Below are 72,089 nucleotides of genomic sequence, written 5' to 3' on the forward strand. Positions count from 1 at the left end.
AAGTTCTCATACCGAGGAAGTTTTCTAAATGTTTGGTAGATATTACTTTGTAGAGTTACTGTTATGTTGTAAAGGATATGGACGCTTATTAGGTGAAACATTTTTTCTTGCCCATATATGCATTTACATTGTATTCTTTTATAAGTTCAGTTCAGACTCGTATACACAGTAGAACTTTCATAATATTAAGCTTCCCATTGTCTCAAAGATATAAGCCATTAATTATTCAAATTATAAACCTTTTAGTAATGCGTATTAATGCTCAATGTCATGCGAAATCGACAACATGGAAGAAGAAAAGGCTAAATACTTTGCTAAGTTCTCAGAGTATGACAATATCAGTGGTAATAATGAATGGCTGAAAGTAGTAATGGATGGCTGTATTTATTCAAAATTTGAAACGATTTATTTCGTAGAATATATTGCGAAAGTGACAGCGTCAATTCAGTGACCTGAGATAGATATAAGAGTTGTCAACACTAATTAAAGAGCATAAACCTAATAACATAGGTTGTTGTCTCAAAATTAACCCTGAGAGTATGACATGGAATGGGAAGGAATAAAGCTTTGGAAATTAAAAATAAATAATCATAGATTTCTATAAAAACTGGCTCTTTCATATCGATGTAAACATAAGAAAACTGTAAAATACTCTTATTCATAGATTGCTGACCTCTTATAATATCGATGGATTACAATGGATTACAACAATTTTTGTCGCCAAAGTCTAAACTTTAAGACTACATGCGGAAAATCATAACAAATGTTATATAAAATGTTATTATGGTATAATAATATTCCAGTCAATACGATCGATAGTTAATTGTGAATGCATTAAAGAAATCTTATATTATGTTTTCATTGAATATGTCTTTAGAAATAATGGAATAGTGGAGAGTTTATTAGGTATAACAAAAAGCAAAACACTTAACATGAAAAAGTCAGACATTTCCTCATTTACTTAAAATTTAACAACTGTCAAAAAGTGTATATTGGTCAAACAAATGGAAGAAAGAAACTTCTTCCTTTAAAATTATTAACATCTTATATATTAAATCTTATATATTTTATTATTAAAAACATAATGATAGCATTTAGGCATGTACCTTTGTTACAGTGAATCCATCTAATTGCACAAAGATTTGATTAGCGTCCTATAAAATGGATGATGTTTTCCTTTCCGTGCATGTTACAGGAGCCAAGGCGGTGTTCAAACTTTGTGTTAAAAGTAGTAAAGTCTGTTCAATTCCGTTCTTTCCTTAAGTATTGGTGATATAGTCAAATTTGTCATTGAAATAGTTTCATTCATTTAAATTATACTTTAAGAGCTTATATACATTTAATTTATTGCTTCTTACTTCCTCTTCAAGTGGGGTTCTCGGGTTTATATGTACAAATTATTCTGAACAGTTCTGACAACGCACTAAACTGTGGCAGTAGGAAAAGTGTGGATAGTAAACTTAGCATTTCTTTGAGTCAATATTGTAATGTAATTTAAAAGAACTATGAATCAACTGATTTCTTTCAATAAATAATAGAATTTATTTCTAATTTTTAACTTCAGTAACTAACAAAACTAGTTGCTACTAGCTGGCTTTTTATAGTAATATACTGCCAATCAGAGGCGAGGCGTCGAATGGTTCAGAGTGTTCACTGAACACCTTAACAAAGCTTCCTTTTTAGATTTTTTTTTATTAGGTAAAAAATCTCGCTATATTGCTACTTAACATTTTTTATAATAGCTTTTCCAAACAGATTAACATAAACACAAAACGTAGAATACAAACAAAATCACACATGTGTTAGTTACACCCAACATTACTTACAATTAATAAAAGAGAAAACACATTCCTCTTAAAATATACTAAGGTTCAAAATTAAAACTGCACCGCGTTGCTTACAAAGCATGCAAATGAAATAACATTCACATTGGGACTATGTTCAATATTGAATATACAACACAAAACATACAAACAAATATATGTACGTAAAATAATCTTAACTCTTAAATTAATGCGTGCAAGCAGTTCAATAAAAAAAGTGCACTTCCAATGTTATGCAAAGTAAATACAAAAGAGAAAAGAAATAACTGAGCGAAAATCGCTTTACATTTGACGAGAGGATCATTCCACTAAACTGAACCAAAAGTTTATACAAAGCGTGCAAATACAATCAAAGTCACGGTTGCTGTTTTATATGGGGAAATGGTTCAGTATAAAAACTGAACCGGGCATTGTAAATACAAAGTAAAAGAGTAAATGAATGCATGAGAGTTTCTTACTCTTACATATATAGAGGTTGGAAATAAATCAATAACAAAGTCATTATTGCAATTTAATACTAGCAAATGCTAAAAGTAAAGAAAAAAATTAAAGAAATTTGAAGTGAAAAATAATATTTAGAAATGAATTAATGATTAAAGATTTGATTCAAATATCTTTTTTTAAACGATCTTCTGAAAAAAAGATTTTAATTCATAAAATGAATAAACCAACTCCAGATATGAAGAATTTGATACCTGTTATAAAAATGTCGAAATCTATGGTAAGTCGTCGTTTTCCTACAGCTATAGCTTTATGGTAAATAAAAACCAGTGGATCACAGGCTGCGAACATTTAAATAAATTGTTTTATTGGTCTTGTACGCTATTTGCTTGTGGAAAGGACAAAACTTAGAAGTAGGGGCAATACGTTATAGTTGGAATTCTGTTTTGATTAAATTGTGAACACCTTGCCAAAAAGCTGACGCCTCGCTACTGCTGCCAATATTTTTCTTAAATTTTTTGTACTTAATTAAGGTAGCTCTTCACAAAGTAATTGAAGGATAATAATTTTTATATCGTAGTACCATTCGAACTTCTGTAGCATTATCTATGAATGATGTTAAGATGTGGACTGTTTAGAAAGGACGGAGATCCTTGATTATTTATTGAATATTTTTTTCACATTCTCTTGGAAAATTTGCAATATTGTATGTTTCTAATTTCTTATTATCGTCAGGTAGTTTTGAGATATAAGATTGCATAAACACCAACGATCGTAGCTGATTTTTGCTTGCATGCTGTATGCTGTACATATTTTATGTAATCTGTATTGGGTTCAAATTCAGGAATGGAAAATAATTATTTAAAGTGATTATATAAAAAAACATGATAAAAAATTATTGTAACTTCTATTGTCATAAAACTTATGCTCTCAACTCTTTATAATTTTCTAGTTTTTTTTAAAAACAAATACTATGGCAGAATAGGTAAAACCTTCATATCAGAATGATATTACATATTACACTCTAAACACACAAAAATGTGTATATTTTTCTATTAATATTTTAATATAAATATAATTTTTTAACAATTCCCAAAAAAACACAAAAGAAGGTTAATAAATATGAGGATGAGGATAAAGAGGTTTTAAAAAAAACTACAGTTTTACAATTTTAGTTTGCATTAATTTTTGTTAGATTATTGTGTAAGCAATTGAGGTCTGTCTTGTGATAAATTATAATACCATGAATTTGTGGTGAATTAATTAATACGTTTAGGCTTACCAATGCTTACACAAACATAATATCGCTATTTTATTCTATTATCCAAGTGTTATGAGATTTCGATAGTACATCTGTGAAGGATCTACGTTATCAACGCAGTTAATGTTGGTAAATGGACTTACTATAAATGTCTATTCTCGGCATTTGATATTTTTTGTTAACTTTGAATTAAATCTAATATGTTTTTGAAGAACAGCTTTTAAAGTAGCAAGTTTCAACATGTTTTGTAGACAAGGCATGTAGGAAAGGCATGTAGGAAAGGCATGTAGGAAAGGCATGTAGGAACCTATTTCGAAAAATAACGAGATACAAGTTTTATTAGTGTGTAAGTTTGTTTGTTTTCATCATTCTGTTATAAAGAATATCATAATAATTACATAAAAGACACATATGTATATCACAATATTAATACAGAGTTATATGTTTTTTATTTATTTTCAATAGTACTTATTCCTGTTTAATTTCTTTTTTAGATCAGTTTATTTTGACCAATAACAAATTTGAATTGTTTTTCGAATGCTTGAAAACGACATACCTAATTGCCAAATCTAAATAAAAAACACATTTTTAATATTTGTACTTTTAATTAACAAACGTGTTTTTGAATTTTATTATATTAAATAAATATAAATATTATTTTTATACCAAAAAGTGATATATGCCGTCGTACATTAATGACGACATCATGCTGCACTGCAGTATTTTCGTGCCTTCGTACATTTATTTTCTGTGCCTTCGTCCATTTACTTTTATTTTTAATAGAACAAAAAAAAAAAGGTCGTTGAAAGCAAATACATATTGTTGAATATGAAGGAGTACGTATGAATGGAAGTGGGTATGGCTCCAAGTTATGTTAAAAATTAAAATTTGAAACGTAGCCCTTTTCGAGAGTAGTGATAATGATCAGATATCTGTAGTCTAAAAAGTTTTTGTTTAGTAGGTGGTGACTCTTCTTAAGTAGTAAGAAAACTAGCCCCACCTGCAGTAAACAAGACCTACAACACTCTTCAACAAATTACACGGGACTAATAGTATGTTTCCATTGGCTTCGTTAGACCAGCTAACTTACTTGATATTCAATTAACTCAAGCAATCTTAAGTAAGTTAACTGGAGTTAACGAAGCGAGTGAAAACTACTATAATACCATAACTATAACCGGTCTAAGTAAAAATAATGTGTTAAATGATAATTTTTGTTTGCATATACAATAAAGGAAAGTTTCAGTTGCTAGCTTCAAGTACAATGAATTTTCTGAATAATATGTGTCACAAAAAAAAGAAAATGTCAAGAAAATCTATAAAATTAAAAAATTCATATTTCAATTTATCACAATACTTGTGATTTTATATTACAGATCACTACTCAGATATGTAAATGCCCAATGCTAGGCATGTAATTGGAGTTTTTTTTGTTTACATTGAAGGTTTTTCACATTATTATGTAGCAAACCTTTAAAATCACATTAATATCTTCTGTGAATTTAAACACTGTAATCCGTGATTAATGTTCGCGTTTCTAATACTTGCAGACGATACTTTCGTCGTGAGTTGCTTAAGGAGGAAGACAGAGACCCAAGTAGAGCTCTTTAGTAGAGCTCTAGTAGAAATAATTGAAACGGGTTTTCACGTATTATTTATATGTCAGATTATATTTAAATTATAACAAACTAAATTATCCCAAAGCTATGTGCTTCAGTAAGTCTTGTAATTAACTTAGTGATTATATATGAAATAATGTAATCCCAATATTACTTGATATAATATTATAATGTAATATAATATTTTTATGTCAAATACACGATTTGAATTTAAGTTTCTTAAAATACTAAATTGTTTTTCAATCTCTGTTTTTAAAACGAACTTTTGTTCTGTTTTTATTTCCTTAATTCCTTTCATTGCGTCTGCAATATTTATACTAGAATCTGTAAGAACAGAAAGATTTATCTAAGTAAAATGTATTTCATATAATTTACATTCCATGTTTGAAATGTATTGTAAAAGTAATGGGAATGCAACAAGACGAAACAACTTACAATTAAACTCAGGATCATAGTTTTATGCCGTCTAAGTACTGAAATGAATTAAAGAGTATAAAATAATGACTGCTCATATCATCTAAGTCTTCCCAACATCGTGGAATAATAAAAATATTAAAAATAATTGCGGACGAACTTGCTAAATCATCGCGGGTTAGTTTTGGTCAAGTATTTGTCCTAACCGCGAGTAGCGAAAATTATAAACTAAAATAGTGTATTTTACTCGCAGAATCAACGCATAAAATAACTATCTCGTACGTGATTGTTTTCAATAACAACTCGACAATTTCTAAACTATTTCGTGATGTGAATTGCTTTTTGGCTAAAAATTTATGGTTTATAATCTAGTGCTTTTGTTCCAAGGCGCGTAATAAGTTCTTCATTTTGAGAAATCGTCTAAATTCTAGCGCGGTTAACCCTATTTTATAAAGCGGCAAATATATAGCTTCCTTCTATGGGATCGTTTCCATGTATATGTTTAAATTTACTAGATGTCGGGTCTCCTTTGTTTTGTTTAAATCGTAGCGGATCTATTTTCTGGCTATATTAGTACTAACATTTTTCACAAACATTTTTAGTGTTCTGTTAACCCATTTAAGATTGTTCTTCTGTCATCCTCGTTTCTCAATGGAACATAGGGCCTCATTGGTTTCATTTATCGTGACATTCTCTCTTGGAATTGGCACCTCCAAAATCCATATGCCAGTTTCAAGAGGATTTCTCGCTGTGAAGCAATTACCTCTTGGAGTAGTTGTTTTTCTATTTTCGTTTATCTTCACGCTTAAATATTGGTTAGGTATTACGATCAGTGGGTGATGGGTCCAAGGACAGTACGCTTGACATGTTTATAAAGCGAGTCCCTCATTCCGAGGCAAACGCCCGCCTTTAACCGCGCCTAACAATACAAACAGTCGCTACAAATGCTTATAAATCGCTGTTGGTCAACACATGTAAAGTGACGGCACTTTCACCTCTCCATAAGCACTCTTTTAAGCCCTTAGACTAAAGATGTTTGAATGGCCTTAAAAGAACTCCCTCCCTTGTTGGTCCTGATTAGGAATCCCACACGGGTTGGGTACCATGTCTTCATCCTAGTTACTCAGGTTTCGAGGATGCACCATGTGGAGGTAAGAGTAGGATTTGAGAACATTCGCGAGACGACTGTTCCCCTTATGAACCTGTTCCTTAAGATTGTTATCCAGTTGCAATAAAAATGCGTTTCATTTTAATATGTCAGTGCCGAGATCTCATTCAACAAAAATTTTTGTACTAGCCCGTTTTGGTCCATTTTTATTATGACGGTATTATCAATTGTATATTTCAAATACATAAATAATTTTTTAATGTTAGCGTTGCTAATAGTATATAACACATCAGTCAATAATACGGGTGACTAAATAAGAAAAACAAATTTTTTCTGCCAAAAATCGATTTTACTCATCAATCTAATCTCCTTCAAGGGCAATACAATCTTTCCAACGCTTCTCTTACTTCTCAATGATGTGCTTGTAAAAGGATTTGTCTTTTACCTCAAAATAAGCTTCAGTTGCAGCAATTACTTCTTCATTTGAGATGAATTTCTTACTGGCGAGCATTTTTTCGTGATTAGCGAATAGCCAGTAGCGACTGCTGGGGCCGGATCTGGACTATACGGTGGATGAGGAAGCAATTCAAAGGGTAATTCGTGCATTTTTGCCATCGTTTTTATCGACTTCTGACATGGTGCATTGCCTTGATGAAATTTTTTTCTTCGCCATATGCGGTCGTTTTTTCATAATTTCTGCTTTCAAACGATCCAGTAATGCCGTGTAGTAGTTACTATTGATGTAAACATGGCCAAACACTGCTCTGAATCATCAACACGTTGTTATTTTTGATCGACTGTGAGTAAATGCGGCACATACTTTGAAAAGAGCTTTCTCATGGTCAAATGTTTATGCAGAATTGTAAACACACTGCCTTTTGATATCTTTACAGCCTCAGCTATCTAATGCAATTTCAATTTACGATCAGATATAACCAATTTCTGGACTTTTTTGATGTTTTCTGGAGTACCCACCTATATTGGACGACCAGAACGTTCATCGTCATTAGTGTCTGTACGACCACGTTTAAATTCAGCAAAACCAATAACAAATGGTTCTTTTCGATAGAGCAGAGTCCGGATAACACTTTTGAAGCCATTGCTGAGCTTGTATAGTATTTTTTTCATCAATAATGAATAAATTATAAATAAATGATAAATTAACACACAAAATTGTTTTGAATCCATTGTTTTGAAAATAACAAAAGTAGCTTTACTTAAATGGCTGTCACTTTTTTCTGACTTCTCAAAATGTCATAAAGTTTTACACATAGTCTTTTGAAGGTTGCTACTCCATAAACGTCATATGGATTTGACAATGGCAGCGCCATTGACTTATTGACTGATGTATTAGTAGTATTGTCGAAGGCGTACGATCTTAAGGAACTTTACTGCCATTATGTCTATTTCTTTCATGATATCACGTAAACAAAGATCCGGGTCAATACTGCATACGTTTCTCATGGTGGTGCACGAGTGTTAAGAGAGTGTTCGGAATGCTTTTTGGGCTTATCAACGGTGTTCATTTATACTCTCTCAAGGTTAACTAACTGTTTTTTCATTTAATGGGTAGATTATTTGTTAGCAGATTGTTTAGTTTTGCCTGAAAGTATACTTCGTTTATTTGAAAAAGTTACTTAGGTTGGTAGTTAGAACAGTTGAAATAATTTATGTTAATAATTTAGATCTGTGTTGTACGAGTCTATTAGATCAGTCGGGTATAAATAACTGCATCAAATAACTTTTAAAACAAGTTCTAGTAGACTTGCAAAAGTGGATAAGGAAGAATTATTGATTTAACACAAATTTTTGGAACAAAAAAACAGCTTGAGAAGCAATAGATAGTCTTTGTACCATAATATTCAAAAGTGGTTTACAGATTTGTAGTGATATGAGCGGGAGAGATGCTAAGCACCTAGAAAGTCAAATCGAGGTCCTCATTACAACTTAGAGTATGGAGCATACAATTCATAAAGTTGTGAAAATAAATCAAATAAAAATGTGCGATATTCCTAAAACAATAAAAATTGTGATAATTGTATCATATGCTCATTCACAGTGATACTTGTATCTATATTCGTGTTATAAAATTGTATTATTATAATTATATATACATAACATAACCACCTCAAAAAAGTAACAATAAAATATATTCCCTAATCCCATCGAAAAATCTAACTGGTTATGTTGCAGTTATCTAATTATTTATTAGATACATATATACATATATAAATATATACATATATAAATAATAATAAAATATATTGCATTCATCATATATATAAAAAATAATTAAATATGTAAAATTTTTACTTTTTCCAATAGTGTTTCATCACTATAATAAAAATTAAAATATTTTGTTTTTTTTGCAAAAATAGTTTTCATAGTTTTTATCATGTAAACATTTTGAAACATCATCGCAGCTTAAATTGTACATATTCTCCAATGACCATGGGTTATATCATTCTAATGAGATGGGGTTCCTTAATTCAGATATTGACGTTTCAGTATCCTTTTTGTATACATTTTTTTAATACTTGAAGATATATCTTTATCAAAATCATAATCGTCAGTACTCATCACAGTTTTCTATGATTTATATCTATTGGACTTATTTAAGAGTTCATTTTATCTTAAAATTTAAATTTATCGCACTATTTTTATGAATAATCATTAATGTCCCAAATTTATTTGATGCAACTACGAAAGTTAATAAAGACGATAGAGTAGAGTACGATTAAATAAATCTTAAAATATTTTAATTTATATATTGAAGCAATGATGTGACTTTACAAGGTAAAAACACAAGAATATATATGTCTCCGTTATTTGATTTTAGATTTCGGTACATGGAAATTATTATAGTTGTGCATAATATAATATCAGCTCCTTTGCATCAAATACCCTGTGAAAGCAGATTAAGAATATAGATCAAATTTTTAAAAAAAATGACATTTTAAAGTTGAGATTAGCTTTTTTCACTATTTCGAACCTCCTCTATAAACTGGTTCACCATTTTTGTTCACTTTTTTGGATATTTATGTGTATAGGGAAGCGTCTACTCTTTTTAATTTTGATTTTGAGGTCCCATTGAATTTGGTAGTAAATTACGTGTCATATGTCAACGTTGGTCATAAACTACCTTTTTTTTTATAAAAAGATCTTATTTTCCAAGTATAGAGATAGTTCCTTACTTAATAATCAAAACGCGCTACGAGATTGAATTCCTAAGAATATATTGTTAGGTATTTGGTTGCTTCAATTATTAGCTTTCCACTTTTAATAGGAATTTTATTATTTAAAAACAATAAGCTATCTATGACTGTTGAATGTTCTAAGCAGGTCTTATATAATGTAGAGCCACAGGTAGAAAACACATTTAGATTTAAGCTTCATCCTCGTTTATATAATTCACGTTCCTTAGTTATGATAAAGTAAGATCTCTATATATATTATGAATTGTAATTGCCTACCGTTTAGATATGACTGATCATAGTTGAAAAATAATTAATGAGCTTTCTTCCTTATGTTATGTTTTGATTGACTATATGCAGCAGATGGAAGAAGGGGTGCAACTAAGTCTACACAACATTTGTGGGTAAGGGTGGGACTTCGCTTGGGTTATAGTATTTACATTTGTAATGTTTTATCAATATGCGTTTATTGATGAAACCATTGAAAGAATTCCGTAAAAACTTTTTGATAAAATGTGTTTCTGAGATTAGCAAAACATCTACATTATATTTTAACGGAAATGATTTCCATTTAGATGAATAGTCTGACAGTCTGCTGGATACGAAATTTGTTTAGAGATGAGACCTACTAGTAAATTGCACATAGCAGTAATTCGATTCAACACATCCCTCGATAACTTTATCATTGCTCTCGTCTAGCAGATAATTGCATCGCCTTTTCGACCTTTTTAATTATATATGTACGTTTTGACGATCGTTTCTTGCTTTTGTTGTTGATGTGGAAGAAATATTGTTTCAGTTTTACCTTACAAAATTTTGTTTCTCATTAGCTTAAATGATACCTTTCTTCACAAAGAATAAACATAATATCATTTCATTTTTCTTTTATATCATAGTCGGGCGAGGCGTGATCAATAACACGCTGGACACATTCTGGCTGTTTTCGATCGCCTGATTTGAGATTTGAAGCATTGTGGTAGATCTCGTTTACCTCAAACGTATTCCCTAACAAACTTGATCGTAGAGTAGGTTTTCCATGTCACAAATGTCTATTGTTCGGCTTTGGTGCCAACTCTACAACGAACATGTATGTCGTAATAGTCAAAACAAACTTGTTTCGTGTGGGTGTAGTTACTGTGTGAAATTTTTTCGATATGCACAGAGAATCTCATTTTAAACTACTGCATTTGTGAGTAAAAACAGTTGAGAAAGTTGAAAGGATTGCACAGAATTCTGAAGAGTGCGGAGCACAGCGGAAGCATTAAAGTGATGAAATATTCATAAATCTCAAATCATTCCCTAAGAGCAGTGATACACGGTGTGTAATATGTGTGTAATATGTGTGTAATATATCAACGATCAATCTTTTTTCTATATTCTATCTATAAGAGTGCGCCTATCGCTTCCAACTGCGAAATTGTAATTGCTGTTGAGATTGCAGGCAAGCTTTTGTTTGGCTTTACCTCATTTGCATCGCAAAACAGCTGAGTGTAAGGTGGTTTTTAAACAAACAGAAACTTTATAAATGTTTACATGTTTGTTTAATAACAAAGAAAATATGCTGCTTGCGCCTGCTCACTCGGTCATACGAATGCCCCGTTTCGAGCTCCCACCGCTTCGTCGAACTAGTACCACCTTTGCTTCTATTTGCAGCATAAGTTGCACACAAAGTTTGCTTCTCTCGAGCTTGTTCAGGCGGCAGTCGGCTGCAGAATATTAGTTTTGAGTTGGCTATCAACGCGAGCGGGTCATTCTTTTTGCAAGCGTGAATCGTACGAATTTCTTTTTTATTATCTATATATGTATTTGCATATAGTATACACATATAATATATGTTATAATATATATTGTATCTGTCTACATAAACATATAAAAATAAATATATGTAGTATATATTCTTGGCTATAAAAAGATTAATCACAGAAGCTTATTTTTAAAAAATGTGTTATACAACTTTTTCTAATTTGCCTAAAATTTAATTAATATTTTGTAGTAAAATTTTTTTTAATACTGACGGTTTTTCGCAAATGTTTGCATACGATTTTTTATCTTCAAGATTTAAATAAAATATTTTGTGTTGAAATGCGATAAAAACATTACATTTAATATATTTACGCCAGACTATAAATGAAAAAGAAAGAAATTAATGTTAAAATAGTTTTCTTAAATATAGTGTTTTGTTTTCAATATAGGTTGTTTCAAATTAGTAATAATTGAGTCTAATTAAAAGTTTAATTAATAAAATCTAGTCAAAATTTTGACTATTTTGATAAATACCCATTTCATTTTTAATTTAAAGTCTTCATGAGTAGTTAAAAAACTTAACGAGGATCAAATTGCGGGCAGCAATTTTAATTAAAACATATTTATAGCGCTTAGATAAAAATAAAAAAAATATAAAATGATGATGGAGAACGGACTCTCCATGGAATATGGAGATGGCTATATGGAGCAAGAAGAAGAATGGGAGCGTGAGGGGCTATTAGATCCTGCCTGGGAAAAACAACAGAAGAAGGTGAGTTCACGAAACATAATACTATATATTTTAAGTTGCGAACGGATATTATTATTATTTATTTTCATTTCAATTAAATGTATTACAAGAAAAACGCTCACATAAATAAATCATTACCGTTTTAAATATAACAAATACACTATACATATAGATCATATACATATTTACTTCGGATATAGTCGGTTGTCAGTTTCTTGCGAACAAAATATGAATATATTTTTATTAGAACTATTTATGTTCGTTATGTACGGGCCATTACCGAACCATATAAAAGTCAAAAATATAAAACTTACTAAAATTTTTTATACGTAGAGCTATTCTAATATAATGAATATAGCTAAGATGTGCATTTGTTTTTTAATATTTATTTATTTTTATCATCAAATATTTTCTAATTTTTAATTCCGATGCTATTTTGACATAAGAGGGGAAAAGCTTTTACTTTTAAAAATAGATTTATTTTCAATGACACGTTTATTTTACTTTAATGTCGTCAGAGTCGAATTTAAATTTAATAATTATTTTTAATATTTATCTTATATATATATATATATATATATAGTGTTGATGAAGTTTGGAAGATCGGAATAACATAATGAATGATTAAATAATTTTTATGTAATAAATAATAATTTCAGAATATTGCTACTGGCTGTTTTAGCAGCGATTTTAAATTATTTTTTATATAATCTTTTTATAATAAATACAGATTGACGCAGTCAACTGCAATTCTAAAATTTTTCTATTTGGGGATAGAGAACTTTGTTTGTTAATAGTCGCCCACCTTACCAACATGCGATTTTATTCTTTCATAGTGCGACCAGAGGAGTTATCTTGCTTTGATTTAAAATGCAATTTTAAGACTTACTTCCTATAAAACCAAATATTTCATTTTATTTTTTGCATAATGACAGACTGTCAAATAAATATTTGCAAAATGTTTATCTGCATACATACCTTAACATATATTTGATTTATCAAATTAAAATAACTGCTGAAACCCAAAGTAAGAAAAGCTTATGTAGCATACATACCCACTTTATTTACTGTGATTGAAGTGATATTTTTTTGTAACGCAACTTCAATGTTCAAAATAAAATTTAAATGTTGCAGGTATATGTTACTATATATGTTATAAAAAACAACTTGTGATTATCCTAAAGTAGTTGTTGTAGTTGTAATATTGGAGTTCGCACTCTTTTGTAGATCTTCACAATAGTTGACTTTGATAAACGAACGTAGAACGAAGCAAGTTTTTGAGGTTTTATACTACAAGTCAATAAATCTGTTGGCCTGTGTTTTAAGAAAATTTGAAAAAAAAATTATTATTGAAAACTACGAACTAATTACTTAAAAAATACTTATGCGTTTAAAAAGATGTGAGGCTTGAAAGTACGTATATGTAGTTATAATGAATTATTTGTTTTATGATTAAGTATTCTTATTTCACTGATAGATATTAAATGGAACTGTAATCCAAGAAATCATACGCTTAGTTTAACACTTACCGTAGAACATACGCTGATAGGGTACTCGAACGACAGTCTGGATTACGATTCTTCACATTGGCTTTTTAGTGATGACGCTCGTTTCTCGCTTAATTCATATATATCAACAAACAAAATTGGCTCATTTGGGAAAGTGAAAATCAACACATAACTATTGAAGACTATTATCCATCCATTAAAAGCTATTGTATGGTTGGGCAATGACATGGCGAAGGTATGACACAAACCATCAATTCTCATTGCAACAGCCACTTGAGTACCACAATACGTCCTCTTGTGGTTGTTACGCGAATAATATTCCGAACGGGTCATTCCACATTTCAAGATCTCCAAGATCCTGTATTTTAAGATATTCTGTGACTCTATTTGACCCTATATAAAGTCCAAATAATAACTTGTAAAAATTTTATCGAAATCTAAATCTCTGCTTTATTTATTTTTACATTTGGAACAACAGAATAGGTAACCATGTCTATCTGCAAAAATACTTGAATGGAGGAACAAAACATATATGCTGAAGATTTGTTAATGAAAGAATTTAACGTTTTTCAAAATAATTGAATTTGACATTTGTATAATAATCATTATAATAATTATAAATTCTTCATTTATTACTTACTGCAAATAGGCATTGGTGATTTATGGTTGTAGATCTACAGTCTGTATACTTAATGTCAGTCTGTTTCAACTTGTGTCTCAATATGATTTCTTTATTGTTTTTGCGAAAGTTTTTATTCAACAGCTCGTATAGATCGTGCTCTTTTTCTAAAGAACGTGACTAATATGTCTAACTGGGACTATATTCTCTGGTACCAACTGTCCGAAAATGTTTATTTTTTTTAAATCTGTAATATCTGAACTGAATTATCTGAGGCAATATGTTTTCTGATAACCTATGGTACACACAACACTTTTATTATAAATTTTTTTATGATGAAAGTTAATAATAAATGTGTAGGAATTAGAATCTACAATTCACAAGTTGTAAATCTATTATTACAAATGATTTTCATAATAAATTTACTATTACTAAATATGATGCTTATTTTTTGAAATCTTTCGGATATTTGAATTTTAATTTCCTTGCCTAAAACATAAAACTATTATTTAAATAATTGGTGTTTTATTGGCACTATCCTGACTTCACTTAGTCTAATTATATATAGGCGGCCCATGTATATAAATGGTTGTCTGATTTCATACTATAAATATTAGAAATATTATTGTTAAATTACTGCTTCACGTGTGTTAAAGAGCTCTGAATTATAACTGAAGTATATAATGTTATTTATATAAGATATTTTAGATATGCCTTTAAAATGTAGATTACCTAGTTACTTAAATGTGAAGTAAAGGTTATAGTTTTTGATTGAAATTAATTGCTTAGTTTTCCTCTTGTTATTGTACGTTTACATTAAATTATAAATTATTACAATTCTAGCGATTTCAGACTCATATTTAATACTTTTTGTAAGATATCGATCGGTGATCAATATACTGCGTATTATTTTGTTTAATGTTGAACCTTTTCCGAGTTAGTGTGTACATATTTGTACTACATCACACAAAGCGGAGAGAATTGGTTTAACATGGTTTTTGCCTTGCAGTTTATGGCATGATACATAAAATAGGCTGTTCCACAGGAGTAGACGCGCTCGTGAATAAGTAGAATAATGGAGAAAATTATATTAAAAAAGATTTTAGTTGATAAAGAGAATATGATGCTTCAGTGTGAAATAATTCCACAAAGTTTTATCTCAATATATACAGATTTGAAAGTATGTAGCTACCATTATAGATGTACATTTCAGATACAAGATCGTGAAACTGCAAATAATTCTTTTCTATATTATTTTTCAAAATAACACAACATGGTAAAGTTTTAGCATATGTGATATAAATTTCAGATTTTCATGTTTGTTATTTGACTAATATTATTATTTAGATACAAAATGAAATTTATTAAAGAATTTCTATAAGCTGTGCTCATACTGTTCATAGAAACATAATTGGTTTCTGGATAAACGAACCTATTATCAGTGCATTAGCTTTATTAAATTTTAGTTTTTAATAGTATTAACAATAAACCAAAATTACTATTAATTATGGAAACGACTTTGCCAATCTAACATTTTGTATTGACGTCTGTTTTTTATTATTAATAAAATATTAATAGGGATTTTTGTTTAGAATGATTGGGAAAAAGTGAAATTCGTCTGAAATTAATAAAATGCTTTACCAAATCTAAACCCTTTAAATAATCAAATTAGGATGGCAGACGATAATTGAAAAATATGGTTTGATGAGTTTTCCTGACAATAAATTTAAAAAATTAAAAATTGAAAATTTAAAAAATTAAAAAATTAAAAATTTAAAAAATTAAAAAATCGCCCATTGCTTCACAACAAAATTATTTGAATTTTGCGAAAACTCAAACTCTGACGACTAAGCATCAAATTACACTCGCCCAAAAATGGCCGGCCGTTCGAAGTGTGCTTTAGCCTGAGCTTTAAGCTCACCTACCACAAAAGCTAAACATCTGCAAAGCACAAAATTATTTTGAAATATAATGTATATTTATTTGATTGTTTTGCGCATGCGCACATAAATTGCCTACGTTTGCATTTATGTTGAAAGCAGAATTGCTTCAGTTTTCCTTAATATATCACAAATAAATTGCGTCTATGTATTTGCGCTCATACACACACACAGACACACACAAACACATATATATATATATATATATATTCCGAGTTGGGGGTATGTGTTGGTGTTTGTGTTCGCTACTATTCGCTAATCATAAAAAGTTTCTTATAGATGAACGCTTGCAAGCTATTTGCATGTGAAATAGGTACCATTCTGCATGGATAGTCGCTCTGCATACGACCACACCGTTTCGAAAATAAAAAAATGGTTAAAAATAATTTTTGCTTCTCTTTTGTGGGTTCTTGAAAACTTATTTATTTCAATTAATTTTTGATTATATACAATTTATTTGAACTTTAAAATTTATTGATTTAATAAATAATTAAAGAAGCTCGTCTCTTTTCACATCATAGTTCACATCATATATTTAAGAGAATTCTAAATTCTAAATTCTAAATTTGTTTACATAAGGAATTTGGCCAGAAAGTACAGAAAAGTGAGGTTGCTTTTAATGTTCATGTGAGAATAATTCTAAACTATTTTTAGATCTTTCTGGATCAACTGAGTAAACAATGATATTAGTCACTGTCGGATTTTTATCTAAAAATAATATCAATTGTATTTGTTTTTTTTTTTAGCTTATAAAAGTGGAAATAAACTCAAAATTTAGCAAAGAAATCGGCATTAAAGTTCATTTTTTATTGTATCTTCCGTTTTTATTTTTTAGAAAAATTTATGTTATTGTATAATACAATACGTTAACCAGCATCTTTTGAAATATTAAGGATATGCTTTTTATCTAGTTTGGTTTTCAACAAATTACAGTTAAAAAGCAAAATAATGTATAAAAATCGTGGATATTTTATCATTTTTGCTCTACTATGTTTGCTTTATCTATGCTCTACTATATTATTGCAAATAATCAGTGTTTTTCTTTACCTTGAATTACTCCTCTTTATGCACCGCTTCCAGTTCGTTTTAGCTCCTGGAACCTGCCATGCTATTTGAACATTCATTTTGTGGTCAAAATAATTCAAAAAGAAATCACTTAAGATAGTGACTATTTTTACCGTAAAGCTATTAAAAGCTCGCTGTGTGTCGATCATTTTATTAATAAAATTACTACAGATTCTGTTGTGAATATTAAGTTTGTCGTTATGTTTATGACTCAGAGAATGAATCCAGAAAAACTTTAATTGGCCTAAATTTCATTTACTTTTGTAATAGACTTAACGCTTCTTAACATCGCGTTACAAGACATATATGTATATGTATAATATATCTTTAAAAGTAACTATTCGAATAACTTAAACTATATGTATCTTTTTGATGGGGCTACACCCCAAATTTCTGTAAAATATTTCTTTCATTTACTTTAACAAAAAATATCTTGTTAGATTACAAATATGTTTTGCGAAAAATTAATATGAGGTAGAAACTGTGTTTTGCCATCGATCTTAGAAATAAGTTATCTAATGCTTTCTCCAACAAAAACATTCGAATTTGTTAGAGCGTATGAGTACTCGCGTATTCATTAATAAATTTATGCGTCATTTCCGAAAAGGCAGTAGGTGGCTCAATTCAAATCTTATATACCGACACAAGTTTCATTGCTTCTTTCTTATCTCCAATCAGCATATGCTCAATCGCCCCTCATTTTTTGTTGTACGCTCGGGTTGTCGTTTAAGAGAATAGAATTTATATTCAATTTGTTGCTCACTGAAATAGCGACTAGCTGTACACTAACTTTCCAAAATTTACAAATTCTCTGAGCACATAAATTTTCTGCTTCTCCTTTTAGGATGCTGTAATCCTTTAAAAGATGCATACTGTAATTTTTTAACCTATCCAGCATTACTTTTTATTGTGACTACCATTTTCTTCTTCGAATTGAGAATAGAAGAAGGGGAATTGATCGTATGGACCCCACTAATTTCTACGAACATTGCATCTTTGCACTTCTGCTATACTTTTGCATTTGAAATAAATGCAGATCGAAATTGCATTTGAAATCTATCCATACGTTTTCTATAGTATTTAGATTAAATATTGAGGTTGTCACAATAAAATCTAAATCCCATTGAACCATTATTTTTGCAAATTTACAGTCACTTTTTTGTTCATTATCCTGTTGACCAATGTTACGTTTAATGTTATGTTTTATTCGACCCATTGTAAAAATAATTCGTACACATTGTAAGAACCTACATTTTGTGGTCAGTAATGCTAGCTATTTTTGTTGAAGGGTTTTAACTCCTTTGTAGGAAAAACATCCTTTCACTCGCTTCGATTTTGCCGTTTTCGATTAATTTTGCAAAATCTTTTTCCAGTGGTCATTTCACATACTCTTTGAGCTTTCAGTAACATTGTTGCTGATCCATTAAACATATATAGTATGTAAGATTACTAAACTTACTAAGAAATTTGGATCTTCTAATCTCAAGGTTAATTTTTTTTAATTGATATACCATTCATTAGTCATCATATGATCAGAGCATGTGACTATATCTTTAATGTAACGTCTGTCAGTTTTTAATATTTACGCAACATTTTGATGACTTGATACTCTTTCTCTATCTAATGTTTTCCTCGGCCTTCTGTAATAGCATTCATTTGCATTTAATAAATTTATTTATACTTTAAAATATATTTAAATAACTTTATTCTTACTTCTTGTTAATTTATATAGTCTGGAGTATGTAGTATAGTATATAGTGTAGACACTCCTATTTTTTTGAATATATGTAGAATTTAGGAAACGTTTTCAATTTTAATTTCTTTTTCAGCAAATATGTCAACAGTGGAAGTAGTTTGAAAACTAAATAAATTGAATTTTCTGCTAAATTAGTGTTTAAAAAGATTAATATATTTATTTTGAAAACAAATTTTCTTATAATTGCTTATAAGGTAAGCAAGTTAAGACAAAAGTAATAGTCGTGAATAACTACTCTCTACAAATCTGTGCATATATTTGCAACAGCAACTATATTTTCTGTTTTTTCATGAACAGAGAAATCATTAATATATACGAAGAAGTAAGCGAAGTCATTGACGTTGAGTTCACCTTAAATGTGTGCTCCAGATCTATTCGCTACAACAGTAAACCAAAGAAGAACCGGATTGCGACAAGACCACTTTTGTATGGTTTACTTTTGTCGTTCTTGATATTAGTACGTATTTAAATTTCTTCTTGAAAAATTACGTTTACTGTTGGAATCGGTTTTTGATAATCTAACAGAGAGCATCGTCGGAAGCTTTTACTTGGTGCATAACTGCGGCTGCCAATGTAGTGGTGAATCTATGTAAAATTGAATGCAGCAGATGAATTTGGTGTCTAATAACAAAACTGGACTGAAAAATACTGATATATGTATACTGCGAGCAGTCGCACGAAAACAACTTTAATAAATAAAAAAACATTTCCGTGTTGTGATTCTTGTTCGATTTTTGAATTTCTGAAACTATTTTGCAGTACATGATTTTGCAATACACAAATTTCCAATGACTGGGAACGCCAGCCCATATTTGCTATTGAATTACTATTTTAAAACAAATAAAATGTGCAGGGTTTGCAGAATTCAACCACTGTCTAGATTAAATTATATAATAATATAACTAAAGTTGCATATTCACAACTCAATAAAATGGCATTCAGCTGCTACGTACTGCGCGTTTTGTTAAGAAGCATCAAGCGCACTAAGCTGCGCTTCAAACCAAGTGTACGTAAATGTCTCTGCTTATGAATGTCTTTCTTGCTAAAAGCCGGTATAACGGCCTACGTATAGTTGCTACTAACGGTTATATTGTCCGTTTAGTCTTAATTAAGATTGTGCGTTTACGAGTTTAAATGTAAGTTGCTTGCTAAGTGGACACATTGCAAACGGTTGTTACCGTTTGGGAAAGCAAATACCTAAACAGGAACTTTTACACTTAAGTTTATTTATCGATTAATAAGCCCATAATTTTTGATAATTAATGTTATTTGTATACAGTTAAAATATGTGCCATCAGGTCACTTCAAATATTTAAAATTTTATTTTCATTGGGAAAACAAAATACTGCATCCGTATTGAACTAAATTAATAATTACGCAAGCATCTGTAAATTGTTAATTAAACTTATTAATTATTTACTCAAATTAGATATGCTGCAAAAATCAATAAAAAAATATATATAGTATCGTTTTTTGCTTATACCTAAAAATGAATCATACACTGCAGAAAAATAAAAATAAAAATAAAAAAAATTAAGATTTTATTTTGTATGACTATATATCCACTTTGCAATCTTACCATAGGTACATTAAGGTGATTCTAATTGAAGATAAGAATTTTTGACTTAAGAATAGCTGGTTTACGTGGCAGTCACCAAAAGGCAGATTTGCGTCACAGATCTATCACATTTGCATCTCACATAACTCTTTTAATATCTGCCATTGTGTGACGAATAAAAGGAGTACCGAAATCGGATGTGATCACTATTTAGTGGTGACAGAACTAAGGCTTAATACTTGATCGAATAGCAGTAAAAAGTCAACTGCTTCCAAGGAATTTGATATATCTAAACTTAAAAACGAGCAATAAAGAAATATTTTCTAGCAAAAGATCGCAGAAGCAAATACAGCTGTTGGTATTCAAAACGCTGTAAACGACATAATTAATGACAAATGGAGCAATATTTGCAGAGAGGTGCTGCATCACGCGTCTAATACTCGTAGGAAAGATTGGATATCAAACTAGACATGATCAATTATGAAAAGTAGGCGCGCGATTAAGGAGAAACTACTGAGTGTGCACGGACAGCTTTTAGAACACTTAATAACGTGTGGAGGTCAAACGCAATGTAGCTGAAAACCAAATTACTTATATTCAATTTGAGTTTTAAGTAAGTGCTGCTATATGACTGTGAAATTTGGGGTGCGTCGCAGATCTTTTTAAGTAGATGTTTCCGCATTTTAAGAATATGGCATCCCAGGATTAATACGAACGATTGGTTCTGGCAAGTGACAGCGCAGAAGCCTGTAGAAACGGATATCAGGCTACGCAAGTATGAATGGCTAAGACATACTATAGAAAAATTTTCTTGCAAATCCTTGTGATTTGGCTAAGTTCTATGTATATGAATTGTATAGAACATGCTATTAATAATAATAATAATTCAGGTTAAAAAAATAAGTAAAAGAAATAAAGTTTGAAGATTGTCATCATTCTTTAATTTAATGTTGTGTATCAGAGAATTGCAATGACTATTAAACAGTCGATTGGTTTCAAGTATTAGCTGCGTTTTTCTTATACGTACTCTGTTCATCTATCTCTTTTATTTTAGTTTATTGATCGATCTGACGCATTCAGTTAAGAATTGTTAAAAGTATAAGTATACTCGTACTTTTACTCTTAATTTGATTAAAAATATCAAAACTGAGAATATGACAATCATTACGTTCGGTAGCGTGTACTCATGGCTTTGTACTACTCAAATATATGATGAGCACTAATGAGTATTTTTGTTCATACTTACTTTACTCATTGAAAGAAATTGTTCGTGTTTATTTTCCAACTTTTGGATTTTACCCTGAAGAGAATTTAAAGAATAGAAAACTTTATTAAGGTTATTAAGAAATGTTATTAAATTTGAGGAAGTTTGTCAATAATAATAAATATTGAATAATTTTTATTACTTATGAATAATTAATACTATTTGTTTTGCTGTGTATACAGCACGACAAATTAATCCCAAATTGCATGACAACATTTTAATCCAATACCAGCGACTCTGAAATATTGAAGATTTATAATCAAGAATGGTTATATTGCAATGGAGAAAATATTAGAACACATAACTCTAACTCTTGATAACTCTAACTCTTATAATTTAAAAATCTTTTTAAAAGCTTCAAAAATTCGTTACAAAACTTTGCCGAACAAATTAAAAAAAATTAATTAATTAAAATCAAATTAATTTGTAGTATAATTTTATTTATATTGCATTAAATTTAAATAAATACAAAATCTAAATGAACCAGAAACTAATTCTCACGTTTAAAACAAAATTCTTTTCACAATATGAGTTTATGAGGAAAAATTTCCAAATGTTGGCAACACTGCTAGTGTGATTCATCAGCACCTGCACTTATTAACGCAAGCATTTGAAAAGACCAGTTTGGCGAGTATGAGTGCGTATGAGTACGTATATTAAGACTTTGAATATTAATTTCATATCTCTGCATATCGCTGCAAAGCTATATTTTGGTCAATTTCCTATATTAAGAGTCAAATGCACCTTAAATATATTGCTTAGAAAATTTTAGGAATAGTTGAAGCAATTAAAAATGTTTACTTGTATTACTACATTCAAATTTGAATGAGAGCAATTTTTGTTCTCTGTTTTGGTTTTATGGAACTTAACCGTCAGAAACCTACTGCATATCGTAGTAATTTTAAACATTCTATTCCTTGTAAAAATATTAAAAATATATTTTAAAAACCATTAATAAATAAGATACATATATGAAGTATTGATAATGTTTTGATAGACATGTGGTATATACAACACTTTAGTTATTTTTTATTCAGAACAATATATATACTAACAAAATTGAGATCGTTTTAGTGATAAAGAAAGTTCGCCAATTTTAAGTACCTAAAATGGACGTCATTCCAGAAAAAGTCACAGTTTCGATTATGTACTAGGATATTATGTGACACAACCTTGGTATTTCTTTTCTCTAGTTCAGATGTCGGCAAAAAATACCTAGACAATTTTTGATGTGCATGGATGAGCGGCTTAGTTTGATAGTTTGATTGAAAGTTGATTAAAATTCAACTTTGTTAATTAAATTAAATATATATATTCATAACTGTTGTTTTATTTTAAAACAAAGTACAATGATTTGTTGTTTAAGAGTTATAATAATAATTAAAACTAAATGAAAATTACTATTAATATTTTTTTTTCTCAATTTATAAATTATTTATTGAATCTTTCATTTAGAAACTAACAATAAGTAGATCAAATCTTAAAACTAAATTTATTTTTTCTCTAGGCCATTGCTTTGGAAAAAACTATTGAGACATTAAATTATTTATAATTAAATAAGATTGAAAATTAAAATTGAAATTAAAATGAAATTAAAATTAAAATTAAGACTAAAATTAAATTAAAATTAAAATTAATTCAAAAAATCACATTCAATTCAATTAAATAAAATTTATAATATTTTAATTCAAATAATAGTGTCCTTCCTTTTTAAACGCTTGTGGCCTTTTTTGAGTAGCAGCTTGCAGGCTGATTTGTTAGGATGATCTTCTAACTTTAAGAGATACTGACGGCTACATCGAGCAGCTTCTTCAATTACTGTTGATACGCCCAAATCTCTATGAAGGTTGGCGTTTTTTATAAACCACGGCGCACCCGTTATCATTCTTAGGGTTTTAGATTGCAGTCTTTGCAGTTTTTCAATATTTGATGGCATCGCTTTTCCCCACATTTGAATTCCGTAACTCCATATAGGTTTTATTATCGACTTGTATAGCAGAATTTTGTATTCAAGTAGTAGCTTAGATGACATGCCCATAAGCCAATGCATTGACCTTAATTTTATATTTATTTGTGTCTTTTTAGCCTCTATATGTTTATTCCAGGTTAAACGTCTATCTAGATGTATCCCTAAATATTTTACATAGTCACTCGAGGGTACTGTATGTTCATTTATTGTAATATTAGAACAGTTGCCTGGTCTTTGAGCATGGGGACATTTAGGGAGCATGGGATCATTGACTTTGATACGCCATACAGATAACGATTGCTCGAGTTGGTGAACATGATTTTGAAGCATGCGTTGTGCAATTGCGGGATTTTTGTGAGCACTAAGTATTACTGTGTCGTCAGCAAATGTTGCAGTTAAAGTGTTTTATGAAGTTGGCATATCACTTGTATATAATAGATATAAAAGCGGACCTATTACACTTCCTTGCGAAACTCCTGCTTTGATAGGACAAGGTTCTGAAACAAAATCTTTATATCTTAAACTAAAACTTTTTTTACTTAAGTAGTTTTTTAACAAAAGGTGGGTGTCAGCTGGCATGAGAGTTGTAATTTTATGTATTAAGCCGTCATGCCATACTTTATCAAACGCTTGGGCTACATCTATAAATATAGAAGTGTAGTATTGTTTATTTTCAAATGATCTTCTAACGAGATACAATACGATGCACTTGTTCAGTTGTACTATGTTTAACTCTGAAGCCGAATTGATGTTTCGGAATTATTTCGTTAGCTGAGAGTATTGGCATTATTTTTGATATTATCAGCTTTTCAAATAATTTTGATAACACTGGAAAGACGCTAATTGGTCTGTAAGATTCTATTTTGGTTTTGTCCTTCCCAACTTTAGGTATCATTGTTATTTGTAACATTTTCCAAAGTTTGGGATAATAATCTGTCTTTAAGATAGCGTTAAATAAATGCCTGAGGTGTGAAATGGCACATTGTGGTAACTATTTCACCATTGCGACTGAGATTTAATCAGGTCCTACTGCCTTTTTCGCATTGAGATCTTTTGTAATTTTAATAATATTTTCTAGTTCAAAGATTAGTGGAGTGCTCGAGGGATATTGGTTTGTTATTGGTAAAGAGGTGTTATTTGAAGCATCGTTTGGAGTAAATACATTTTTCAAGTGTTTTACAAATATGTCCCCTTTCTTAGAGTCACTTAGTGCCGAGTCACTAAGTGAGTCTAGTCTGAGAGGAGATTCATGCTGGATAGGCTGTTTGAGGTGCTTTGTTGCCTTCCAAAGTGAATAGTCAGTGAATAATCAGGTGCCAAATTCTATAGAAAATTGTCTAGTCTTTCCTAGTCTTGATGTCTTTCCGCTAGTGCATTTTTGAGTACATTAGTACATTTATCAAGTAGAACTTTATGTTTTGGGAATCCATGTCCTTGCCATAGTCTTCTAGCTTTCCTCTTCCGTTGTAATAATGCCTCTATTGTTTTTGTCACACCAATTTTTTGGGTTGTTTTTTCAGTTCTTATCGAAGCTCCTTCAGCACCCGTTGAGATTACTTCAGAAAATTGGTTAACACTAGCATCAATTTCATTATTCTCTTTTATCGAAGCATATTGTGGTATATGGCAAGAAACATATTTACGAAATTTTAACCAGTTTATATATTTCGTTAGACTTTGCGTTTGGATAGTTCTATTCTGTTGACATTGTACTGTTATTATTGTTGGTGAGTGTTCTGATGACAGGTCAACTGATGGAAATGCGGTGATTGTTTGTGGTTGGTTGGACAATATATTGCACCTATTACGACATTTTCTCCATATTCATCAAATCGAATAGTTGGTAACTGTAGATAATCTTTACTAAAGTCTTCTAAAACATAGTGTTTAAGTCTTTTTTTTATTATAATACCAGTACCTCTGCGAGCCATACCTTAGAGATGGTTGGTGTCATAAAAGCACTAATTTGTAATTTTGAAAGCGTTTTTGTAATAATTTACTTCTAGCGTTAAGGGTTCTAGAGTTGTGAATATAGCGCATATTTTGAATAAGATTTTTAATATAAAAATCATTTGTTTTTGTAAGGCTTAAATTATATGGTAACATAACATAATTTCCGTTTCATTGAAACGATTTAGTTTTTGTGTATATTATTTGATTTTATTTTCAGGATTTAAAGTCCTAAAGGCAAAAGAAGACAAAGAAGCGAACCCTTCTGCAGTACAGTGTGGTTCAAAATTTCTACTATTGATTGATAAATAAACTTGAAATTTGACTTTTATTTATTTTATTTATTTATTATTCCTAATTAGGCAAAGAGTAAGGAAAATTTAAAGTGAAAAACTTTAAATTTTACAAAAAAGTAACATTGTTCGTAAATGATCATAACGCTTACTATATGTTTAGACAGATCTCATTGATGCCAAATATAAAAAATATGATAAGGAAATACAAAAATATATTAAAATACTTTTTGATTGAAAGAAAATCAAGAATTGACTAAAATAAATTAGCAGTGAGTATCATCAGATATTCGCACTGCAACGGATTGCATAAACCAACGTGTGACCCACGTTAATTTCAGGGTTATAAATATATTCAATAATGTCAACATAGCATCAGTACGTACCTAGTTTTTAATAATTAAATTAATATAAAAATACATGTTTGACTGTTTCTTGAACTGAACACAAAATAAAACACTTATTAGGTGTCAATATATTTCACGTCGGTATATCAAACCAGCAGCTGTTTTTAACCTTACTAATGTCAGATGTGGCTTTTTATTTTTGCAGTCCACATTGAAATCAGTATTCATTTTCTAGTTCTATTGTACTATCTTAACTATTATGGAAGTCCAACTATTTAAAATATTTGACCACTGTGATGAATTCCTTGTTAACTGTAGGGGTTTGTGCATTTTCGCTAACGTGAACAAGCTGAGACTTATTTTCTTCGATCGCAGGCCTTTGGATTTGAGCCTCTATAATTTTTCTTGGAGATTGGTCTTATCGTATGCCAGAATGGCAACAATGTCAGCATATAATAGTGCTGATGTTCAATAAAAGACTAAATACAACTGTGATAATATCCTTATATGGCGATTGTACCACATTTCAACTCAAAGTTATGTTTTCATTGTGATTCACATTATTTTTTAAGTAAAATATAGCCAGGTTACCATTACCAACCAGGTTACAGAACACCAGATCCGCAAGCGCTTATTTTATTACCCACAAATCCAGGTGGATCCTATGTTAGCGCATTAAAAACAATTCCTTTGGATAAAAATTAAAATCCACAATTTTAAAATTGAGGTCAAAATCGAAAAGCTATGTAGTAATGCAGGTGCATTAAATAGTGAAATCCTACAAAGAGCTATGTCAAAAATATAGATAATTACAGAATCACTTGATGCATCAGAAATGAATAAATCCACAACGAACTTCACGTATCTATTATAAAATCACGCTTACGGCAGAAAGCTATTGCTCGCTTTTAAATGTAAAAATCTGAGATATAATTACTAAACCACAAACTTACTGAGAATGCCCGTTTGTATACTTTCGTGGCCCTCTAGAATAGAAATTACTTCTTACAGTTAACTTTTAGTCATTTACATTTAACATAAATTTGTGATGAATATATGTAAGTAGTTTTTACATTGAAATACTTATTTGCAAGTCTCTAAGAGCAAAAATACAAAAAAAAATTATTTTAAAAATGCTTTTAAAATAAATACAATGAACAGGGTCCGTAGCAGCTATTAATTGAACAAAAAATTATTATTAGTTTATTATTATTATTTGCCTGAAAAAATAACTCAAAATATTACTTATCAAACGCAAATACACAATTTTCTCTAATCAAAATATATAACATAAAACAATTTATTTCCAAACTGACATTTTTATAAAACTATTTCTAAGATTACTTATTATAGACTTCATATTCACAACATTGCATTTTGGAACGTATACAAAGGGGCGGGTATGTTCCAAAATTCGACGTATCGTTCGCGATCCCGCTTTAGGATTTTAATCTAGCATAGTGTTTAGCGTTCAATATATGCTTAATACTTTATATAATATGTTAATAGCCAACACTTTAGCAAATTAACATGTCCAAGAAATGTTAATTTGCCAATTCATTTCCGTGTGATTTTTTAGGGGTGGTTTGAACAGTTTTAATGAGCTCTATAAAAATTTCTTCAATATTATCTTTCTTTTATTTTTTAAATATTAATTTTTATTGCAGTTGTATAATTTTTTCTGCGTTGGTATTGTTAAACTTTTATTTAACAATTTTTAGTTTTATAAAGTGACAAAGCAAAATTGAACTCAGACCATCCAAGATATTTTCGACACCTGCACCATACAACTTTGAATATACTGTTACAATCACTTTTGCTGTCCAGTGATATTGTATTTCTATTGTTCGAACATATCAGTGTGCTGGTTTCTTTACAATTCCCACTTCACATTTTATATTTCCAAATTTTTTATTTAACTATTTTTGATTTAAATTAAATGTAAATGTAAATTCAACCAATGTTTAAAAAACGAGATCCTAATATAGTTACAAACTATCGTGGATTATCACTGCTCGACTCAATCTATAAAATATTTACTGATATACTACTTTACTGATATACTATGAATGAGCTGGGTTGAACTCAATAAAATCCCTAAACGAATACCAAGACTTTCGCAGATCCTACTCAATTATTGATAACATTTTCAATCTCACCTTTATAATATAATTTAATATAATTTAAGTAACAATAAGAAAATATATGTCTTTTTGTCGACTTCTCATATGTATTTGGCACTATACCTAGGAATGCATTATTTTTAAACTAGCTAGCTACTTTAGGTTTGTCTCACAAGTTTTTGGCCACACTTATGAAATTACACTCAAACACCAGCAATCGCGTAAGGAATGGTGATCTTATGTCTTTTTAGTTTAAAATCACTCGAGGTGTAAAACAAGGATGCCTGCTCAGCTCCATTTTATTCTCCCTTTACTTAAATTATCTACATGACTTTTTAACGTATGGAGCACCTATCAACTCAACTCACATAAAAGATGTTCTGTATGCTGATGATATGGTTCTGCTTGCTGAGTCCGCGAGTCCAGATGATTACAAATAATGATATATGATCTGGTATTGTTCACAATGGGGTGTTATCGAATGTAGATAGATCTAAGATTATAAGTTTGAGAAAAGGTCGTAGACTAAACAATTCGTTGTCGTGGAAGTTCGGCGAACTCCAGGTAGAAAACGGTAATGAATATAAATACCTTATGATATTAATTACGTATAACTTCTCCTAAAGTAAACATTCGACCTCTAAGCTGTCATTAGGTAAAAGTGCAATCAACTCCACGTGAGTAAAGTAATTGTTTTATCTTAAAATAAGTTTTGCAAATAAGATAAAAAAGTTTCTATACAGAAGCACGTTCAATCGTACTCTATGGTCCCCAAGTTTGGGGTTACAGACAATATATTCAAGGGGAAAGCTTTTTTAGATTTTTTGTGAAAAAGATTTTATTTCTACCCACTAGCACCCCAAATTATATATTTCACTTAGAAACGGGTTTGCCAACGCAGTTTGTAGATACAGTGCAAACACATTTTACCTATGTACGAAAAAACTTTAATCTGCCCTCCACAAGTCTTCCTCAAATACTAGCTGAACTTTAGATTGGCAAAGGTGTATATTGGGCCAAGATTGGGACAATTAGTGTTTGAACTGAGTCTTTCAATATTCAGTATTCGGAGCATGAATCGTAAAATATAACACAATAATATTATAACTATAAAAACGGAGTGAACACGAATTTTTTGTCGCGAATGCTAGGTCGGGATCTCATGATATGTACCCATAGCTACAATATCACATTACGCATAGTGTTTATTATAAAATCAGTTAGCTCAAATCGAGAATACTTTTTATATGTAGACGAAATTAAACGCCTAAGAATTGATTATCAGAACGTGATTGTTCTTTGTGTGATCGTCATGAAATAAAAATATATGTCATATTATTGCAGTATGGCCAATTTTCAGAGAAAATTTACGTATTTTTTTTCTGCCCGAAGAGCACTTCTGTCCGAAGAACAATTAAAGTCTTGTTAAATGGTAGCAATACTTATAACCTGTACAAATTTATAAAAAGTGGTTTACGTTAAAGAAGACTTATTATGAAGGAATTTATATGTATAATAATGTTAATATGCAATGTTAAAATGCCAATCTCACACAACAAATATGTTATTGTCAATTTAGATTTTAAGTAAATTCTATAATTTTTTGAATTTTTGAATTTGAATTTGCTGTACGAATTTCCTTGAGTCAATAATAAATAAATAAACGTATATTATTTTTGAGGTCACTGAATTTTGATTAATTATATCAAAACTTTTTAGACTTTAGTGAGTTTTATAAGTAATTTATGAAAATCCTATTCAATCCTCGTTGGTTAAACAATTTCACTCAAGGAACCTAAGTTCAGATTCCCCAGACCAGAAAAGCTATTGAGGTCTTATGTTGACGCAGTGATGTTAGAATGTACACCCTCACTACTCTCCGCCAAAAAGAAATACGAAGTCATCCGATATCTGCATGACATGGATATATATATCTTGTTAATATATGAAACATTTCTGAAGCCATTAATACATCTGAAAATTCCTAACTATGACATCTACAGATCATCAAGAAAAATATCACTCCACATCTAACAACACGCAATCGCTTGAAATAACTGCAGTGGTGGTAGATGGATGATGGTAAACAAACCTACCTAAATCCTTAAATCCTACCTTTCCTGGCAACTTGAATGCGCACCATAGAAGCGGGTGATAGTGGCACAAAGAGGGCAGGCATGTCAATTGCCCAGCTCGTCATTGACCACATGCTGCAATTACACGTGCCTAATGCTCCAAAACGTTATGCACTATGGTAGAGGTGCTGGTCACATTAGAGACCTGTGCATGTCTAATAACCTCAGCTATACTGTGCTTACTGAAGTCTTAGATGACCTGGACTCGGATCAAAAACCAGTACTATTCATTCTAGAAAACTGCTTCATGAACATTAGAATAGGCGGCACTATCAAAAACAGAAAACCCAGCTACTACTTTAACATTCCCCATTATGTCAAACACATGATCAGGCACCAAAAAAGAGTCCACAAGTTTGCCCAGATTACTGAAGATCAGAAATCAGAAGAAAGATTGGCATTTTCAAAAATGAAAACTGGGGCGAAATTATGATGGGACTAGAAATCAGTGAGAAACCCTTCTAGGCCAAAATCAAATACTTCAGGCTGACAAGCAAATGAGCAGCGCCGCCTATTCTTGGGCCGACCGGCATGGCATACACAGATACAGAAAAAGCCTGGGCCTTTGTGGGCTCCCTAGAGCTTCAATTCCAGCCTAACGAAGACAGTGATTATGACACAGAAGAGGAAGATTTTATCACCGAGAATATAATAATAATATCCTGGATCAAGAGACTAATAAAAACATCGCTCCTTGTTCTAGTAATGAAACCTCAAGGCTGAAGATAAGACCTGCATCAGGTTATGACAAAATTAACAGCTGCTTACGTAATCTACCGGAAGATGCTTTCCATCTCATCGCAAACATAATTAACTGTATGTTTAGACTAGATGAATATCCAAAGATCTGGAAACAGGCCCCAGTTGTAATCTTCCCTAAACCCGACAAGAATCCGAAGTTGTCACAGAACTGGCGCCCCATCAGTTTGCTGTCAGTTCTGGATAAGTTGGCTGAAAGAGTGATTCTAGACAGACTTAGAACTTCGGTGCAATCGCTGAATATCCTCCCCGATGAGCAATTTGGTTTTAGGAAAGACCTCTCCACAAAATTACAACTGGTGTGAACGGCATAGGTGATACAGTTAGCCCTGAGCAAAAGAGAATCAATGGGCATGATTACTTTTGACATTGCGAAGGCATTTGACAAGGTCTGGCATGACGGCTTGATTGTTAAAATGTCTCGTTTTGGTGTCCCAGTTGGGCTGATCAAAATCCTCGACAGCTTCCTTCGTGCGGTACTTTCTCTTCTGGCCGAAGAATAAAAAAGGGTTTTCTTCAAGGATCGCCGCTCTCCCCCTTGTTGTACAACATCTTTACGTCTGAAATCCCAATGTTAAGTGCCTTTGGTGCTAGCACTATACGTAGATGCGACGTGGATGTTATATTCCAATAAACATGCCAGAAATATAACCAATACTTTGCAGGGCCATATTAATCTCATCCTGGAATTCTTCCAGAAATGGAAAATAGAAATTAACAACGAAAAAAACCAAGGCCCTGTTTATAACTCGTAAACACAGGCAGCATCCACCGAAAGTTGGTGACATTGCGATAAATTTTGAGGACAGTATGAAATACCTGAGAATCACGTTTGCTAAGCGTTTCACTTCGCACAAAAACATACAAGACAAAAGACAAGACAAGTACTTATGGCCATTTTTTATTTTCAAATCTTTCAAGATCTATTTTCAAATGATCAGACCGGCACTTCGCTACGGGTGTGTCGCGTATAGCAAAGTTGCCAACTCTACTATGCAGAAGTTACAAATTGCTCAAAGTCAGGTACATCTGACAAACCTCAGAATTGACCCAGTCAAAAAATACATATGGAACAGAGCCTTGAAGAAATACGTGAAAACTGACAGGCTGCCCTTGCCCTACAGGGAGGTATGCAGATCTTAGATCAGTCATCAAATAATCGGCGAAGCTTGTGGGGAATACATAAATTAGTCAATGAGAAGGGAGGAACTCTGTAAAAATCCCTCAGTTGCATTAACTCGGAAAAACCTCAACATATGACCTTACCCATTTAATGAAATTCATAACTCCAAATTACTTTAAACGCATGAGCACAGTATATAGTAATAAACTATTATTATGGATCATTTTTATGAATCACTAAATAAATATATCCTAAGTATTTTAAATGAAATCAGCACAAGATAAGATAGCTTGAACAGAAAAATCTGATCAAGAAAGTTCGTTGAAAATATTGTGCCGATAATTTAAAATATATTAATTAAAAAAAATTTTACAAGTTGGGAATTGAATTGAATTAATATTTCAAACTTTTAATGCTTTACAGACATTTACCGCATGGTGCAACAGTCATCTACGAAAAGCTGGAACTGGAATTGACAATATTGAAGAAGATTTCCGCAATGGTCTTAAACTTATGTTGTTATTAGAAGTTATTTCTGGTGAAACTTTACCAAAACCCGATCGTGGCAAGATGCGTTTTCATAAAATCGCAAATGTCAACAAAGCATTGGATTTTATTGCCTCAAAGGGTGTTCATTTGGTGTCGATTGGTGCTGAAGAAATAGTTGATGGCAATTTAAAGATGACACTTGGAATGATTTGGACAATTATTTTACGCTTTGCTATACAGGATATCTCTGTAGAAGAAATGACTGCGAAGGAAGGCTTATTGCTATGGTGCCAACGCAAAACTGCCCCTTATAAAAATGTCAACGTTCAAAATTTCCATCTATCATTCAAGGTTAATTTGTTTATTATTATATATATATATACATACATATATTTATCCAAAAAATTTTAACGTTATCATTTATAAACAGGATGGCTTAGCTTTCTGTGCTTTAATTCATCGCCACAGACCAGACTTGATTGATTATTCCAAACTCTCTAAAGACAATCCATTGGAGAATCTTAACACTGCCTTCGATGTTGCTGAAAAATATTTAGATATTCCTAGGATGTTGGATCCTGACGGTAATTATTCTCTTAAATAATTATTTAAATTTTTGCACATCAAAAGTATTTTCTGTGAAAAGCATATTTTACTTACTTATAGTTTTAATATATATAAATAAGTTATAGATTCTGTCAAAAAATTGCCAGGAAATTAAATCCCTTTGATAATTAAAATGAACAATTTTCATTCATTACTTATATCATTATTATTTGGTTGAATAGGCTTTTTTTGGAGTTTTCGAATCATCTTTTATTTCTACTTTCACTCTTTAGCTCCTTTAACATTTACTTCATAATGTCAATCGAGATGAAACTAGTAGGGCCACCATTATTTAAAATAGCAATTTTTCGACAATTTCAAACATGTGAAATGTTTTAAAAAAAAATTTTCTGTATCATTTACTGAAATAAATAAGTTAGACATTGAAAATGTCGTCCATTACAAAGTAGCTTGTAGATATTTTCATTTTTCAATAAAATGAAATTAAAAAAAGATCAATTACGTTTATACTTACTTCGCTTATGCGTGTAGTCAGTGCTCAACTTAGTTTCAATACATATATTGAAATAAACAACAGCCAAAAAATATTTAACTGCGTAAAAAACGTAGTAATAAGAAAATATCATAAAAATATTGGAAATAACAAATATGAAAAATAAAATATTTCACGTTTCATTATTTATATTCGTTTCACTTTTGTTGCATGTGAAAAGAGGAAAAGAAATCAACATTATTATTACTTTTATATAAAATTATGTATTTATTATTTTTTTGTACACTAATTTATTCAGCGTTGGACGCGTTTTCCCTTTGGAAATGGAGTTGTTAGGCAGTTCTTTTATAGGATAAGAAAGGTTGATTAGAAATAAATAAATCTGGATGGATTTAGGTAGAGGAACTTTTCTACCTTAATGGGACGGAGTCATATATCAATAAAATTATTTTTTAGCTTCAATGGTGTGTACGACGACGATGACCGACGTCATGGGAAACAGAGCTCTGATTTAGAACCTCTTGTTTCAGATATATTATTTTCGGACCTCAACTAGGTCTAGAAAAACGTTCTTACTGCATATGAATACCATTTTTTTCCTTTATGATATAGTAAGCTTATTAAGAACTTTAATGAGTTGCAACCGCTGTTTCAATACTGCCCGTGTATATTCGACCTGACTGATGTTAATTTTGTTGCAGTAGGTGTCAATTTATACCTGATACGATCGAAGTGTACAACCGGAAGGGAGGTTCTACTTACCGTGCTGGTTCGAAGAAAGACATAGTTTGCGTCTGGGAACCACTTGTCTAAAAAGACTGATTGCTGCTTGCCCCTTCTCACAGAGAAATGTCAGTTTATTAAATGTTTCTAGTAATTAATAGTTTTGTGTATAAATCCTTTGAAATTAACCGATTTTCGTTATCTTTGGTTTCTTTTGCTAAATTTTTTGTGAATAATTTAATCATAGTATATAGCAAATTAATTCTTATGTAATTGTTTGGATATTTTTGTGCATTTTTTTGAATAATAGATTTGTGATGCTGTCTTTCCATGCAGATGGCGAGAGTTTTTGTTTGCATTGCACTCTTAGGCTTAAATGAAAATTGTGGCAGTCTTTGAATAGTTCTCGCTCTTTTATACTAAAATGTCTGAAAGGAGTTATAATTACTAGAAGTACTAATGTAAGTACTTAAAAATACTTTTAAATATCTTTAAAAGTACTCAAATGCGTAAAATTGAATTCAAACGAGAGTTTTGTTTGTAATTTTAGCTGTGAAAAATTTTCATTTTGCATTGAAAGCAATAACTCTAATCTGCAAAGCACGATCAAGCTATAGTCACTTGTTACAATAGTTGGTAACATTAAAAATATAGTTCACCAAATGCATTTCAGTATAACTGTTCATGATTGAGCTACAATCGCTGGCTACTGTATTCATGATAATTGTACTACAGTGGTCGGTCTGCACAGTTGTAAAAAAATGAGTTTATTATTCTTCTGTTTGACCCATTAATTAAGTATAATGCTACCAACATTTTTAAAAGATTTTTGAAAAAGATTTTTAAAAAAATTTTAATAAAGAAATTTCCAGTGTTTTTTTTTTGACAGAATATATGAATATATATATAATAAAATATCATTTTTATAAACTACGTACAAATAGATTTAATCAACACTCCAAAACCGGATGAACGAGCTATCATGACGTATGTTTCCTGCTATTATCACGCTTTCCAGGGAGCCCAACAGGTTGGAAATGTGACGCATGTACCCGAACCCACAAGACAATACACCTACGTCCCGAATTACAATGTGACTAAACTTCACATCAATACACTTTATCATTTCGTTTAAATTGCAGTTTGTTTTTTGGAAAAATCATGTCTTTGTTTATTGATCTATAATATAGAATAAGTAATGTCGTCTAAGCGTACTAGAAACAAACATATGCCAAGTGCATATCATAGCTGCATATAATAATCTCCTTTTAATTTGTAATTTTAACTATTTTATTGTTCATCTAATTATATTTAATACACTGATTACTGTAAATTTATATTTTGAATGTAATCGTTATTTTGAAATCAAAAACCTATTCTTTTATAACTCTTTCATAACCTTGCAAAGCGCAGGATCAAAGCTGGGTGTTTGCTAAAACTTTGCTTGATTATTATTGCGCAGTCGATATGTATTTAAATCCCTGTAACATAAAAGAGTACGAGTGTTTATATCAACAAATTTCCAATTTCACTTTCCTGCAATATAAAAAATTGTGATAAATATAACCTACATATAAACTGCATATAGCGGACATACCAAATATGATCCCTTTGCTAGATAATATAAAGCTATTTAAAATACTTATTTATAATAATATTTTTAATATGTAGTTTTCCAAAAGACAAATTCAACGTAGCTCTTTAAATTTTGGGTTATTTAGTTCTCGGTGCATTTGAAGTTTAAAAGTAAATATAATTTAATCTACAAAACTAAACAGACTGTAAAAATGATTTGTTTCAAGATCGTTATCAAGTCGTAGTTTTAAACCAAAATCGCTGAATTTGGCAGAAGCTAGCCATTAAAACTTATTCTAAGCTAAGCTTTTAAGATATTTTTTTAAGTGTTCAGTATGCACTGAATCTCCAGTAAATTGTCTTCTGAATTCATAAGAAAAAAACAATACTAAATAGCCCAAAAGCCACACAATCAGTTATTTTCATACACCCAAAACTCTAAATACAAAAAACACTGGTCCAAACACTCGCTTTGTTCTAAAATGAGAAACCCTAACAGCTATTGAATTTAGGCCTTAACGAGCCGGGAATGTTTTCTTGTTGTGTAAATGATTTGCATGTGTTATTATGTTAATTATACTGGCCTGTTTAATTATACTGGGCAGTGGTCAATTGCTTTGCATCGACGTAAATACAATATTAGAACAACATAATATTAAATTATTTATGTTTTTTAAACTTGTACAATGATTGCTGCTGCCAAATGCAATTGAGCGCCGTTGATCGCAGTATTAACTCAGCAAGATGGAATGCTTTAATCGAATCCCGTTTACTTGAAATATGCAATAACTAATTTATTAATTACTTTTACAAATTTGTTAATAACATATAATTGTCTAGCTTGCTTTTGTTAACTAACAAATATTTTTGTTGCTCTTTTTGTTTATTTGATTTGCATACAACAGACCTGCAGAACACCGCTCTACCAGACGAACGAGCAGTTATGACTTACGTTTCATCATATTATCATTGCTTCAGTGGTGCCCAAAAGGTCGGTTTTGTATATAATCTTTTACGTATTACAAATTATTATGAAGTCTAATTTCAATTGACTAATTCGAAATACCGAAACAGCTAATTAAACGAATTGAAATATGGCACTTACTAGTAAAAGAACTTATATGTGCAAATATTCTATTGACTGATTTCGACTTTGCTTCTTATTGGCAACAAAGGAAGAAGCGTTTGAAAAACATTAGAAAAACAAAATATTTATTGCGAATGTTTTTCAAATTAGCTCTAATTTTGTTTCATACTTGTAATGAAATGGCTATAGCTCAGAACTCTAACCAAAATATTAACTTAATTAGAATTTTATTCTGTATTTTGTTACTTTAATTGGATGCTATTTTTAAATTTAATAACCTATCTTTATACCTCAGATTTTCATGATAATAACAATTTTGTTGAATTATACTAGGCTGAAACTGCGGCGAACCGTATTTGTAAAGTTTTAAAGGTAAACCAAGAAAATGAGCGTCTTATGGAAGAATATGAACGTCTGGCGAGTGATGTAAGTACATACGTTTAATAATCATATATATAACATATATATATATATCTATATATATACATATATGTATATATAAGTATTCATAATATAAAATATAATTATAATTCATTGTAGCTTTTAGAGTGGATACGCCGTACTATGCCATGGTTAAACTCCCGTCAGGCAGATAATTCACTAGCCGGTGTGCAGAAAAAACTCGAAGAGTACCGCACCTATCGTCGCAAGCATAAGCCACCACGTGTTGAACAAAAAGCTAAACTAGAAACAAATTTTAATACTTTACAAACTAAGTTACGACTTTCGAATCGGCCGGCGTACCTGCCAACTGAAGGCAAAACTGTAGCTGATATTTCTAATTCTTGGAAAGGTTTGGAATTGGCTGAAAAAGCATTTGAAGAATGGCTTTTAGCAGAAACAATGCGTTTAGAACGTCTAGAGCATTTGGCTCAAAAGTTTAAGCACAAGGTAATTAATATTGAATTTAAATCCTATGACAGTAAAAAATTAAATTGAATTTAGGCTGATGCGCATGAAGATTGGACTCGTGGCAAGGAGGAAATGTTACAATCTCAAGATTTCCGTCAATGCAAGTTAAATGAACTAAAGGCATTGAAGAAGAAACATGAAGCTTTTGAGTCTGACTTGGCTGCTCACCAAGATCGTGTTGAACAAATTGCTGCGATAGCTCAAGAACTAAAGTAAGAAAATTAATTATAAACATAATAGGGGCATTCAGGCAACTGATTAGTTGCTTAGTAGTTGATTACAACAAAAATTTGCACACAAAAATGAAACTAAGCAGGGAATCAATTATTTCGGTGATTCTCAGATTAGTACAAATTTAATTAATAGTGCTGCCAGTACCAAGTGTCGTAATAATAACTTAAAATGAACTTTAGTATAGAAATTTGTTAGCTGTCTCTCTCAGCTGTTTGAATTGTGTGTAAACAATTTTGCAAACACAAGTATGTTTCACTTTTGCTGTTGCTGCGAGTGCTGCCAAGCATTTACACACAACAAACTAATCAGATTACGCATTTTGGGTCGTTCAAGCAACTGATTAACATCAAAATCATAATTTTTTTTATATGAAGTTTTTGAATCAGCTAAGCAACTAATCAGTTGCCTGAATACCCCTAATGTGTAATATTAATATAAAATATAATTAGTAAAACTTTTGTGGGTCCGACGCCAATGTAATGTAAGAACGGTTTTTTTAGTTTCACTTCATATTATTCTAATAAAAAATAAACTGCGGGTACATATATATACTAATATATTATTGTCACTGTATGCAAAGAATATCAATATATATTACCATACCTCTTAGTAACGTTTTAAGTTACATGTCAAACTTACATACATTTTTTAATGTTTATATTTTTCATTGGTTTTTATTAATTATAATTTACTTGCATTTACTTGCAGTACTCTCGAATATCATGACTGTGTATCAGTCAATACAAGATGCCAACGAATTTGTGATCAGTGGGATCGGTTAGGTGCACTGACACAACGTCGTCGTACTGCACTCGATGAAGCAGAACGCATTCTTGAAAAAATTGATATTCTTCATTTGGAGTTTGCTAAACGCGCTGCTCCATTCAATAACTGGTTAGATGGCACAAGAGAAGATCTTGTAGATATGTTCATTGTTCATACAATGGAGGAAATACAGGGATTGATTCAAGCTCATGATCAGTTTAAAGCTACTTTGGGCGAAGCTGATAAAGAATTTAATCTTATTGTGAATCTGGTTCGTGAAGTTGAATCCATTGTTAAACAACATCAAATTCCTGGGGGCTTGGAGAATCCCTATACTACATTAACCGCTAATGACATGACCCGCAAATGGAGCGACGTGCGCCAATTAGTGCCACAACGTGACCAAACTTTGGCAAATGAGTTACGTAAACAGCAAAACAATGAAATGCTTCGTAGACAATTTGCTGAAAAAGCAAATACTGTTGGTCCATGGATTGAAAGGCAAATGGACGCTGTAACAGCCATTGGAATGGGTTTGCAAGGTTCTCTTGAAGATCAACTACATCGCCTTAAAGAATACGAACAAGCTGTATATGCATACAAACCAAACATCGAGGAATTAGAAAAGATACATCAAGCTGTTCAAGAATCGATGGTTTTCGAAAATCGTTACACTAACTATACGATGGAAACATTGCGCGTTGGTTGGGAACAATTATTAACTTCAATTAATCGTAATATTAATGAAGTTGAAAATCAAATTCTGACTCGTGATTCAAAGGGCATAAGTCAGGAACAATTAAATGAATTCCGTTCAAGTTTTAATCACTTTGATAAAAACCGTACGGGAAGGCTGTCGCCTGAAGAATTCAAATCATGTCTTGTTTCATTGGGTTATTCAATTGGTAAAGACCGACAAGGTGAAATGGATTTCCAACGTATTTTAGCTGTAGTTGATCCAAACTCAACTGGCTATGTTCATTTTGATGCTTTTCTCGATTTTATGACACGTGAAAGTACAGACACTGACACAGCTGAACAAGTAATTGACTCTTTTAGAATTTTGGCTGCAGATAAGGTGAATGAACATATTAATAATAATATTTGCATAATACTTATATGATTGTTTTTCCAGCCATACATTTTACCTGATGAGCTTCGTCGCGAATTACCACCAGACCAGGCCGAATACTGCATACAAAGAATGCCACCATATAAAGGACCAAATGGAGTGCCTGGAGCTTTAGACTATATGTCGTTTAGTACAGCTTTATATGGTGAAACCGATTTGTAATTTTTTGTGCCATACATAATTAACATATCTCCCTTCCTAATCGAAAAGTAATATTACATGTCCTAACAACTTGGAATAATGATCAAATGATCAATTTTTAAATATTTTATAAAAATTTTTCGAAACTAAATTCGTATCAGATTTTACTAACAAAATTAAATATTGTTTTTTACCGTAATTGAGAAATTATCGTTGTCCTACTTTACTAAAGTGACAATTTAATTTGAAACTTTGCAAATCAAATTTTTCAAAATTAATTTTCTCAAAGGTTATGGTGTAAAAAACGACAATTCAATGTGTTTCTCTCATATATACAGAATTATTTCTGTTTTTCTCTAAAGTCGCTGTTAGAATCTACCTTACCATTTCTAGAACCACCACAGATATTTCATCTGAGATGAATTTATATTTATTTTATAATTTATTTATTATCATTATTTATTATCATTATTTTAATTATTGTATGTTAAATTTAATTAATTTATTTCTTTTCAATAATTTCTTGTATGTATATGTAACTGATTTGTTCAATACTATTTACATTTTATAAAATAAGTGAAGAGAACAATGAATAATGAAAAAGGAAATAAATTTAAATATATAAATTTTTGATTTAAATGAAACGAATTGAAATATAAATGATATATCACCATTTAAAGCAACGCACTTTTGTATAATTTAACAATTCTATTCTAATTTTATCTAAATTATGCATAATAAACTATTATAAGAGACCAACAAAATATTTCTTGTTTATTTCAAATTTCATAAAACACATAAGTATATCGAAATGTCACAAAAAAAATGTTATTTTATTTATTTATTATTAAGACATGTTCGAAAAGTACACACATTTAGAAATTGCACATCTAAGAAGTTAGTCTTTCTACAAAAAGTTTCCAGTTGTCTCTATTCAGTACCATGAACCTAAGCTTGTTACACGATTTGGATGTTTTTGTGAGTACTGTTCGCCTCCATCTTATCTTTGGACGTCCTCTTCTTCTTGTTAGAACCCGTCTGGATTCTAAGGTTGAAGGAACTACACCGCACGTATATTTTTTTAGGGTATGACAGAGCCATCCATATTGTCTTTTTTTGATGCCATTTATTATACCAATTTGTCTAGTCATTCCAAAAACTGTGGCATTAGTGATTGTAAGTGGTCAGAAAATATGCAAAATGCTTGCATTTTGTTAATGATGTTGTTTATCACCTTTCACAACCATGCAATAAGACAGTTTTTACACAGGCATTGAAAATTTTCACTTTAGTTGCCTGAGCGATGTTGGCGGCCCTCCAATGAGGCATAGGCACGCCATGATGTTTGAAGTATCATAATCAATGAAAGTCGTATAGAGCGGGACATTAAACTTAGCAGATTGTTCGTTAGCGTATCCACCTTACGATTTAATATAATATTGTTCAAGATTTTGTTTATTGATGGTAGAATGGAAATACCTCGCCAGTTTGAACATTAACGCTTATATCCCTATTTAGGTAACTTTACTATTATAAACTCTCCACTCGTTAGGAGACTTATATTCTCTAAAATTTGCTGAAACAGTGGGGATGGACAGTAACCTATCCATCCCATATAGGTCAGTTTGAAAAACATCACCAGATGTACCATCACTACCAGCTGCTTGTTTTGAGGATATTTTGTAAGAAAATAATATAAGTATTTTTAAAATTGAAAAAATATAAGTATTTAAACTTGGGTAGGAAGAATTTTGCTAAATTCTTCCTATCTCACAATTAACAGAATTATAAAATATAAGTTGTCTTTGGTGTAAGCACATACATATTAATAACTCAAATCAAAGAATCTAATTGCTGTCGAACCTAATTGCTGTGAACCTAATTGCTGTGGCACCTCTTGATTCAAGAGGTGCCCGCCATCCAGAAAGAACTTTTCATTTAAAACGTTCATTTTAGAAGTTAAAAAGTATATTAACTCACACATACACACAAATTACAAGATAAAGTGTAAGTCTCATATTGAGGACGCAACCTCGGTTTTAAACTCAATTCTGATTTCAGCAGCAGAAAACTCCACCCCTAAAGGCAATAAAATTTACAGATTCAATAGAGTTCTTACAAATAGTGACATAGAGAATTTAGTTTTACAAAAACGTAGATTAAGGCGTGAATGGCAAAAATCTAGGTCCCCTTTAGCGCAAAACTTATTTAAGGAAGCCCAAAGGAGACTTAGATCTGCATTAAACAAGGAAGTCAAAGTCAGACAATATAATTATATTCAAAACCTATGTCCAAATGGCAAAAACCATTCATCTTTGTGGAATGCTAGCAAAGGTATAAATCCTCCCATAGACTCCGATTCTCCAATAAGAAACTCTCTTGGAAACTGGGCGCGAAGTGATGAAGAAAAATCTAACGTTTTTGCTGATTACCTAAAAGAGGTGTTCCAACCAAATCCTGCAACAGGACAATATGACTTTCCTACTCAAGATCCACCAGCACCATCTATTGACATGAATATCACGGCCAATGATCTTGTCCAAATAATCACAAATAAGTTAGATTGCAAAAAAGCACCGGGATATGATAATATCTCACCCATCATGATAAAAAACTTACCCCTTTTGGCCATAAATTTTATCACAAGACTTTTTAATGCCATAATTAAATTTGGCTTTTATCCAACAGAGTGGAAAACATCCATGATTATTATGATTCATAAATCAGGTAAAGACCCCACGCTTGCCTCTTCATACAGGCCAATAAGCTTACTGCCATGCCTTTCTAAACTCTTTGAAAGAGCACTGCTTTTAAAGCTAAAACCGTTCCTTGACGTTCAAAACTTAATACCGTCCCACCAGTTTGGTTTTACGGAAAAACATGGAACTATTGAGCAAGTGAATCGTATAACGAATGAAAAAAGACACGCATTTGAGCTCAGAGAATATTGTTCCACGGTATTCCTCGATGTTAAACAAGCATTTGATAAAGTATGGCATAATGGACTCATATATAAGATACGCTGTTCATTACCTGCAAATGTCCACTCAGTTTTAGAATCGTATCTGCATAATAGAAGCTTTAAAGTGAAATGCAAATCTTATACTTCTAATAATTTCCCAATAGAAGCTGGCGTTCTACAAGGAAGTGTTCTTGGCCCTATATTGTATGTACTTTACACATCTGATATCCCGATAAGTAGTTCAGTTATCACCACAACGTTTGCCGATGATACGGCAATTTTATGCCGAAACAGAAACGCTGTGCTAGCTTCAAACCAACTTCAATCTCACTTATATCGGGTGGAGAAATGGTTGTCAAAATGGCGAATTAAAATTAACGAACTAAAATGTAGGCACGTCATTTTTACCTTAAATCGGAGTACATCTCCAACAATTTTACTAAACAACATTCCCATACCACAAGCAGATAATATAACGTACTTAGGTATCCACCTAGACAGACGACTAACTTGGCGCAAACATATTGAAGCCAAAAAAATTCAGATGAAGCTTCAAGCCTCTAAGTTGCATTGGCTCATTAATAGCAGATCTTCCCTGTGCCTAGAGTATAAAGTACTCTTGTATAACAGCATCATAAAACCAATATGGACTTATGGTATCCAGCTATTTGGCAATGCTAGTGCTTCAAATATTGAAATTATACAAAGAGCTCAGTCAAAAATACTAAGAATTATCACTGATGCCCCATGGTGTATTAGGAATGAAAGTATACACCGAGATCTACAAATTCCCCTAGTAAAAGCTGAATTTGACAATATAAGAAAAAAATACAATAAAAGGCTGACAGAGCATGTTAATCTCTTAGCAAGAAATCTCGCACTTCTATCCATTACTTCCCGCCTAAAAAGAGCTGACCGTCCATCCGTTAATTAATATTCAACAGCTTGAAGTAAAAACCGCACCTTTCTTTTTAGTAATCTGTTAAAGTTGAACCACTTTCTTAAGAAACCACCTAACATTCACTCTAATGAAATTTAACCCATTAATCTAAGTGAGGTTCGTGATATAAGGTTTACTTATTTTATTTTATTTTATACAATGTATAATTAAAATAAAAATTTGTAACATTATGTAATTAGTTATCAGATTTTACAACTAACAGTTGTAATAGACTAACAGTCTCATTTTAAGAGAAGATGCAATAAATAAATGTATGTTTTAAAAAAACAAATTTTAGAAGTTGTATGTACATATTTTATTATATTTGTTGATATTTTCATACACATATGTAGTATTCAACAACGGGTTGAAAGGCGCCCGCATCTGTATTTACTCAGATAGTCAAGCAGCAGTCAAAGCTCTATCCTCTTGGAGGTTTTTCTCAAAGCTTTTACTAGACTGCTTCGATGTGCTGCAGCAGCTAGCAAACAAAAACAAAGTGACGCTTTGCTGGGTGCCTGGTCACACAGGAGTTAAGGGTAATGAATCTGCCGACAGTCTTGCAAGGGCATGTTCTGCCACTCAAACCTGTGGACCGGAACCCTATTGTGGATTAAGTTGGGCTACAACTAGATATCTAATTAATAAATGGATCTTAGCCGAAAGAGATCGCTACTGGTGCCACAATCGAGGTAACCGTCAGGCTAAAGAGCTGGTTCACCCATATAGTTATGGCAAGGCATCCCTCCTTAGCAGATCAGACTTGAGACTGCTGGCAGGATATTTAACGGGTCACCATGGACTGCGTTATCACCTTAATAAGATGGGTCTGTCCGAGGAGACGGATTGTCGACTCTGCTTAGAAGCAGACGAGATTACCAGTCACATTCTCTGTGACTGCCCAGCCTTGATCTGGGCTAGGAGAAGATCACTGGGAGGAGGGCTGCTCTCTCCTTCTGACATTAGGAGGTCCTCAACGGACGACATTCTGGCCTTCATCCGAAAAGCAGAATGTCTTCTGTTCGGTTAGGGTCAGTTGCAGCACAAAAGATCAATCTGGTCGCAGTGCTCTGCTCCATTGGGAGCTTGTACCCTGTTTATTTCTATTCTATTCTACTCAAATATATTATTTATAAATTGAAATAAATTAATTATTTGTTGGTAGAAGTGCAAGTAAACAGATAATCAACCTGTAGTTGATTGTTTTTATTTTTATCGTTCCTCACCTGGTACCGAAATCTTTTTTATTTATTTATGCGTTTAAAACTGCATCTGTTTTACGAAAAATTGATCATTTCTATTCAACTCTTAAAATGATACATAACACAATTTGCAGGTGGAAGAAAAAAGATGAGTGAGATTGAGAATAGTTGTAGATATTTACTAGGCCGTAATATCAGGCTGTTATGAGGGCCTTTCGTTTTAATCTGAAAGTGGGATTTACTTTGACGTCAAGATGTTTAGTATTGTAAAATTTTATCCGTTAATTTGTTATTTTTTAAAATAACAGTTTTTAAAAGTCAAATAGGTTTCAGGTGAAAGCAAGACATCGATATCGTTTAAGATCAGAAACTTTGTAGCTTCAAGTATATGTTGGTTAAAACCGTTTGCATTCCAATGACACATTTATTTCATTATGACTTGCATGAAGTCCATAAAATGTTTAATTTTTGGGGTAGCAGATGTAAACATTGCTTTAAACCCTGAATCTGTGCTAGAGGTCTTAGTACGAACTGGAATTTACTTAGTAGCCTTTGCATATGTGATGTACTGCATCTGCGGTGCTACTAGCTGTTTTCCATGACCTTGATTTTCTTTGTAACAGTGGAAAATAAGATATTATAAAGTTTGGCACATTAAGTTGAGAGATACAATGTTTTTAAGTAGCATTCATTTTTAGCTTTAGAGCAAAGAAATTTGATTATCTTCTCTAGTTTTCTTTGTGATTTTTACCGTAATTCAAACACTTTCTGACAGTTGCGTGTTTCTTGTTTTCATGGATATTTACCCGAGATATGGATTTTAGCACTTATAACACAAACCTTAGCAAGCTTGTGTTGCTTGACTGAAATCTTTCTTTTTAGGAGAAAGCAAAGCTAATAAAAGAGGATGGATTTCGTCGCTTTTAAATCGATTACATCAGGATATAACAATTTTGTACAATGGTTACAGTTTGCGGTTGCTATTTAAAATGCAAACTACACTTTTCTTTAAACTTTTTTTTAAGCGCTTTTTGAATTACTTTAGTATCTAGTCGTGCATGTGAGCCCTTACGTACTACTATTAATCCCTTGTATAGAACTATTTCTATAGTTTCTCTAATGCAGCTGTTACCTTTCGATACTGGTCTTTATTTGAAACTTGTACTTTGGTTTCATTAACCATGATTTTTCTAATAGACATAACAAAGATATTTTTTTATCTATTTAATTTGCAAGTGAGTTTGGGTCATTCAAATCGGATGGATTTTTATGAGTTCCTTTCACAAGAAAAGAAGGACCTTATCTCGGAAAAAAATTTTGTTATTTTTTCCTAGGAGATATGGACCGATGGGGTTTTGAGAATTGGCATTGTAGACACATTTTTAAATGGCTATATCTCAAGTTATATAGATGATAGAAATTGAAAATTGTTGCGTTTTAATGATATGCGGCGCACGAGTCTTTCAAGTGCAAAAGCCATTTTAAGATCTCGTTTAAAAAGTACACTTAAGGCGTCCTCAACAGTGACGCACATTCATTCTTCGCTTGACTGGCAGCGCGTGATTTAAATAAAGGTTAATTTAAATGTTTTTTTATTGAAATGAATCTTAAGACGAACTTATATCTAACATTTTTGCTTATATTTATAGCAAGGATTTGAAGTATCGAATCCTGATCATATATTTCGTTGTTTGGTTAGGCCAGACAATGATAATAAAATATAATAGAACTTATAATTATATAAATGTTTATTTACAATATGGAAATTTAATGTGTTTCTGAAGATTGTTTGTTTAGGAACAAACGATTTTCTAAGTTATCTTTATAGCTTATTTCTGTTATGATAATGAGTCCAGATAATATAAAATGAGAGATATGATGTATGGGGATGTAACTTGCGCGTAAATTTAAAATATATCTGTAAATTGTGGCTAATTAATAAAAATAAATAAATTTAAGTGAATATAAAAATTTGTAGCTTTTAGTTTTTTCTTCGGTTGGTGTATAATCTCCATGTTGGTGACCCCTGACAAAAAAAGTTAATTTTAGAACTAAAATAATAAGAGAATTTAAATAAAAGTTGTTTTCGCAACTACTTTCGTTACTATTTTTATTACGTCATCACAATGCTGAATATTAATGGAGCTACCCACGAGACTGAAAGTTATCAAACATTGATCACGGTACCTGAAAAAACCTCGCGTGATATCTGCTGATTGGGTATTCAAACACTACCACTGACAAGTCATGATCCAGATTTGTATTTTATACAAATGGATGCGCAGCTCAAAAACGCCAATATCACAACTAATCAAACAAAATACGATCATGTGGCCAAACGATGTAACCTCATACAGGTCAATATCTCTACTGCCGATCCTATCGAAGCTATTCGAAAAACTGCTTCTGACCCGACTATTACCAATAATAGAGGAAAAAAATTGATTCCAATCTATCAGTTTGAGTTTAAGAAAAATCACTCAACAATTGACCAACTGCATAGAGTTGTTAGTACCATAGAAAACGCACTGGAAGAGAAAAAAATATGTTCTGCCGTATTCCTCGATGTATCACAAGCTTTAGGCAAGGTATGGCATGCAGATTTGCTCCAAAAATTGAAAATCATGCTACCTACAAAGTACTATGAAGTGCTTTTATCATACCTTGATGACCGATATTTTAACGTCAAATACGAAAACTCTTTTTCGCCTTTAAAAAAGATAACCGCTGGAGTACCACAAGAAAGTATTCTGGGGCCGCTATTATATTTCCTATACACACACGATCTTCCATCAGTAGATCAGCACGTAACCGTTACTTCTGCCGATGATACTGCAATATTGGCAATAGACAGCACTATTGAAACCGCAACGGCCAAACTACGAAAGCAGCATTACACTTTTTTAAATCTGCTGCTCGAATTATCGTTTCCAACATTAGGTTAAAGTAGTCACACGACAAGGAGTTACCCTGTCTGAGATATCGTTTGGTATCAAACGGCTTGGAGAGATTCTTCCCAATTCTAACGGAGCTGGTGGTGTTATTCATCGTCATTTTACATAGCCGTAAAAGTTTTGCTGGGATACCAAATTTAGACATTGCGGCATAGAGTATGCTTCTAGTCGTAGCGTCAAAAGCAGCTTTGAAGTCGACAATTAGATTGTGTGTATAGATTTATTTTTCTTGGGTCTTCTCCAGGATTTGACGCTCTGTGAATATCTGGTCTAGGGTGGATTTGCTAAGTCTGAAGCCACACTGATAAGGTCCAGTCAGTTGATTTACGATTGGCATCAATCTTTCACATAATACGTTTGACAGAACCTTATATGCTATATTTAAAACACTGATGCTGCCTTTTTTGTGGATTGGGCAAAGCATCTTAACTTCCAATCGTTGGGTATGCATTCATTCGACCATATGTTGCGAATTAGCTGTAGCATTCATTTTGATAGCTCTTCGCCTCCAGCTTTAAACAGCTCAACCGCTAAACCATCAGCACCTGGAGGCGGAACGATTATTTCATTACCAACGATTGAAAATTCGGGATCATCTTCGCTTTCAGTCACATTACCACTACCGCCATTTAGTAGTTTCGAGAAGTGATCCCATCAAATATTAAGCATGCTTTGGACATTTATCACCAGATTACCATTTTCATCTTTGCAGGAATTAACTCCAGGTTTATAACCTGGAGCCATATTTCTGTCGTCCAGCTCCTCAAGCTTTTCGCACTCAAGTCTTTCTGCTTCCTTCTTTTTTCGCCTGAAAAGAGGTTTCTCTTCCATTCTATTTTGCCGATATCGTTCTTTAGCAGCGCGCTTTACAACTGATCGCAGGGTGACTTGATATGCTGCGTCTTTCTGCGCGATGGCGTTACGACACTCTTGGTCGTACCAGCTATTTCTTTGTCTACGGTGATAGCCGATCACCTCTTCTGCTGCGGTACGCATAGAATTGGAGATGTGGTTCCATATATCGACTTCAGACAAATTTTCCAGATACTGGGAGAGTCGAGTAGAGAAGTCATTAGCTGTCTGTTGTGTTTGCAGCTATCGCTGTACTTGTTTACGTACCTTTTTCATCTCACATAAATGTCTGCGGATCTTGGCTGCAACAAAGTAATGATCCGAGTCGATGTTGGTTCCTCGGATAAAACGTACATCCAAGACACTGGAAGCATGCCTTCCGTCTATCACAACATGATCAATTTGAGATTTTGTTATTTAATCAGGTGACAGTGATGTTGCCTTATGTATATTGAGATGTTGGAATTAGGTACTATTAACCACCATGTTTCTAGCCACGGCGAAATCAATCAGCATTCTTCCATTATCAGAAGTTTTTGTGTGAAGGTTGAACTTTCCGACAGTAGTGCCAAAGATACCTTCTTTACCTACCTTTGCGTTGAAGTATCCTACAATGATTTTGATGTCATGATGGGGACAGCATTCCTATGCTTGTTCAAGCTGTTCATAGAAAATTTCCTTGGTGTCGTCATCTTTAGCTTCCGTCGGAGCATGCGCACGAATTAGAGTGATGAAGAAAAATTTTGCCTTGATACGTTTTGCCAGCCTTTCGTTTATTGGTGTTAATGCTGAGACTAAATTCCTCAACTTTCGGCTTACCGCAAATCCCACTCCAAATTCGTGTTTTGTTCCATGGTAGTAGATGTCACAATGCTCTCGTTCAGAGCATCCTTGTCCCGTCCATCGCATGGCTACTGAATACTGTTATTAAAATCATTACACAATTTTGTTTCACACTCATATTAACTGTTAAAACATATTTAATAAATGGTTCTAGGCTACTTAAGAAAATTTAGATTATTCCCTTATTCGATCTCTTCGAAAATCATAAATAAAATAAATTACGTGTGTAAATAAATATTAGCATACAAAACCATAAAATCTCTCTGTGGCACATAACACTTTTTGCAGACACGTAGCACTTTTTTTGATCAATATGCTTAGACAAGCACAGCTATGATATAAAAAACTTGTGTGAAAATACTTAATTAGAAATGAAAAAAACATATTTTTTAGCAATGGATATTTCATTGCTTAGTTTTAGTTTCGCTTTAATTTTAGCAGTAAATTCAACCGCTTAGCTCGTATAAACTTAGCCTGGTTTTCGAAACGTCAAATGAATTCCAAAAAATTTGATTTTTACGTTTAAAAGGTTTGAGAGACGAATATTTTAAAATTAAGCAAAATTTGCCTTCCAACTTGATTAGTTTTTATTTTTTATTTTTATTTTTTTTGCTTCTAGTATTGTAGTATCTAGTATTCATTTTTACATAGTGGAAATTACAAAATTAATTCAAATCAATATTAAATATTACTTGTATGAACTATTAACAATAAATAATAAAAACTTGTTTAAATTAAATAATATAAGATAGGTAAATTTTAGAAGAAGTAGATAAGTCAATTAGTATATTAAGATTGTGCTATGAGCATATTAAATAGTACGTTATAGATTATTATATAGATAGTTCTGATGGAAGTAAGTGTTTAATCGTCTATTATATGTGGTTTCGTTATTTGATAGCTGCCTAATTGCTGGGATAGGATGGGAAAGTAATCTATCTGTGTGATTTTTTTTTTTTTTAGATAGCGTTTGCGACAAAGGGTATCTTTAAGACACGACGAATGTCATAATTTGAGATGTACCAGTTAACATTGATAATAGTCTTAAGTATTTTTGATTGGATTCTTTGTAATATTTGTATGTTGGATTTGCACGCTGTGCCCCATATTTCAGCTGCATATTTTTATATTGGAGTGATTATATACTAGGAGTATATTTACCACAGAAAGTTTGGATTTTGAGCAGAAGAGAATTGACAATTGACCAAGGCGTTTAATTTCATCACTTTTAGCTTTGATATGGTCTTTCTAAGTTTATCTGCTATCTATAGTAATACCAAGGTAATATGCCTTTTTGTGTGTGAAGACCTCATCGTTGTTAATTTTTATACGTTTTTGGTCATATATTTTATTCGTGTAGATAACATGTACCATGTTTTACTTGTATTTATTTTAATTCCCCATTTGTCAAACCATTCCAGCGATGCGTTTAAGTAATTTTGCAAGTTGTCTGTGGATTTGTCAAGATTTTTATTACCTGCTATTACTGCTGTGACCCCACTTAATTGGTGACGTTACAATTTAAACAAATTAAAGTACAAGCCGGATTTGGAATATATAATGGTGTTACACAAAAAATATAACCAATAAAATATTTCTTGGAAATGCTTTATACCTATTTTACATACTCTTAGTGACACAAAACTCAATTATAAGACGGAAATACGAAACTGTACTCGAGGGAAGCTGGTAGAAATAGTAACAAACAGAATTAATATTGTTACGAATTTGCCCTTTTATAATTATTCTATTCCCGTTCGTATCTCTGGATTGTCAAAAAATGCCAAAAGGAAACACATTATTTTAGTTGTTGATAACTATATAACTGTATTTACTCTCGCGTTGCTGTTTGACGAACAAAACAGATCAAACTTTTTAATACAAACTTGAACTCTAATCTAAAAACTGAAACAAACTAATGGACTAAACTTCACTTAACTCCAACCTCCCTTTTACTAAGAGAAATATCTGACATTAGTATTTCTTATTGCTGTCAGTTTTACCAGCGCCAAGTTAGCAACGTTGCTGGAAAACACAGAGAAGTATTTACAAAAAATTTTTAAAACATGATATTTTTCAGAAGCCAGAAAAGCAATAAACTCGTCATAGAAAGTAATTTCAAGTATTTCAAGCGGCTCTTTTATGCAGCACAAGTATGGGGAATAGACAAATTTAACGAAGTAGAAATGCTATATATATATATATATATATATATATATATATATATATACGCAGACTTTTTCTGCCGCCGATAGCGCTGATTTTTTACATTTTTAATTATTATAATTTTTCTACTAATCTGTTAGAAATAAGTTTTAGCTTAAATGAAGATAACGAATTAAAATACAAATATAAATTTAGAATTAAATATTTATTTAATTTTTTTCTTGTTGAAACAAAATTTACTTTATATACGCAGAGTTTTTCTGCTAAGTGTATATATATAGATATATTTATATAGATTTATATATATATATATATATATATATATGTATATATATTTCTACTTTTTAGATTTTTTGCATTCAAAATTTTCTCACTTATTTTTTAGTGCCAAAATTATTCACACAAATCAAAAAATTTTGTACACAAACACAACTGGCATATTTCATGCGTTGCCAATTATTTTCAAACGTGATCCGTATCGTTTCAGCAAAGATGATTCAGATCATTGAGCGGGTTTGTGTACAAAATTTTTTGATTTGTGTGAATAATTTTGGCACTAAAAAAATAAGTGAGAAAATTTTGAATGCAAAAAATCTAAAAAATAGAAAAATAATGAAATAAGTTTTTATTTAGTATTTACTTTGAAACTCAAATTTAATTCTATAGTAAATAAATGAAAATTGCAGATTTTATTAGAATCATCAAGCGAAACTGACTCTTCCATTCCCTTTTTAAATACTAGTTCAAGTGTATTAAGCTCAAGGGATGAAGTGCATCAGCATGGATATAGTGGAAGTTTTGTGAAACGATCAATAATTTTTCCGTTAAAGATTATTTGATTGGTATTTGCGCATAAAAAATACAATTGCTCTATATTAATTATGTTTCATATTTTAATAGATTTGTTAATAAATTCCAATCAGCGAATGCAAAATAACCGTGATGGTAACAGTCGGACGAGAGCAATGAAGGAATTTATATATTTTTGTGGTATATGGGAAATATGAATACTTTTTGCGAATTAGGTATTTGTTTTGGCATAACAAAAGCTTCTGTATGGAGAATAATTGAAAGAACTAGTGTTTAGCTTATGTCAATTGGACACTAATTTATAAAATACGCACTTTCTAATAATGCAAAAGTGGAAGCTTCGAAAAAATTCCCGTTCGTAATTGGTTGCATAGACAGTACACAAGTCAAAATAAATGCACCACACCATAGCAAATAGGCTTATTTCAAAAGAAAGCATGACTATGGCTTAATCTTGCAGGTAGTTTGCGATGAAAATAGTTTTTTTATAAACGTTTTTGTTGGAAAGCCTGGTTCCTTATGTATTGTTCTGTTTTATTTAAATAAATGTATTCAACTTAATTTATATATATTCATTTCAAATTAATTGATTTTAATAAATTATCAAACAACACTTTTTCAAAAATAATAAAACGTAAATAAATAAAGTAATAATTTTAATTATAGTGATAATTAAAACATTACTTTAAACAAAGAGATATATAATAACGACATATTAAATAAATAAGTACATAAAATAAATAATAAATAAATAAAATCAATAATAAATATATATAAATGTAGATTTGTTTACAATTTTACTGCACCGTTGCATCGCATTGCCAACCTCATTTGCATTAAAATAAGTTCCACTTTTATCTTTTACATACATTCCACATTGAACCAGAAAGTGAACCAGATCAATTGCTGGTTCATCCAATTGTTTTTGTTTCGCATGTAAAATTGAACGGATCATGTTTGCTGAAACGCAGCTATTGTTTGACCTTGTGACTTATTAATAGTCATGGCAAATGCCAAGCGAATTGGAAATTGCAGACGTCTGAATAGAATGGGTGAGTCTGAAGGGATCATTGGAGTTCGTGGCAGGAGAACACCTTCACCTTCAAATTTCCCATTCAAAATTGTAGCTTCAAGTACATTGCCCATAATTTTTTTTTTAATTTAAATTCCGCAGTATAATTATAGGTGAGCAAATTTTTAATCTTAAGTTATGTGGTGGCATTCCTGGTAAATCCAGCGAATTCAAAAGTTCAACAGGATAGTTGAACGATTCATTTTAGAGACTTTAAACTTTTTAAACAAATCAAAGTAAGCATGAATAAATTTTAAAAGCTTCATATAAATGTATATGAGTAACATAATCGTATTAATCCGCCCCTGCCTTTCTTTAGTTATTGTAAACTGCTTCTATAAATTTGGAGAAACTGTTTAATGGCATGATCAACTCATCGCCCTTTAAATTGTTGCTACATGTTTACTCCAAATTTATAGAAACGATAAACTAGCATGTTTTAAAACAACTAAGGTACTATATTGTATAATGAAAAATAAGAAATAAATACTTTAACTTCAACAAACGAGTTGAGAAGAGATATTTAATACTAAATACATTACTTATGAATGTATATACCAAAAAACTTTATAATAATTAAAAAAACATTATCCAGTGGGCCAAATTGTGAATCTAAACCATCCTTGAATCCACTTGAACACACACACAAAAACTTCATCAAAATCGGTTCAGCTGTTTAGGAGGAGTTCACTGTCAACACACGAACAGAAGAATTATATATGTATATAAAGATATATATATATATGTGTATAGTCAAACTTCCATAACTCGAAGTACCATTTTGCAAAGAAAAGGTTCGACTAATGGAGACTTCGAGTAAGAGAACATTTATTTTTTTTTTTTTGAAAGAAATTAGAATTACATTTTAAGATATTTATTTATTTACTTGAAATTAAACATAGCACAGAAGTTATACTGAAGTAAAAGATTCAGAAATCAGGGTTTGGGATTTTAATTTTTTTTTCTTATTCTCAGTAAAAATTGATTCCAATTAATTTAAACTCTTATAGTGATTATCAGTTATAGTATCATTCGTCAGAACTTTCAATGAGTCTTCCACTTCATTCTTGCAAAGTTAATGAATAATTTCATCCACCGAACCCTCATTATCACTTAAAGAAAGCAGAATTATATGTAAAGTGATTTTTAAAACCCTGTTGCACTCTTTTTGGTTCTAGTTTTAGAAAATTCGAGTTTAACAAGTTCGAGTTATGAAAGTTTGACTGTATATGAGTCATTCTTTTACAAATCGTACGGATTTTGGTAAAAATGACCTCATGATCTTCGATTTGACTGAATTTTTTTTATGAAATAAGAAGACGTATGTCGGAAAAAATTTTGTAATTTTATTCCTATGATATATGGACTCATGAGGTTTTGAGAATAGGCATTGTAGACACATTTCCAAATGACCATATCTCAAGTTTTATAAATGATATGAACTTGAAATTTACTGCGTTTTAAAGATGAAACTTGTTGATATTTAAGTATTTATATTAAATGTTAAATTTCAAAATATTTTTTTCTCAAAACATCTACCCAAAATTTTCATTTCAGGTCGATATCATACTTAGAAGTACTTCTAAAAAATTAATTTATCCTCCACATCATACTAAAGGAATATGTCACACAAATTTTTCGTTTTTACTTTTTATTCAGATTAATCAATAAATTCTACTTAAGAAATAAATAGTTCTAGTATCATAATACTTTTAGAAGTAATTAAAAAAAATTAATTTATCGGACGTCCTTCACGCACTGTAATACCATGAAATCAATTTTCCAAGAACAACGACACAAAAATGTTTGCTTTTTATTTCTTAATTAAATTTATCATTAAATTTGACATAAAAATGCAACTTTTAATAAAAATGCGTTTTTATTAACCCACCGTCCGGCGCGTAACGTTTTAGTAACACAGTCCGTCGCGTGGGGTTGTTTAGAACCCCATTGTAAAAGTTTATTTATCAACAAAATTTTTTGAAAAAATATATACTTTTTGATGGTAATATTTAGTTTCGTACGTCAACAAATAAAAAAACATTGATTTATTTCAATAATATAATTTTTAATAATAATAAGTCATTTTCATAAAACTTGTATTAAATTTTCTTGTTTTTTTTGGAGTTTTTTAGTATACTTATCATTAAATACAAAACGACAATAATTTTCTTTTTTATTTTAATGAATTTTTAATTACTAATAAGTGGAAAAACTGTAATAAAAGAAAAAAGTAAGATGTTCGATAGTTAAATAAAAAATTTTACAGCTCGAAATTGCATGTTTTTAATTTGCGCAATCTTTGCAAATTGTTTCTCTGTGTCTTGGACAGAGAGCTTTTTGCAACCAACACATATTTTTGTGTGTTTTCTATATTGTGTGGAGATTTATGTAGTCCAGCAATATAGAGGATGCCAATTAAAGCTTTCATTTCGATAGTGTTAGTTTCACTCGCATCACGACTCGAGATTCCATGTTTCAAAGATAGCTTCATTACATGTTGCTTTAGGCCCTGGGAGATGAGATATAATGTTGCATTGATGTGTTCGAACAGCTTTACGTGGAGAATCTTTCTTCCATTTATAAGCAAATGATTTATTTTACTATTTTGTTTGATCGGTAGTATTTAATTCTAGAGTTATACAACTGTGAAAGAGGAATGTCATCATCACTACTTGCTATTATATTTTCTGTTGTATTAGAATCACATTCATGTTCTGTTTCGGAATTATGTTCACAAATTTCAACGTGATCAATTTCAATTTCACTTTCTATAAAAATATATATGTCTAGCAAATCACTTTATCAAAATTAGAATAAATATTCTTTCTACCGCTACTTCTATCAGAGTTGTCTATTATTTCAATATCGCAGTCCTCATTTAGACATCTCAAAATACGAGCTTTTGAATTAGATTCATTTCTTTGCAAAAAAAATTTAGTAACATACTAAGTCATGTGGGGTCAAAAAGCACCCAACAAAACAAAAAACACCTGTTATTCATAACCGCTGATCATAAACTGAATAAAACTCAATGGAATGGGTTTAGTACAGAGTTTTATGAAGCTATGTTACATAAAAATACAGCAGCGTGGTATATTGTCAGTGGTGAATTATGTCGTTTTTGTCAAAATGCAAGGCTTTTTTTCACCCCATGCGCCGGACGGCGGATTAAACAAATTAATTCCGCGTCATCCATTTTTGAATTACAAATTTGAAATTTTTAATATTCATTATTTATCGATGACCAAATATCATCAGTCTCTCAAACTTGACATATAATAAATCAAAGCCATTACACTTTGACTCTGCGTAAATATGTTTTGGACTTAACAGATACCAATCCTCCATTGGGGCAGTAATATACTTGGCATTAACAACGTGATCAGATATATTACACTAGTTTTCAAAGCTATTGCACTGAAACACAGGTTCACATGCAGGACATGAAGCAAAATTCAAGCACATTTTGCGCTACTTATCGTAGGCCATGATGAAAAAATTATATTATCGTGCAACTGGCAATGCGGAGGCAATGGAATTGACCGCAGGTCCTATATAGGATCTGTGCTGTCCTTGAGACTTACCATTGGAATTCAAAAAAAGAAAAGCAAAATTCAAGCACATTTTGCGCTACTTATCGTAGGCCATGATGAAAAAATTATATTATCGTGCAACTGGCAATGCGGAGGCAATGGAATTGACCGCAGGTCCTATATAGGATCTGTGCTGTCCTTAGCAGATTGAGACTTACCATTGGAATTCAAAAAAAGAAAATGCTGTTGTATTGCAATTACATTGCAATGATATTGATATATATTTTCAAAAACGATTAAATGTAATTTTGTTGTTCGTGCACTTAGTAGTATAATTTTTTTCTATTTTTGTGTATTTTTGTGTATTGCGAATAATAAATTTGAGAAAAGGTATAGGATATTTGCCAACTCTAAAGTTTATTAAGTAAATGAAATAATAATATAATCTTAACTTAAGTTTGTGCTTAAGTTTTGAAAGACATATTTTTTATTTCTTCTATACAAATTATATAACACTCTGACCCCTCTCCCATCACGAAGCCCGTAAATTCTAAATTGAGTCATAACGAAAGTTAATATAAAGTTTATACTCAATGCTTCAGTCTATCTGTTTGATTAGAGAACAGCGTTGATTGCGAGTGTTTTTTTAGCTGTTTTACATAAAAAAAACTTACTTTAGCAGTACTTCAAACCATCAATGAATATAACATCTGTGAGCTAAAAAAGTGGCACTATAGTCGATGGACGAATTGGAAAACGTATATTTTTAACCAGTGGTTAACTAACTAGTAATTTAGACTGATGTGAAAAGACTAGCTCGCAGTATGTCATATTCCACACACTTTAAACACAACTGTTTTGTTCAACTATTGTATTTGTTTATTCGAGTGATTCACTTATTAACAAAACGCTTGAAAATACGTGTTCAAGCAACACACAATTTGCAAATATTTTTATTATAGATATTTATTATTATTATTATTCGTCATTAGAAGTCTTAACATACAACTAAATATGTAAAATATACTATAGTATTATATATTTTGCAAAGTAATTTGTAAAGTTATAAACCTTGCATAAGGTTCAATACATAAAGAATACATACAATATATATACAATGTATATATAACTAAGATTATACATATATTTTTAAATATTTTAAAAATAAGGCAAAATATTTTTTGGTATTTTTCGATTATGACCTTTGGTCATGCTTTCTTATTTTCTACTTTATTTTAACAATTTAATGTACAAAACTAAATAATACTTATTTTATATCATTTATTAGTTTAGAGCTTAATACCATAAGTTTCAAGTTTAACCGCGGCTTTATATTTTATATTTATTGCATATTTTTTCTAATATTAATTTTATATTTCGAGGATATAATGGGCTTTTCTTCTGCGCTTACATATGTGTAAGTAAGATTATTCGATTGTGGATTTATTTCAATTTTGCTTGGTAAACTTTCATGCTTGTCAAATTCTTCGACTTCGACTTCATCTTCTCTCTCTATTGTTTCTAAGCCTCCAGAATGGTATCGCCGTCCACCAGAGTAATTCGATTCATTTCTTTTTCTTCCTCGCGTTGGTACATATTGCGATTTACAGACTGAAAAGCATTGTTCGTCTTTCGTACTTTTGAAACTTCCTCTTTTAGGCAGTCCTTTGGAGAATTCAAATAGCATGTGGCTTTTGTTTTCGTTTCTAACGCAATCGGTTGAAGTTGCAAGCAATTTAAGCTCTTGCTTTGGTGATCTGCATTGGATATTTGGGACACCAGAGTTCGACTGTGGTTGCTGCTCATTGCTGCATCTTTCCATTTCTCTAAAACAAATAAGTGACTTAGCGAAAAGTATTCCTAGTACAGTACAATTCAATTACGTACCTTTGCCACTATTTTCAGTGAGTGGCTTGGTGAAACTTAACAGTTTCGAAATTTTACATGTAATAACTGTTTTATATGCTTTACGATATTGCTTATTCATAATAACATAAATAATTGGATTAATACATGCGGAAAGATACAACATAATGTAACTAAATATATGAAAATTGGGATGCTCAACATTTCTATCAGCGACTTTTGCTATTGTAATTGGCAAATAACATACGACAAATGACAAGAATATGGCTAATACCATTTTGGTTATTCTCCATTCATTACGCTTCGATTTTATTTCACGTGGTTCTCTTACATCTGAAGGCTTATGTATAGCATCGACTTTGATATCCGATGAAAAACTACTATCAGAGGAGATTCTGTTAGATCGCATATCTTTGCCAATACCTGACGCAGGTGTTGACCGTAAATTGTTTGGAATGGAGTTCTGTTTCTTTGTGTGATGTTTAAGCCTCTGCTCAGATTTACGAACAACCCAAAATATTTTTGTATAACAAGCTATAATTATGATACATGGTATGACGAAAGCTGTTATAAATAAGGTCGTTTTACTACTATGCCCAAGTTCATCATTCATAATTGAGCAAGTCCCTAATTTGGGATCATAACCAAATGTTCCCCAAACGCCTAACAAAGTGGGAAGTTGCATTCCATAAGAAAACATCCAGCAAAAAATTAACATTAAAGCGATCCAATGTTTTTTATATATTTTTTCATAACAGCTGTGATGAGCAATCATTACATATCTGCAAGAAAAATACATTAATGATAAACTCGAAATTATTTTATATTATGATTATAAGCAAGAAAAATGAAACTAGGTATATTCAAATTATATTCTACGTACCTGTTAATTGTTATCATACCAATACATAACAAAGACACACCCACATTTCCATACTGAATAAATGGAATTAGTTTGCATAATAATTCACCGTGTGTCCACGTCCCTTGAATGTAGCGTATACCACTAAATGGTAAAACTAACATACAGAATATTAGGTCTGCAAGACATAAGCTGTAAAAGAAATTATAATTACACACGACAATAAAATATATGTTAATACCTTATAATAAAAGCTGCTGCAACATTTCTTACTTTTGGATATTTAATTAGTGCAATTATTGTTAACAAATTACCACAGATACCAACAACCATGATAACAAAGGTCATCACAGCTGCAAAGGTGAGCATCGACGAAGGAAATCTACAAAAAAAGTTAAGTTAGAAACTAAGTTTGAATCAATGAAAATCTCAACTTAAAAATATAAGAGCTTATTAACATATTATTGTTGGACAAAATGAAATAGTTTATTTAATTGTTATAAAACAATGTGTTAATGAAAATATTAGCGATTTATTTAGTTATTTCATTTAAGTTTATAAGTTCTTAAAAAACTGATAAGTTATAAACGACATCCACACTGCATCACGCAGACGCTTTAGGTTCGTTGGTTTCTGATGATTTCTGCCTGCAAATAGCCATATCAAATGGGTACATATTGGGTACATAGACTGGGATAGATGAATAAATATTGATGTTGATTCAGCTGTCAATAAGTGTTTAGCTATTATTATTGTCGTAGCTGTGTAGGTGCTAGAAGTACAGTGCCACCATCTCAAAAAGACAAAATCAAAATGAAGTGAAAAATTTTATAAAGGAGCTACTGTTGTAACTAATTAGAGTTAAATAGATTATATGACTATGAGCCATATCTAATTTAGTCATGCGTTGTTTTAGTATATGGCGATTCTCTCTCTCTATCTCTATCTCTCTCTCTCTCTATTCTAATATTTACTCTCATATTCGACCTCCAATCACGCATTTTAATTATATTTCTTGATTTATTGCAAGGTAAATCAAATATCACGGCTGACACATCACAAACTGTGATAGTTTTGGCAATGGACCTTTGTGCAATTCATATTTAATTTCTATCCAACCAAAAATATATCATAGATATGTTAAATTTTGTGTTATAAGAAAAATGTCCATTATTATTGGTTAAATTTATTTAGTAAATCTTCAAATTTTATTATTTTTATTTAATTTTTCCTGGTTTATAACATCGTAACCGTAGTTCGTCTTGAAGAACGAGTGTCATGTGATTAGATAATATAAGAATCTCTACTGTAGTTTTAAAACTTCTGCATTAACTCCGAGTTATGTAGCTAAAAGCTTGCTTGTAAGTCAAAAGTCAAAACTTATACGAGCGGGGGTAACAATTATATTGTGCTCCTGCAGCAGATAGGGAATTGAATGAATGTGTGAAAAATATTGTTTTTCAAGTAACAGCTCCAGATTTAAATATAGAAATTAAACGTAGAAAACAGATAACAAGAAAGGTTTTTAATAAGACCACCGTCGAATTGAAAAAGTTAATTAAGACCTGTCTTATCCAGTGGCACAATATTTTTACTAGGGCTATATGAGACCTGCAGAACACAAAAGAAATAAAGAAAATAGTAAATTAAATTAATCACCTACTTTAAGGCCATAGGGTAATTGACAGCGACCGCTATTATTCTTAAATTATTTCGATTTAGTTGCAAACAATACTTCAATCGTTTTAGGTTTAATGTCTCTATAAACTATATTTATTGTGATAGCCCTGGTATGTTCTTTTAGTATAATATTTTATATCGCATAAATATGAAGTTGAGAAAATATGAGAAGATATGTGGGAAACTTGGTCCCAGTGAAAAGGTAGCAACGGTCTCTGAAAAACAAGCTGAACAAGCTTGAGGACCAATAAGGAAATTGGTAAGGCGCAAAAATGCATCCTCGATAAGATATACAAAATTTGTCGAGTTCCTGGCGTATGGCCTCACTTTGTTGTTTACAGTTTAAAGCTCAAATGGTTTACCATAAACTGTACGGAGGACGAAACTATGACCTGGTTTAAGGAGATAGTTCCAGCCCGGAAGCCGTGGCCGTGGAACCCAACTGACGTGGCAGAAGTGCCAAAGTCCGAAATCTATGTTAGCTACTTCCCAGGCTCAGCTTCTTGGCAAAATGACCGAATTTTGGCGCAAATTGAGTGCCAAAAATTCGGACATGCATGTCAGAGAGTGGCGGGTGCTTCACTGACTCCATAAGTGCGATTTCGTCGAGATGGCGATTGCTGACAGAAGCTTTACCATGTCATGTGTGTTGAGACTAAGAGAATTATCGACGAACTCGTTTCTTGGTGATCACACCATTAGAACTCTTACTGGTTCGTAAAATCTTTACAGTCAATAAAACTAAATGGGCCATCTCCACTTTTAGCACGTTTAAATCACCTGGTATCGATATTATACAACCATGTCTCCTTCAAAACGGCGTTGATATATTGACACCGATATTAACAAAAATATTTGAAATTAGTTTTGAGTTAGGCACGATACCTAAACATTGGACAAAGGCTAGGGTAGCTTTCCTACCGACAGTCGGATCACATGCCAAAAGTTTTCCGGCCCATCAGCCTCACTTCTTTTCAGCCTAAAGCGATGGAGAAGATTCTAGACCAATATATCAGGGAAGTCTACATTAAAGCTTCATTTCTCCATATTGAGCAATATGGTTACTAGTCGGGAAAATCCACTGAAACCACTATACGTAGTCTAACTAGTAAAATCGAGAATGCTGTAGACATGGATTCTCAATATGCTGAGAAATATAAGGACAATCTTTGAAATGGAGGTCTTGCCTGTCAAGTTAACCAAAAGATGCTCTCAAGGAGGCATTCTATCACCACTCGTATGGCTATTTATCATTGACGTGCTTTTATTGGAAGACCTCATATACGAAGTTTAGGGCTTTGCAGATGATACTATTATCATGGTTAGAGGCAAATTTGATTCTACTATAACCGATCGGATGCAACTAGATCTTGACATCACTCAAGATTGGTGTCATAAGTAAGGACTCTCGATTAATATAAATAAAACAATCTAACAGGACACGCAAAAATTCTGGAATTCTCCGTACCTTAAGATCTTTGATAACATAAATAAAATAGTAGCTTTCTCCAGGGAATTCGAAGTGATCAATCAGTAACCGATCAATTTGGAGAAATAATCTTAAAACAGAGCTTACAATTATGGTATACTGATGGGTCTAAAATGGAAGATGGCAGTGCAGGAGCACGAATTATAGGACCGAAATTCCGCAAAGCAATCGTAATGGGAAAAACCGCTTCAAATATTCAGACAGAGATCCATGCCTTAGACCTATATGCGAGAGAGTGCCTACACAGGAGCACCCGAGCTACCAAAATACGCATTCTTTCGGACAGCCAAGTAGATCTAAAATCTTTAGGAAACTCCTCATTCCAATGAAAGTTGGTCTGGGAATGGTTTCAACTTTTCAATGACCTACCATCAAGAAATTATGTTAATCTTATGTGAGTACCGGGACATGAAGGGCATGAAGGCAATAAAATATCAGACTCCCTAACAAAGAAGAGTACATGTAGCCCTTTCATTAGTTCAGAGCCTTTCTGCGGCGTAACAAATAGCTTCACAAACAACTTATTATGTGAACAAAGAAGACAAAGAAGAGTACATGTAGCCCTTTCATTGGTCCAGAACCTTTCTGCGACGTAACAAATAGCTTCACAAATAACTTGTCATGTGAATAGGAGAAACAAAATCTACTTGACTACTGAAGAGCCCACACAGACATGCAGTCAAGAAGATTCATTGATCCTGAACACATCAAAGTTGACGGTATTCTTGACCTTAGCAGAAACGATATTAAACTCTACACTAAACTTCTTACAGGACACTGTAGACTTAATTACCTTATGAAGAATTAAGGTGTGGTAGAAAGTGATTCCTGTCGACTCTGCCATGAGAAGAAGGAAACATCAGAATATATTCTATGCAGCTGCCCAGCGGTGGCAAGAGGTAGACTTGACTACCTTAGAAGCAGGATCTTAGAAAATTAAGCCTACACCGTTTATGAGATTTATAAATAGTCTAGAATTGTTTTAGTTGGGCCTTTAGGCGCAGAATAAATTTTAGGTCGGAGTGGATCCATAGCCTATTATTTAATAATAATAATATTTGCGTCCGATATTTTCCAACTTTTGTAAAAATAATTAAGTGCCCATCAGTAAAAATGCTTATTTTCTCAAATTTAACAAAATCAATAAACTTTCAATAAAACCAAAAATTAAGTACAACTATTCGAGTTGAAATCCGAAATGTAATTTATTTTACTTTTTATCAAAATGAGCGTGATGGCTACAAGTGTAGATTTGTAGTTGATAAACTCAAAAGTAGGAATGTTTTTGCAGCTAAAGTAGTGTCAACCACCGACTTATTATACATTCTTTAAAATAAATAATAACAAATAATGGAGTTGTTCACATAATCTGCATGAAAATTTATATGAACATTGGACTTTTCGGTCCGACTTAGGATCATTGAGATAGTGGCAATGTTACAAATCGTTGGCATATTGAAATAGCGTGCCCTAATTAGAACAAGTAACACAGGTCATATCATCCCAAAATCTTGCAAGTAGAATATATCGTTTTGATTGGACGTCTATGTTATGTATCATAATGAATTTCTACAATAATTTAATTTCAAGAACTAGTATGGAATTCATATGACTGGAATCTTTCGCTAATCAACTTTTTAAATAACTATGTTTATAATATTTCCATGTTGTGATTATGCCTGAATAATATTAATAAAAAAATAAACATTCTTGTTAAATGAACAGAATTTTAGTAACATACCTATTTTCCTCTTCAGTTGGCATTATAATGGTAGGAAAATTACTACCTTCAGTTGTAGAATTCATTCTGAAAAATTTAAAATATTGTTAAATTAATTAAATACTTATGGTAAATGTGAAATGACTTTAAATTTTTTAGATAGATTTTTTAGATAGATGTAATTGTTTAGAATAAACTAACTAGAACTTAAACATGTTCTCTTTAATCCAATTTTATTAATTGCTTTAAAATACAGTAAGCAACTTTTTCTGATTTTGGTTTAAAATATATCTAATTTGTAAACTTTAATACTCTACGGAAATTGACGTTGAGCAACACCACCATCTTCGTTGCAATAAAGAAGAAACTCTCCGAGCCGTTTGATACCAAACGAAGTTTTAGACAGGGGGACTCCTTGTCGTGTGACTACTTTAACCTAATGTTGGGAATTCGAGTTAATCCGAGAAGCAGATTTAAATCGCACTACACAATATTTCACAGAATTGTTCTCTTTGATTTACTCTGCTACATTGATTGTCACTCATCTGTTCTATGCTGTTCGACCTCATTTGTTCGGTACTATTATTTGTACTATTATTATACTATTATTATTATCAACGACAACGCTAACTCAAATTTCCTAAATAAATTTCATTAACATTTATAAATAAAAATTAAAGAGCTTGCAAGCTGTTTTATATATAACTTTAACTTTTTATTAAATTTAATCTATTTTCTAGAGAATATCAAATGACTACATAACTACTTATTAATAGAAAATATTCAGGATAACAACTAAACATTATTTACGTCCACATATTATCATTACAGTTATATTAATGATCATTGAGCATATATTGTTAACCTTTTGCAAATGTTTAATTGCATTTCGAGATCCCTATATTTTAATCTGTTATTTAAAATGGTATGAGCACTCCAAGAACTGAAGAACTGGTGTTTCTTCTTACTTAAATAAAAATTGTTTTATGGAAATTAATGGTAAAAATTTGTTTACAACTGAAAACTTCGAAAAGTATATAGACCAATAGGTTAAAAATTATTGGAAGCTTTATTTTTATATGCTTGTATATTTAATTATTGTATCTTCTCTTTAAACGAGACTAATTATAACTTGTAAAATATTATCACTAATAACATAACATTACAATATAAAATAATATAAGTAAACCTTATATTACGGATCTCACTTAGATTCGTGGGTTGAATTAGATTAGATTGGTGGGTTGAGGTGCATTATTAGGAATCCATTAAACTATATGAGATAACTAAAAATAAGAGAGCGGTATTTACTTGAATCTATTGAATTTTAATTAATGGCTGGACGGTCAGTTCTTTTTAGGCGGGAAATAGTGGATTAAAATACGCGATTCTTAGCTAAGGGGTCTTAACTAAGGGAATTTGTAGATCTCGGTGGATTTTTTTATTTCTAATATACCATCGAGCACCAGTAATTGTTCTCAGTATTTTTGACTGAGCTCTTTGGATAATTTCAATATATGAAGCACAATATTACCAAATAACATAAGACTATACCATAATACCATAAATCCATATCGGCTGTTATACAAAAATACCTTATACTCTAGCTATATTCGAGCTTCATTTGTAGTTTTTTAGCTTCAATGTGTTTGCACTAATTTAGTCGTCTGTCCAGGTGTTGGAGATATATTCCGATTTAAGTTAAAAATGACGTGTCTGCATTTTAGTTCATTAATTTTAATTCGTCATTTTGACATCTCTTTCTCCACCCAAAACAGGTGCGACTGAAGTTGGTTTGAAGCTAGCATAACGTTTTCGTTTCGACATAAAATTGCCGTATCATCGGCAATCGTTGTGGTGATAATTGAATTACTTATTAGGATATCATATGTGTAAGGTACATACAATATAGAGCCCAGAACACTTCCCTATGGAACGCTAGCTTCTATTGGAAAATTAGTAGAAGTAAATGATTTATATTTGACTTTAATAATTCTGTTCTGTAGATACGATTATAAAATTATGTGGACAGTTGCGGGTAAAGACAGCGTATTTTATATATGATCCCATTTTGCCATACTTTGTCAAATACTCGTTATACATCCAGAGATACCACAGAACAATATTCTCTGAGCTCAAATGCGTGTCTTATTTCGTTCGTTATACGATTAAGTTGCTCAATGTTTATCGCTAAAACCAAACTGGTGCGAGGATATCCTACGGTTTTGACTGTCAAAGAATGGTTTCAGATTTAAAAACAGTGTTCTTTCAAAGAGTTTAGAAAGACATGGCAGTAAGCTTATTGGCCTGCATGAAGAAGCAATCGTGGGATCTTTACCTGATTTGTAATAATTATAATCATGAATGTTTTCCACTCTGTTGGGTAAAAGACAAATTTAATAACGGCATTAAAGTCTTATGGCAAAATTTATGGCCAAAAAAGGTAATTTTTTTTTACCACGATAACATCTCATGTCATCATATCCCACTGTGTTTTTACAATCTAAGTTATTGGTGATTATTTAAACAAGATCATTGACCGTAATTTTCGTTAGAACACCTATTTTAATTAACCAGCAAATGCTTTAGATTTTGTTTCATCGATTCTTGCCCAATTTCCGAGAGAGTTTCTTATTGAAAAATCTGATTCTATGGGGGAATTGATATATTTTCTGTTTTGTGCTATTTGGACATAGATTTTGAATATAGTTATATTGCCTGACTTTAGTTTCTCTGCTTAATGCAATTGCAGGTTTTTGGACATCCTTGAATAATGTTTTCGCTGAAGGGGACCTATATTTTGGTCATTTACGCCTTAACCTACGGTTTTGTGATACTAAATATTCTATGTTACTATTTGTATTTACTTTATTGCATATGTAAATTTTATTATTATTTTATCAGAGTTGCATTGTATCTTGCAATTTGCGAATATGTGTGAACTACTATACTTTTTATATTTGAGCCAGTTTGTTTTAGGACTTGTAAGGTTATAGGACGAGTAAGCAACGATAACTGCATACGAATGATCCACGAATTGTACGAGCTTTATCACGACATTGATATAATTGAGCGAATTAACACCTAGCGGCTTCGCGGGCTTCGTCATGTCGTGAGAATGAATGAAGATGCTCCAGTGAAAAGGGTATTTGAAGCAGTAGTTGACGGAGGAAGACGTAGAGGTAGACCGTATCTCTGGGGAGTTAATTAAGATAAGGGAGCTCTAACCCACCTTTATGTACGAGACTAGAGAACGCAGCACGCAGCAAAGATTCGTAAAGAGACATGATGTGTAAGGCCGAAACGCAATAACGGATTGTTATGGCCACATAAGTATGTAAGTAAGGCTATAAGAACAGTCATATAACTGAGGACCATCAAGTAAACAAAATATAACTGGAGAATGGTCAGAAGACAGGTCGCATTTAGTGTATGTTGAGCTAAAATTTCTAATTATGCCTTTGGATACGACGAATTTTATTAGGATTGGTAGTTTATTGTTATCTACAGGCTAATATATTGACTGCCCAAAAGAGATTAAATCTAGTGCAATTTTATTTAAAATGGAATTGTAAAGCTGTTTACCTTTTGGATTACAGAGCCGTGTATCCTAATACGTATGCTTGGCGCTGTAGTCTCGTGCTGCAAGAAATCTGTCACCTAGAGTTGAGAAGTAATCCGTAAATTGGGTCTCAGTAATGTTGAAACTATGGGGCAGTAAACTGCCGACAGAGTCAAATTTTTTCCCTTGTGCTTAATGCATACCGATGTGGCTTGCATGTAGTTATTGGCATATATACCTTACAATTTGTGTGATTGGTTTTGTAGAACAAATAACCAGAAAAAGAAAAGAAATTTTTGTGTAGACATCATAACATCCACACTTTGTCGAGATATAAAGTTTGTGAGCTCTAGTTTATGAAAGTTTAAGTCGTTTGCATTCGATGTACAAATATTTAAAGTACTCATTTATTAGACAAAAACATTTGCATTATTTGACTTAGCATATTAACTATCTCGTTAAGAATAGTTTGCATGACTGACATAAACTGAGTTAAGGTCTGGGTGAGAGTGAATATCATAATTTCCAAACTATTGAACTGGAGGGGCTTATTGCTTATCAAATTTAATGAAATAAGCATATGAAACACCTGGAGTAACAAGCTTAGAAGACAAAGGTTAGGGTATTTGAACTCATTCAAGTTCTTGTAGGTTTGCGTAAGGCTTCTTTCTGCAGAGCTAACCTGTGCTTTATAAATAGGACAGCCTCTGTAGTTTGCGCTGTAATTTCGTCTAAACTTGCTTTATTTTTTGGAGTATCTTGTAATGCTTTATTGCAAGTTAAAAGTCAAAAAGTTATTTTGGAAACCAAAAATATATTTAAATATTAGAACACACATACAAATATAATATATAATTATAGCATTTATCTAAAAACAAGTTATAAGCACTGCCGGTTATACCACATGTGATACGAACTACATGGATGTCGCTTTAACAATTATTAGTAAAAACATGGAACCATAACAGATACTACTTTCATAAATGTAAATAATAGATATTTTCAAGAATTTTTCATTTCAAAGAATCGTAATCAATTGACATCGAGGATGTCAAAGAATTATAAAATCGAAAAAAACAGCTTTCCTTCTACAGCTTTCCAATATCCAAACAAGCCACCCTAGTGTGTGTGAGCACCTTTTGTAAATCTTACAACAGGCGAAACCGTAATCGTGTAGTTACTGTAATTAACTCTTCAAAGTAAAGGAAAGAAAATAATCGCCGATACAGGGGGCCTCCCTGTGGCTGTTACAGGGAGGCCCCCGAACTTAATGTGTGAAATTGTTTTTTTAACCAATTTCTACCACTGCGAGTAAATCAAATATTTATTAATACATAAATAGTGTAGTTAATAAATAGTGACTATTCAAGGGTCAATTGTGTGTGATTTTGTTGTGGTTCCTGGGACCTGAAATGTATATAAAATATGAAATGCTACACATAAAGTTATTAGTTTTCTATTCATTTGTTGCAAAAATTATTTTGAAAAAATTTCGGCACATTTTTTTAATTATCGCAGATGGAAGTAGTCTTTAAAGTCCTTAAAAAATGCTCGATTTCTACTTCATTTTCATTTATACAATTTAAATTACTCTCACTATTTCTTTACTCATAAATATAAAATGCATCATGATCTAATTTTCTGATTATGATCTGATTAGACTAAAATTTATAGTAGGCACTAGAGTAAGAAACTGTAATTTCGTTATAAATCCACAAAAATGCTAATATACTTATTGCACAAAGTTGTTATTTTATCAGGGTTTGAATTGCTGTGACTATTTGCATTGCTTGACTATATAAAATAAATTAACAATATACATAAGCAAGAGCAAAAAAGGCAAACTGGTTTTATTTTGAATGCTTGCTAATAGTCGATTTTACATATTTAACTATTATGCGTTTGGAACAAAAACAAAAAGAAGAAATGTATACACATTTGCTTAAAGCAAAAAATAGCGACTAATGCATAAGCGATAACGTTGCACATATTCCAAACGCATAATAGTCAAATATGTAAAATCGACTATTAACAAGCATTCAAAATAAAACCAGTTTGTCTTTTTTACTATTGCTTATGCATACTGTTTATTTATGTTTTTATGGAATGCAATAGCAATATTTATGCAATAGTCAAAATTTGCTTGCTTTTGCTATTTCTCAGCAAGCAATTCAAACCCTGATTTTTATATTTGTAGATATGTTGTTAATATAAAAAAAAAATAGACAGTTATTCCAATAGAAATACATTTTTACTAAAATTTTGTACGGAAGAGAATTAAAAGAAATTTTGTACACTCACTAGCATTAAAAGATTATTCTGCAAACATCTAATAAGAATACTGCCAGCAAAGATATTTATATTTTATAAATTTCTTCATTGAGTTCAAATCTCGTTTAATATGGAGAGTCGCACCAGTGGATAGCCTTTTGTTTAGTTCTGATTTTCCCGATAAAAGAAAACAAAACGTTGGTAAAATAAAAATCAAATAATTTAAAAAATTTAAATAGATCAATTTTTGTTACAAACTCAAATTCTAAATAACATGTTTTAAAATATATTAGCACGAAGGAAGTTCATTATGTTCTTCTCCTAAATGAAAGTAAGGATTCTGATTAACAATCAGAAAAAAATTCAATTATTGAAGTATTGTAAGATACTTTAAAGCGAATGTGTGCATATTGTTATAAAA

General features: G+C 31.4%; 2 protein-coding genes across 12 annotated transcripts in view; one reads left to right on the plus strand and one right to left on the minus strand.

Moving 5' to 3' along the window:
- Window positions 1-11,527: 11,527 nt before the first annotated feature.
- LOC119676560 (alpha-actinin, sarcomeric) lies at window positions 11,528-41,632 on the plus strand. 5 transcript variants are annotated; one of them, XM_038087832.1, is made up of 10 exons: window positions 11,528-11,632; window positions 12,160-12,375; window positions 33,187-33,603; window positions 33,683-33,836; window positions 37,516-37,601; window positions 38,031-38,123; window positions 38,238-38,588; window positions 38,643-38,821; window positions 39,552-40,686; window positions 40,744-41,632. In XM_038087832.1, the coding sequence occupies exons 2-10, from the start codon at window positions 12,262-12,264 to the stop codon at window positions 40,900-40,902; spliced, it is 2,688 nt and encodes an 895-aa protein (XP_037943760.1). In that variant the 5' UTR covers window positions 11,528-11,632; window positions 12,160-12,261; the 3' UTR covers window positions 40,903-41,632. The 5 variants fall into 5 exon arrangements, with proteins under 5 accessions (XP_037943760.1, XP_037943731.1, XP_037943753.1 ...); XM_038087803.1 differs by lacking the exon at window positions 37,516-37,601 and adding an exon at window positions 35,980-36,128 and having other exon boundaries at window positions 11,529-11,632; XM_038087825.1 differs by lacking the exon at window positions 37,516-37,601 and adding an exon at window positions 35,980-36,065 and having other exon boundaries at window positions 11,529-11,632.
- Window positions 41,633-59,405: 17,773 nt separating this feature from the next.
- LOC119676607 (G-protein coupled receptor moody) overlaps window positions 59,406-72,089 on the minus strand; it is a 15,613-nt gene continuing 2,929 nt past the window's right edge. For 2 of the 7 annotated variants that reach the window (XM_038087870.1, XM_038087855.1), the window contains exons 2-6: window positions 65,857-65,922; window positions 61,188-61,328; window positions 60,968-61,138; window positions 60,106-60,866; window positions 59,406-60,042 (exon numbers count right to left, since the gene is read on the minus strand). In XM_038087870.1, the coding sequence (XP_037943798.1) occupies window positions 59,561-60,042; window positions 60,106-60,866; window positions 60,968-61,138; window positions 61,188-61,328; window positions 65,857-65,921 (1,620 nt within the window). In that variant the 5' untranslated portion in view covers window position 65,922 and the 3' untranslated portion in view covers window positions 59,406-59,560. Of the gene's footprint in view, window positions 60,045-60,105; window positions 60,867-60,967; window positions 61,139-61,187; window positions 61,329-65,856; window positions 65,923-67,430; window positions 67,450-69,420; window positions 69,636-72,089 lie in introns of those variants that run through there. The other 5 variants (XM_038087863.1, XM_038087876.1, XM_038087891.1 and 2 more) reach the window with 5 other exon arrangements.

The sequence above is a fragment of the Teleopsis dalmanni genome, chromosome 1, assembly GCF_002237135.1.
Source record: "Teleopsis dalmanni isolate 2A chromosome 1, ASM223713v2, whole genome shotgun sequence".
In the NCBI taxonomy this organism is placed as follows: domain Eukaryota; kingdom Metazoa; phylum Arthropoda; class Insecta; order Diptera; family Diopsidae; genus Teleopsis; species Teleopsis dalmanni.

Bases quoted from the DNA above. Each gene is read 5' to 3' on its own strand.
- LOC119676560 (XM_038087803.1), top strand. From the start codon at position 12,262: ATGATGATGGAGAACGGACTCTCCATGGAATATGGAGATGGCTATATG. The intron at 38,124-38,237 runs GTAAGTACATAC...AATTCATTGTAG, and splicing joins ATGAACGTCTGGCGAGTGAT to CTTTTAGAGTGGATACGCCG. The intron at 38,589-38,642 runs GTAATTAATATT...AATTGAATTTAG, and splicing joins CTCAAAAGTTTAAGCACAAG to GCTGATGCGCATGAAGATTG.